We start from the raw sequence: 72,089 nt of genomic DNA on the forward strand, positions 1-72,089 counted from the left end.
ACTATTTCTGTGACACAAAAAGGACCCTTACTAAGCCGTCCCCACTGGAGAGGAGCAAACATTTAACAGACTTATCTCTGAATGAGGCTCAATTCACATCCGATGCCTAGAGTGAAATCCCGAAGTACCCTTTCCAACTGGAAAGAAGACCTGACTTCCCTGGGGCAACACGGGCAATTTCCTGAGATCCCCGTCGCAACCCAAAAGGGACCCCAAGGATCCAGCCGCACCTCGAGAAAAACCACAAGATTCTCCCCTCAATGCGAGATGAGAAATATTTCTAAGGCAGTGTCTCAAGAGAAATCACACATTTAACCTTGAAACTCGAAAGGGGACTTTAAACCATTTCTTTGACACAAAAAGATCCCTGACTAATCCGACCCAACTGGAGAGGAACACACAATTAACGGACGCAACACAAGATGATGCCCAAGTCACATTCCATGCCACGAGCGGTATCCCGAGGTTCCTCTTCCAACACGATTGGAGACCGGATGTCCCTGGGGCAACATGAGCGAATTCCTGAGATACCGTCACAATCCAGAAGGAGCCAAAGCATCCCACCGCAACTCGAGACAAACCACAAGATTGTGCACTCAAGGTGTGATGAGGAAAATTTTCCCATGCTAAGTCTGAAGAGAAATCCCACATTCCTGCTTGAAACTCGAAAGGGTACATGACACCCTTCATGCGACTCAAAACATTCCCTGACATAGCTGTCGCCACATGAGAGGAGAAAAAATTATGGACTCAAATTTAGATGAGGCTGTATTCCCATTCCATGCCTCGAGAGTAATCCCGAAATCCACTACCAAAACCAAAGGAGACCTGACTTCCCAGGGACTACACGAGCGAGTTCCTGATATCACTGTCGTAACCCAAAAGGGACCCCAAGCTTCAAGCCGCAACACATTTCTGCTACAGAGTCTCAAGAGAAATCACACATTCGTGCTTGAAACTCGATAGGTTACTTGAAACCCTTTCTGAAACACAAAAAGATCCCGGATTAAGCAGTCCCCACTGGAGAGGAGCACACAATTATCGGACTCAACACAAAATGAGAAGCAAACCACATTCCACGCCACGATTGGAATACCGAGGTTCCCCTTACAACACGATTGGAGACCTGCCGTCCCTGGGATAACACGAGCGAGTTTCTGCAGTCCCCGTTGCAACTCGAGAAGGACCCCAAGCTTCCCGCCACAACTCGAGACTAACCACAAGATTGTGGACTCAAGGTGTGATGAGGAAAATTTTCCCATGCTGAGTCTGAAGAGAAATCCCACATTCCCGCTTGAAACTCGAACCAGGACTTGACACACTGTATGAGACCCAAAACATACCTTGACATAGCTGTCCCCACTGGAGAGAACACAATTAATGGACTCAGTTTTAGATGAGGCTGTATTCCCATTCAACGCCTCAAGAATAATCCCGAGGTTTCCCTTCCAAAACGCAAGGAGACATGACTTCCCTGGGGCATGACCAGCGAGTAATTGAGGTCCCCGTCGCAACTCGAGAAGGACCCCAAGCTTCCCGCTGCAACTCGAGAATAACCACAAGATTCTTCACTCAAGGTGAGATGAGGAAAATTTCCCCTGCAGAGTCTCAAGGGAAATCGTATATTTGCGCTTGAAATTCGAACGGACACTTGACACACTTTATGCGACTCAAGACATTCCCTGACATAGCTTTCCCCACTTGAGAGCACAATTTCTGGACTCAACTTTAGCTGAGGCCTTTTTCCCATTCCACGCTTCAAGAGTAATCCTGAAGTCCCCTACCAGAGGAAAGGAGACCTGACTTCCCAGGGAATACACGAGCGTGTCCCTTAGGTGCCCGTTGTAAGTCGAAGAGGACCCCAAGCTTCCGACGCAACTCGAGACAAACCACAAGATTGTGCACTCAAGGTGTGATGAGGAAAATTTTCCCATTCTGAGTCTCAAGAGAAATCCCACATTCCCGATTGAAACTCGAACCAGGACTTGACACACTATATGCGACCCAAGACATTCCTTGACACAGCTGTCCCCACTGGAGAGAAGAACACAATTTATGGACTCAATTTTAGATGAGGCCGTATTCCCATTCTAGACCTCGAGTGTAATCCCGAAGCTCTCCTTGCAAAAAGAAAAGTGATCTGACCTCCCTGAAATAAACAGAGCTAGGATCTGAGGGCACTGTCCCAACTTGAGAGGGATTACAAGCTTCCCGCATCAACTTGATAAAAACCACGAGATTCCCACATCAATGCGACATGAGGAATATTCTGCTGCAGAGTCTCAAGGGAAAACCCACATTACTGCTCGAAATTCGAATGGGTACTTGACACCCTTTCTGCACCCATAAAAATTCCCTGACTAAGCCGTCCCTACTGGAGAGGAGCACACAATTTAAGGACTAATTTCTAGATGACTTCCATTTGCCATTCCACGCCTGGAGAATTATCCCGAAGTTTCCCTTCCAACACGTAAGGAGACCTGACTTCCCTGGGGCAGGACCAGTGAGTAACTGTGGTCCCCGTCGCAACTTGAGAAGGACCCAAAACTTCCCGCCGCAACTAGAGAAAAACCACAAGATTCTGCACTCAAGGCAAGATGAGGAAAATTTCCCCTGCAGAGTCTGAAGAGAAATCCCACATTCCCTCTTGAAACTCGAACGGATACTTGACACCCTTTATGCGACTCAAGACATTCCCTGACATAGCTGTCTCCACTTGAGAGGAGAACACAATTTCTGGACTCAACTTTACATTATGCCCTATTCCCATTCCACATCTCCAGAGTAATCGCAAGGTTCCCCTACCAGTGGCAAGGAGACCTGACTTCACAGGCATAACACAAGCGTGTTCCTTGGGTGCCCGTTGTAAGTCGAAAAGGACCCCAAGCTTCCGCCTCAATTCGAGAAAAAACACAAGATTCTGAACTCAAGGTGAGATGAGGAAAATTTTCCCTGCAGAATCTCAAGAGAAATACCACATACCCTTTTAAACTCTAACGGGCACTTGACATTGTTCCTGCGACACCAAAAGGACCCTTACTATGCCGTACCCACTGGAGAGGAGCACACAATTAACAGACTTATCATTAGATGAGGCCCAATTCACAATCGACGCCTCGAGTGAAATCCGAAAGTATCCTTTCCAACAGCAAATGAGACCTGACTTCCCTGGGGCAACACGAGCGCTTTCCTGAGATCTCCATCTCAACCCAAAAGGGACCCCAAGCATCCAGCCGTAACTCTAGAAAAACCAGAAGATTCTCCCCTCAATGCGAGATGAGGAATATTTCTGCTGCAGAGTCTCAAGAGAAATCATATATTCCCGCTTGAAACTCAAAGAGTACTTTAAACCCTTTCTTTGACACAAAATAGATCCCTGACTAATCCGTCCCCACTGGAGAGGAACACACATTTAACGGACTCAACAAAAGATGATGTCCAAAACACATTCCACGCCACGAGTGGAATCCCGAGGTTCCTCTTCCAACATAATTGGAGACCGGACGTCCATGGGGCAATATGAGCGAATTCCTGAGGTACCGTCGCATTCAAGAAGGAGCTAAAGCATCCCGAAGCAACTCGAGAAAAAACTTAAGATTCTGCACTCAAGGTGAGCTGAGGAAAATTTCCCATGGAGAGTCCCAAGAGAAATCCCACATTCCCTCTTGAAACTCGAAAGGGTCCATGACACACTTTATGTGATTCAAGACATTCCCTGACATAGCTGTCGCCACATGAGAGGAGAAAAATTTATGGACTCAACTTTAGATGAGGCCGTATTCCCATTCCATGCCTCGATAGCAATCCTGAAATCCCCTACCAAAACCAAAGGAGACCTGACTTCCCAGGGACTACATGATCGAGTTCCTGATATCACCATTGCAACCTGAAAGAGACCCCAAGCTTCAAGCCGCAACATGAGAAAAACCACAAGATTCTCCCCTCAATGCGAGATGATGAACATTTCTGCTGCAGAGTCTCAAGGGAAATCACACATTCCTACTTGAAACTCGATAGGGTATTGAAACCCTTTCTGAAACACAAAAAGAACCCATACTAAGCCTTCCCAACTGGAGAGGAGCACACAATTATCGGACTCAACACAAAATGAGAAGCAAATCACATTCCATGCCATGATTGGAATCCCGAGGTTCCCCTTCCAACACGATGGGAGACCTGCCGTCCCTGGGAAAACACCAGCGAGTTTCTGAGGTCCCCGTCGCAACTTGAGAAGGACCATAAGCTTCGTGCCGCAACTCGAAACAAACCACAAGATTGTGCACTCAAGGTGTGATGAGGACAATTTTCCCATGCTTAGACTGAAGAGAAATCCTACATTCCCGCTTGAAACTCGAACCAGGACTTGACACACTATATGCGACCCAAGACATTCCTTGACATAGCTGTCCCCACTTGAGGGAAGAACACAATTAATGGACTCAATTTTAGATGAGGCTGTATTCCCATTCTACTCCTTGAGTGTAATCCCGAAGATCTCCTTGCAAAAAGAAAAGTGACCTGACCTCCCTGAAGTAAAATGTGCTAGGTTCTGAGGTCACTGTGTCAACTTGAGAGGGACTAAAACTTCACGCAGGAACTAGATAAAAACCACGAGATTCCCAAATCAATGCGAGATGAGGAATTTTCTGCTGCAGTGTCTCAAGAGAAAACCCACATTACCGCTAGAAAATCGAACAGGAACTTGACACCCTTTTGAAACCATAAAAGTTCCTTGACTAAGCCATTCCTGCTGGAGAGCAGCACACAATTTATGGACTTATCTCTAGATGACGTCCAATTGCCATTCCACGCCTCGAGAATGATCCCGAGATTTCCCTTCCAAAACACAAGGAGACCTGACTTCCCTGGGACATGACCAGCAAGTAACTGAGTTCCCCGTCGCAACTCGAGAAGGACCCCAAGCTTCCAGCCGCAACTCGAGAAAAAACACAAGATTCTGTACTCAAAGCGAGATGAGAAAAATTTCCCCTGCAGAGTCTCAAGGGAAATCATATATTCGCGCTTGAAATTCGAACGGACACTTGACACCCTTTATGCGACTCAAGACATTCCCTGACATAGCTTTCCCCACTTGAGAGGAGAACACAATTTCTGGACCCAACTTTAGATGAGGCCCTATTCCCTTTCCACGCCTTGAGAGTATGAGGCTTGACTTCCTTGATGCAACTTAAGGGTCGCCCAGAAATACCCATCCCGATGAGAGAAGAAAACTGAATTTCCCCACCACAATTTAAGAGAAGGCCTGTGATCACACCTCAGCTGAAGATAATGGGACAATCCACTTTCAAATGAAGAGGAATCCCAACTTCCACTCACACCACTTGATGAGTCCTGTCACATCTATTGACACTCGAGGGCAACCCAATAGATACTGCAGCAAGGTTAAAGGACTCCGAGTTCACACTCAACTAGAGAGGAGTCATGTTGTGTTTGCAGCAGCTCCAGTGGAACACGGAGTATCAACTCCTAACATGATCGGAGGCATTAACCCCCCGCTGAGCCTCTCGAAAAAGCCCAAATTTCCCGCTCAAACAAATAGCGGGCCTGATAATCCTTTTACAACTTGGGGGGAAATCTTAGTTCCCTCCTCAACGAAGACTAGGCCTGACTCCCCAGGGGAACTTTCATAGCAACCCCAAGATCCCTGTGGCCACTGGAGAGGAAAACTGAGTTTACCCTCTCAAGTCTAAATGTGGCCCTCATGCCCTGCAACGACTCGAAAGGAATCACGAAGTTCCACTTACAACACGACAGGAGACCTGATTTCCATGAGGCAAAACTAGCAAGTCACAGTGGTTCCCGTCGTAACTCGAGAAGACCTCCAAGCTTCAAGCCGCAATTCGAGAAAAACCATGAAATTCTGCACTCCATGTACAGGTCGCCCCTATCCTCTAATTAAACTTTCTGGATGTTCCCGACGAACAATAGCCAATCAGACATTCTTTGTTTCCAGTGAAAAGGGACTCGGGTGCAGCCTCCCTTTCAGCACCGATCCCCAGGTCGGGTTGACAGGGTTCTGATCTTCCATCTGTGAGCCGCAGGCCACAGGTATCCTCGTTTGGCTTTGGCTGTGTGAGCAGCTGAAGGGAGTTTAGTCTCGGCAGGCGCCCAGCAGGCCTGTGGCTTCGGACCGCCAGAAGTGAGCATCTCAGCAGACAGAAACAACCGTGCCAGAAATGGAGTGGGATCCACCCTGAGGGTGGGCACTGATCGCCAAGAGATGCTCCTGTGGGACTTTGATGGGTTCTGCACACTCTTCTCCCAGAGAGCAAGAGAGATGTCTATGGGCTCTGCTAGGCCCTCGGCTCCCTCTTGTGGTCCGGAAGGCTGGTTGTCACCATCTGGAGCACCTAGCTCTGAGATGATGACCACTGCCACCTGCACTGTGTTTCCCTTTGCCCGCGTGTCCATGCGAAGTGTCAGGCCATCTCTGACCTACACGAGACATGTGCATTTCCTCTCATTGGACCTGCATATGTTTCTTCTCTTTCCTTCCCGATCACTGATTTTCTCGAGGATATGGGTGCCAAAGGGATGGTGGGTCTTTCTCTGGCTTTGTGCTCTGAGGAACACTTCTCCTTTGTTGGTGTGGGTTTATCTTTCCATTTCTCCTGCCTGGTTTATTGTTGTGAGTTTGTTTGTTCCGGCAGAAAAACTCAGCATTTCCCTTGTGCCTGAGGAGTCCCAATTACCACAGCACTGCCTACCTGGAGATGTTGAGCACATTTGCCAAGAGGATTCGTTTGGCAGATGACATCTTGAAAAGACCTACACTGTCCTTTCAGATACCCAAAGGCTACTTCAAATGACATAGAAACGAGAATTTTAAAGTTTGGTCTTCCAATAGGTGGGGAGTCAGAAAGTCCCCTGGAGAAGGGAAAATATACCCACTCCAGGATTCTGCTCTAGAGAATTCCACGGAGTGTAGAATTCATGGGGATGCCAAGATTCTAACAATACTGAGAGACTGCAACTTTCAACTTCAGTCAGAGGAAAATCCAGTTTCCTTTCATTTCAGTGATTGGCATTGATTGTGGCCTCAAAAGGATGGGAAGAAATGCAGAGAAAATTAAACTCAATGTTGTCAGGAGGGGGAGAGAGGAATGGGGAGTGCTTGCCGTGAATCTAGGCTTTGCTGGGAAGTGGGGGGAATAGAATGACGTTGTCTGAATGTAGACAGTGGTGATGCTGACAGAGCATTGTGAAGGCCTCCATATTCCCAGATGGCTTCAAGGAAGGAAAATTTATTGATGCACACTTATGAGTAAAATATAAAAAAACCAAAGAAATCATAAAAGATGAGAAGAAAGATGCCTAGGAGCCTGATGAAAATTAGCTCAGGGGAAGGGAAATCAATCTCCCATGGGTCGGGAGAGAGTGGACGGCATCCACGGGGAACACACAGGGATGGAGGCTGCAAAGCCAACCGCACCCTTGGACCAGGTTTTTGCCAAAAGGGCTCTGAGTCTATCTCCAGAACTGGGGCCCGTTCTCCCTGAAGGGGAGGGACAGAAATGGTGTGCGTCTGAGTCCTTGGCAGGAGCCAGGGCAGGCTGCCCCTGCCCAGGTGGTCACTCAGGCCCTGACTAGGGTTCTCCCGCCAAAGCCCAAGCAGGTGCAAGTGCACGTGGAGGTGGAGGTTCTGCAAGTTGGGGTAGGACATCAGGGCCTGGGGCTGGGGGTCCTGCAGGCACAGAGATCCAATGTGCTTAGGGTGCTGGCCGGTACCCGGCTTGCCCCGTGTCTTTGGGTGGGGACGTCTCAGGTCTCGATCTCCCCTCATTGGATCCCTGGGTCCTGCACCTGGAGCTCCCACCTCTGTAGGGACAGGTCTTGTTCGTGGAGGCTGGATGAGTTTGACGGCCAGAGCTAGAGCTTGGGGAAAAGAAGAGTTTGCCACAGGCCAGCCTTGCCATGTGCCTAAGTGGACATGAAAGCTTCCTAGAGATGCGCTAAGAAGGCCCGGCATTGGTGTCTTCTCTGCAGTCTCCAAGATGGGTGGTTTGAGTCCAGCCTTTGGTCCAGGCCCAGCCTCAGCTCTTGAGGACTCATCCCTGTGTGGCTCAGCACCGCCTCCCCACACTCACATACAGCATCCCCAGCCGCCTCACCTCTGTGCTCTGCTGTGTTGGGTTCCCGGTCCTCCGGCTGCCTCCGAGGCAGGGCTTCTCAGCGCTCTGGTTTAGTGCTGGCTGTGCTGAGCTCAGTGGCAGTCTGAGACTGGGTACCCGGGTGTGTGCTGGGTGGTGTCTGAGCAGCAGGCCTTGCCCGCTTCCTCTTCATTGCCAGTTCGCCTGAGCCCTCCGTGGTCACGCTCACCTGGAGCCTGCACTGGGCCTCCAGGGCAGGGGGTGGTGCTCTGAAACCTCCCTCTTGGAGGTTGATGGGGTGTGCACCTTAGGGGCCACCTCGGGTGGGACGCTATGCAATGATAGTGACCATCAGCCAGCCCTGCTTCAATATTTCTGAGCTGAGCCTGGACAACATGTCTAAAGTTTCTGCCCGCCTGCCCTTCTGCTCCCAAATAGAACAGATAGGGATGTCTGCTCAGTACCCACCGGGTAGGACAGAGACCCCCCATGAGGGTGTGAGGTCAGCCTGGGCACACGGCTCAGCCCGGACGCTCCCCATGCCACCCAGCATGCTCTCCCCTGGGGTGTGGACACAAGCGACCCACGGGCTCCTTCCCCACATGCGGCTGGGCTTGCCTGAGGCAGACAGACCCCTAAAAATCCCTATCCACACACAAGGAAAGGCCTCAGGCTTCCACATATGGGACGGGAGAGGTGGCCTGACCTGGCCTGGGTCTCCCCTGCTACCTTTCGGTTCCTTCGGGCAAAGGATCAGAGACCTCTCTGGGGGCCCTGAGCCAGCGTCAACCGCGTTCCCACACACTCTTCCTGTGAGCTTGCCTGAGGCCCTGGCCTCTGGGCAGGGGCAAACAGCAGAACATCTTGAAAGCAAGCCATCTGGCTGGGGGCTCCTCTCTGCTGGGGAGGCCTGGAAACCCGGGTTTCGGGTTCTGTTGGGTTGTGTTTCCAGGAAGTGATATCATTTCCTGCTTTCGTGGCCAAGGTCCATTCCACAAAGTTCCCCAAGGGAACCTCTGTGTTTCTGGTTGTTCCCCCATGCCTTCAGGACACGTGCAGGCAAATTGACACCCACACAGCACAACCCACAGCCTTGAGGAGACCAGGGTGCAGCCAGGGCCTGAGCTCTGAGGACACAGCTGCTTTCAGCCCAGGCTCCTTCTTCTCAGAAGTGATGCGGCCCTGGGCAAGCCATGTGCCCCGCAGGGTTTCCACAGTCTCTCCATCTGCAGAGTGGGGATCACTTTCCTATTTCCTGCCTAGGTCTGTCAGCCTACGAACAGCTCCAGTGCCTGTTCAAACTTTGGGCCGCTCTCACATGGAGCTAGGACACTGAGACTTCCCAATGGACGGATTCCACACAGGGCTGACCTAGCACAGAATGGGGCAGAATCAGGCCTAGATGGGCTCTGGGACCTTCGAAGATGAAGTCCACTTCCTGCCTATTTCTTGACCCCAGCATTGGGAGGACCGGAAGGTAATATTCAGGCATCGCCGCCTCTGATATCAACATTCCTCGTCCTACTCAAATGTCGAACTCTGCCTCGAAGGGTGGTGGAGCCTGCCCCAACAGTGGCTCCCCGCATACTTGTTTTTGAGTCTCATCATCTTGGGTCATTTTCCCCCTTTCAGGGGGAATTGGCACTGTTACTTTTCCCAAACTCAAGTGAGATTCATGCAAATACTGTGAAATCGATTCATTTACTCTCTCCATTGTTCAGTCTCTCTCCCTCGTTCCCTCTCTTTCTTGACCTTTCCAAATTCAGTCCGTCTCTTCCTCTCTGTGTTTCTCCTCTGGATGCTTGCATGCCTGAGAAATGCATGTACGCATGTATATGGTTGACCTTCAGTTCAGTTCTGTTCAGTTCAGTCGCTTAGTCGTGTCCGACTCTTAGAAACCCCATGAACCACAGCACGCCAGGCCTCCCTGTCCATCACCAACTCACGGAGTTCACTCAAACTCATGTCCATCGAGTCGGTAATGCCATCCAGCCACCCCATTCTCTGTCGTCCCCGTCTTCTCCTTCCCCCAATCGCTCCCAGCATCAGAGTCTTTTCCAGTGAGTCAACTCGTCACATGAGGTGGCCAAAGTGTTGGAGTTTCAGCTTTAGCATCAGTCCTTCCAATGAACACCCAGGATTGATCTCCTCTAGAATGGACTGGTTGGATCTCCCTGCAGTCCAAGGGACTCTCAAGAGTCTTCTCCAACACCACAGTTCAAAAGCATCAATTCTTCGGTGATCAGCTTTCTTCACAGTCCAACTCTCACATCCATACATTACCACGGGAAAAACCATAGCCTTGACTAGACGGACCTTGGTTGGCAAAGTAATGTCTCTGCTTTTTAATATGTTATCTAGGCTGGTCATAACTTTCCTTCCAAGGAGTAAGCGTCTTTTAATTTCATGGCTGCAATCAGTATCCGCAGTGATTTTGGAACCCCAAAAAAATAAAGTCTGACACTGTTTCGACTGTTTCTCCATCTATTTCCCAAGAAGTGATGGGACCAGATGCCATGATCTTCGTTTTCTGAATGTTAAGCTTCAAGAAATCCTTTTCATTCTCCTCTTTCACTTTCATCAATAGGACTTTGAGTTCCTCTTCACTTTCTGCCATAAGGGTGGTCTCATCTGCATATCTGAGGTTATTGATATTTCTCCCAGCAATCTTGATTCCAGCTTGTGCTTCTTCCAGCCCAGCGTTCCTCATGATGTACTCTGCATAGAAGTTAAATAAGCAGGGTGACAATATACAACATTGACGTACTCCTTTTCATATTTGGAACCAGTCTGTTGTTCCATGTCCAGTTATAACTGTTGCTTCCTGACCTGCATACAGGTTTCTCTAGAGGCAGGTCAGGGGGTCTGGGATTCCCATCTCTTTCAGAATGTTCCACATTTTATTGTGATCCACACAGTCAAAGGCCTTGGCATAGTCAATGAAGCAGAAATAGATGTTTTTCTGGAACTCTCTTGCTTTCTCCATAATCCAGCGGATGTTGGCAATTTGATCTCTGGTGCCTCTGCCTTTTCTAAAACTTGCTTGAACATCTGGAAGTTCTTGATTCACATATTGCTGAAGCCTAGCTTGGAGAATTTTGAGCATGACTTTACTAGTGTGTGAGATGAGTGCAATTATGCTGTAGTTTGAGCATTCTTTGACATTGCCTTTCTTTGTGATTGAAATGAAGACTGATCTTTTCCAGTCCTGTGGCCATTGCTGAGTTTTACAAAATTGCTGGCACATTGAGTGCAGCACTTTCACAGCATCATCTTTTAGGATTTGAAATAGCTCAATTGGAATTCCATCACCTCCACTAGCTTTGTTTGTAGTGATGCTCTCTAAGGCCCACTTGCCTTCACATTCCAAGATGTCTGGCTCCAGGTGAGTGATCACGCCATTGTGATTATCTTGGTCTTGAAGATTTTTTTGTACAGTTCTTCTGTGTATTCTTGCCACCTCTTCTTAATATCTTCTGCTTCTGTTAGGTCCATACCATTTTTGTCCTTTATCGAGCCCATCTTTGCATGAAATGTTCCCTTGATATCTCTAATTTTCTTGAAAAGATCTCTTGTTTTTCCTAGTCTGTTGTTTTCCTCTATTTCTTTGCATTGATCGCTGGGGAATTGTTGACCTAGGGTGAGGCTTTAGGGTTTCATTTCAAGTGAGGTAAAGGTTTCGGGTGGGAGTTCGTGTTAGGGGAAAGGATATGTCTGGGCTTTGTTCTGGGAGACTATGTGGTTTGAGTTCTCAGTCTCTTTTATGAAGGAACCCCTTCTCCGATATTCTGCTTGCAAATATTCTTTTGTGTTCAGATTGTTACCATTTTGATAAGTGAATGCTTAGCTTTTCTGATGCAAAGCTGTTCAGTGGATGGAAGCAAGTTGGTGTCTTTTGGTTTCCTGTTTCCTTGACTTGAAGAGACCCAATTTTCTTCCCCCTCCCACACACGTGTTGAGAAGTCCCTGACTTTAAGGAGCCAATGGCCCTTATTTCTTTCCAGGAGTCTCATCACTTCAATGTTTGTATTGACATGTTTCCCTAAATCTGAAATGTTATGAGAACAGTAGCTAATGTGATTGTTCAGATTGAACCATCTCCAATTCCCACAGACTTTCGTTGCAGAGGCTCTAGTTCCCATTCGTATCGCCTCCCCTCCTTTGGCATTGCGGAATTGACCGTTGATGCTTGGGTTTATTTCTGGACCCTCAATTTCATTCCATGTATCTGGATTTGCGTGTTTGATTTCTTCCCAGTACCATGCTGTCCTGATGATCCTAGTGTGATACTCTAATTGGCTATCAGACAGCCTGCTATGTTCATTTCAGGGCTTTGTGGCACATTGCATTGACTATTCTGACTCCTTTATTTTTTCCATAGATATTCTGGAATTCTTTGGTTATAATGACCTGAGAACACCCGTTGGTATTTTGAGAGGAATAGCGTGGAAACTCTGGATTGCCCCATGGTGGGGGTTGGGGGCAGGGGAAGTGACATCATCTTACCAGGAGGAATTCCTCTGATCCGTGAGCACAGCTTATTTTCCATTGGATTGTTGGGCTTCACCTTCTTTCATCCATCTCTTGCAGTTCTCTGATAAGAAGGGCTTCCCTCCTGGGTTAGATGGACTCCTAGCTATTACCTTTCAGGGAATGTCACTGTCGGTGGGGTTGATAATTGCCTTCTTCTAAGCGTTTGCTGGAAGTGTTAGAAATGCCAAGGATTTTTCTTCCCCTTCCTCACTGTGCATTTCTCTGAGCCTCCAGGTAGAACAGGCCTATTCCAGGGTCCCACGGGGCTCGGGGAATGCAGCTAGACCGTATTTCTCAGGCCTCAATGCTGGGCATCATCCGGTGTACTCTCCCTGTCCCTTCCTTCTCCTGGTGTCTCCTTCAGGCCCATTTGTGTTCATGTCATTTGTGTATTAAGAGCCAAATCCTGCCTAAGCTCTGGGTATGCAAACAGATGTCTCCCAGGTTGGGATGTGTCATTTGCACTTTTCAGACGGTTTTTCCCAGAGTCCAAATCTTGGATTTGACAAAGTTCACTGTGTTCCTTTGTTACTCTTTGTGTAGTGCCTTTCTGTATTGTGTGTGAAGACACAGAACTCATGCTAATCTCTGCTCCATTTCCTTCTGGATTTGTGAACCGTTTTGCATGGAACATATGTCTAGGAATCATTTCAAGTGCATTTGTTGAGAGGTGTCAAGTTTCCATGGACATGCATGTCATCCCCTCTGGTTTCCAAATGTGTTGCTCCTAAATTATTTTGGATATCTTCTCGGAAAGATGGGTGTTTTTAAGCTTGCATTTCCACAGAAGCATGGATTCAGCAGTTCTAGCTCAGGGACGCTGTGTCCAGTGAAAAGGGAGTTGGGTGCGGCCTCCCTTTCAGCACCAATCCCAAGTTCAGGTTGACAGGGCTCTGAACTTCCATCTGTGATCCAGATTCCACAGGCATCCTTGTGTGCCCTTGGCTGTGTGAGCAGCTGAAGGGAGTTTCGTCTCCGAAGGTGCTCAGCAGGCCTGCAGCTTCAGACCGCCAGAGGTGAGCATCTCAGAGGACAGGAGCCACCGTGCCAGAAGTGGAGTGGGATCCACCCTGAGGTTGTGCACTGATCGTCAAGTGATGTTCCTGTGGGACTATGATGGGTCCGCCACACTTTTCTCCCACATAGTGAGAGAGATGTCTATGGGATCTGCTAGGCCCTCCACTCCCTCTTGTGGTCCCGAAGGCTGGTTGTTACCATCCTGAGCACCTAGCTCTGAGATGATGGCCACCTCCACCTATAATGTATGTCCCTTTTCCCACGTGTCCATGCAAAGTGTCAGGCCATCTCTGAGCTACACTAGCCATGTGCTTTGCCTGTCATTGGACCTGCACATGTTTCTTCTGTTTCCTTCCTGATAACTGATTTTCTCGAGCATGTGGGTGCCACAAGGATGGTTTGTCTTTCTCTGACCTTGTGCTCTGAGGAACACTTTTCGCTTTGTTGGTGTGGGTTTATCTTTCCATTTATCCTGCATGGTTTATTGTTGTGAGTTTGTTTTTATCTGCGGAAGAACTCACCCTTTCACTTGTGCCTGATGTGTCCCACTTACAACAGGACGACCTACCTGGAGATTCTGAACACATTTGCCGTGACGACTTCATTTGGCAGATGATATCTTGAAAAGACCTACACAGTCCATTCAGATATCCAAAGGCTCCTTCAAATGACACAGAAACCAGAATTCTCCAGTTTGGTCTTTCAATATGCGGGGAGTCAGAACAATCCCCTGGAGAAGGGAAATGCTACCCACTCTAGGATTCTGGTCTAGAGAATTCCATGGACTGTAGAATTCATGGGGATGCCAAGACTCTAACAATACTGAGAGACTATAACTTTCACCTTCAGTCAGACCAAAATCCAGTTTCCTCTCATTTTAATGATTGGCATTGATTGGGGACCCCGAAACAATGGGAAGAAATGCAGAGAGAAGTAGACTCAATGTTTTCAGGTGGGGGAGAGAGAAACGGGGAGTGCTTGCCATGAATCCAGGCTTTGCTGGGAAGTGGGAGGGGGATAGAATGAGTGTTTCAGAATGTAGACAGTGGTGATGCTTACACAGCATTGTGAAGGCCTCCATCTTCCCAAATGGCATCAAAGAAGGAAAATTTATTGGCACACACTTGTGAGCAAAATATACAGAAAGCCGTAAAAGACATAAAAGGTGAGAAGAAAGATGCCCAGAAGCCTGATGAAAATCAGCTCAGGGGAAGGGAAGTCAATCTCCCCTGGGTGGGGAGGGAGTGGACGGTGTCCACGGGGATCACACAGGGATGGAGGCTGCAGAGCAAACCGTGCCCCTGGATGATGTGTTTGCTGAAAGGGCTCTGGAAGTCTGTCCAGAGCAGGGACCTGTTCTCCCTGCAGGGGTGGGACAGTCGTGGTGGGCGTCTGAGTCTTTGGCAGCAGCCAGGGCAGGCTGCCCTTGTGCAGGTGGTCACTCAGCCCCTGACTCAGGTTCTGCCGTCAAAGCCCAAGCAGGTGCATGTACACGTGAAGGTGGAGGTTCTGGAAGGCATGGTGAGACATCGGGGCCTGGGGCTGGGAGTCGTGCAGGTACAGAGTTCCGATGTGCTCAAGGGACTCTCAAGTACCCGGTTCGCCCCGTAGCTTTGGGAGGGTTGTCTTAGGTCTCGATCTCCCCTCATTGGATCCCTGCGTCCTGCACCTGGAGCTCCCACCTCTGTAGGGACGGGTCTTGTACGTGGAGGCTGGCTGAGTTTCATGGCCAGAGCTAGAGCTGGGAGAGAAGAAGTTTGCCAAATGCCAGGCTTGCCATGAGCCTAAGGGGACAAGAAGACTTCCTAGAGATTCGCTAAGAAGGCCCTGCTTCGGAGTCTTCTCTGCAGTCTCCAAGATGGGTGGTGTGAGGCCAGCCTTTGGTCCAGGCCCAGCCCCACTCTGGGGGACTCCTCCCTGTGTGGCTAAGCACCGCCTCCCCACACTCACATGCAGCAGCCCCAGGAGCCTCAACTCTGTGCTCTGCACTGCTGGGCTCCAGGCTCTCCTGCTGCCTCCAAGGAAGGGCTTCTCGGAGCTCTGGGTCAGAGCTGGGTGTGCTGAGCTCCGTGGCAGCCTGAGACTGGGCCCCGGAGTGTGTGCTTGGTGGTGTCTGTGCAGCAGGCCTTGCCTGCTTCCTCTTCTTCGACAGTTTGGCTGAGCCCTCCGTGGCCACGCTCACCTGGAGCCTGTAGTGGGCTTCCTGAGAAGGGGGCTGGTGCTCTGAACCCTCCCTCAGGGTGGTGGTAGCGGTGTTCCCCTCAGGGGCTACTTCGGGTGGGACGCTCTACAATGAGAGTGACCATCAGCAGCACTCCTTCGATATTTCTGAGCTGTGCCTGGCCAGGATGGCTGCTGCCTCTCCCCATCTGCCCTTCTGCTCCCAGAAAGCGCAGAGACGAGTGTCTGCTCAGATACGCAATTGGGAGGACAGAGATACCCCTGAGGGAGTGAGGTCAACCTGGGCAGCCAGCTCTGCCCGGATGCTTCCCATGCCACCAGCCTGCTCTCCCCTGTGGTGTGGACAAAAGCGACCCACGAGCTCCTGACCAATATGCGGCTGGGCTTGCTTAAGGCAGACACACCCCGAGAAACCCCCATCAACACACAGGCAAAGGCCTCAGGCTTCCCCATTTGGGACTGGAGAGGTGCCCGGACCCGGCCTGGGCCTCCCTGTTACCTTTCTTTTCCTTAGGGCAAAGGGCCAGAGGCCTCTCCGGGGTCCCTGAGCCAGCGTCATCCACGTTCCCACATTCTCTACCTGTGAGTTCACCTGAGGCCCCGGCCTCTGGGCAGGGGCAAACAACAGAACATCTTGAAAGCAAGGGATCTGGCTGGGGACTCCTCTCTACTGGGGAGGCCTGGATACCAGGGTTGCCGGTTCTGTTTGGTTCTGTTGCCAGGAATTGACATCATTTCCTGGTTCATGGCCGAGGTCACTTCCACAAAGCTCCCCAAGGGAACCTCTGGGTTTCTGGCTGTTTCCCCATGCCCTTAGGCCACGTGCAGGCACAGTGACACACACAGACCACCCCACAGCCTTGGGGAGACCTGGGTGCAGCCAGGGCCTGAGCTCTGAGGACACAGCTGCTTTCAGCCCAGGCTCTTTCTCAGAAGTGAGGTGGCCCTGGGCAAGGCATGTGCCCTGCAGGTTTTCCCCAGTCTCTCCATCTGGAGAGTGGGGGTCACTCTCCCATTTCCTGCTTAGGTCTCTCAGCCTACGAACAGCTCCAGTGCCTGTTCAAACATTGGGCCGCTATCACATGGAGCTTGGACACTGAGACTTCCCAAAGATGGATTCCACACAGGGCTGACCTAGCACAGAATGGGGCAGTCTGCCCCAACAGTGGCTCCCCGCATCCTTGTCCTTGAGTCTCATCATCTTGAGTCATTTTCCTCCTTGGGGGAAAAGCACAGTCATTGTTTGCAACCACAAGAGAGATTCATGCACATTCTATGAAATCGAATCATTTCCTCTCTCCATTGTTCAGTCTCTCTCCCTCATTCCCTTTCTTGACCTTTCCAAATTCAGTCTGTCTCTTTCTCTCTGTGTCTCTCCTCTGGATGCTCGCATACGTGTGAATGCATGGACGCATGTATGTTGTTGAACTTGTTTGAGGCTTTAGGATTTCGTGTCGAGTGAGTTAAAGGTTTGTCTTTGGATTTGGTGTTAAGGGAAGGGATAGGTCTGGGGTTTGTCTGGGAGACGCGTAGGACGCCCTTCTCCGATATTCTGCTTGCTAATATTCTTTTTTGTTCACTTTGTTATGATTTTGATTTGTGAATGCTCAGCTTTTCTGATGCAAATCTGTTCAAGTGGATGGAAGCCCGTGGGTGTCCTTTGGTTTACTGTTTCCTTGACTTGAAGGGACCCATTTTTCTTCCCCCCCCACACACACATGTTGAGAAGTCCATGACATGAAGGAGCCTATGGCCCGTGCTTATTTCCAGGAGTTTCATCACTTCAGGCTTGGCGTTGATGTGTTTCACTGAATCTGACGTGTTCTGAGACCAAAAGCCAATGTGATTGTTCAGATGGAACCATCTCCAATTCCCACGGCCTTTCATTGCAGAGGCTCTTGTTCTCCTTCGTATCACCTCCCCTCCTTTGGCATTGAGGAATTGACCGTAGAAGCTTGGATTTATATCTGGACCCTCAATTCCATTCCATGGATCTGGTTCTGCGTGTTTGATTTCTTCCCAGTACCATGCTGTCCTGATGATCCTAGTGTGATAGTCTAATTGGCTACCAAGCAGCCTGCTATGTCCATTTCAGGGCTTTGTGGCAGATTGCATTGACTCTTTTGACTCCTTTGTGTTTCCATAGACATTTTGGAATTCATTGGTTATAATGCCCTGAGAACAGCCGTTGTTTTTTTTTTTAATTTTATTTTTATTGGAGGCTAATTATTTTACAATATTATATTGGTTGGTTTTGCCATACATTAACATGAATCCACCTCGGGTATACATGAGGTCCCTCTCCCGAACCCCCCTCCCACCTCCCTCCTTCCTTTATTTTCCCTCTGGGTCATACCAGCCCTGAACATCCTGTAACATGCCTCGACCCTGAACTGGTGATTCATTTCACATATGATAATATACATGTTTCAATGCCATTCTCCCAAACCATCCCATCCTCACCCTCTCTCACAGAATCCCTACGACTGTTTTATACATCTGTTTCTCTTTTGCTGTCTCGTATACGTGGTTATCATTTTCATCTTTCTAAATTCCATATATATGCGTTAGTATATTGTATTGGTGTTTTTCTTTCTGGCTTACTTCACTCTGCATAATAGGCTCCAATTTCACCCACCTCATTAGAACTGATTCAAATGCATTCTTTTTAACGGCTGAGTAATACTCCATTGTGTATATGTACCAAAGCTTTATTATCCATTCGTCTGCAGATGGACATGTAGGTTGCTTCCATGTCCTGGCTATTGTAAACAGTGCTGCGAGGAACATTGGAGTACATGTGTCTCTTTCAGTTCTTGTTTCCTCGGTGTGTATGCCCAGGAGTGTGATTGCTGGATCATATGGCATTTCTATTTCCGGTTTTTTGAGGAATTTCCACACTGTTCTCCATAGTGGCTGTACTAGTTTGCATTCCCACCAACAGTGTAAGAAGGTTCCCTTTTTTCCACAACCTCTCTAGCATTTATTGCATGTAGACTTTTGGATAGCAGCCATTCTGACTGGTGTGAAATGGTATCCCATTGTGGTTTTGATTTACATTTCTCTGATTATGAGAGATGTTGAGTATTTCTTCATGTGTTTGTTAGGCATCTTTATGAATTCTTTAGAGAAATATCTGTTTAGTTCTTTGGCCCATTTTTTGATTGACTCATTTATTTTTCTGGAATTGAGCTGCAGGAGCTGCTTGTATATTTTAAATTAATCCTTTATCAGTTGTTTCATTTGCTATTATTTTCCCCCATTCTGAAGGCTGTCTTTTCCCCTTGCTTATAGTTTCCTTTGCTGTGCAGAAGCTTTTGATTATAATTAGGTCCCATTTGTTTATTTTTGCTTTTATTTCCAGTATTCTGGGAGGTGGGTCTTGGAGGATCCTGCTGTGATTTATGTCAGAGAGTGTTTCGCCTACATTCTCCTCTAGGAGTTTTATAGTTTTTGGTTTTACGTTTATCTCTCTAGACTATTTTGAGTTTATTTTGGTATATGGTGTTAGGAATTATTCTAGTTTTATTCTTTTACAAGTGGCTGACCAGTTTTCCCAGAACCACCTGTTAAAGAGACTGTCTTTTCTCCATTTTATATTCTTGCCACCTTTGTCAAAAATAAGATATCCATAGGTGTGTGGATTTATCGCTGGGCTTTCTATTTTGTTCCATTGATCTATGTTTTTGTATTTATGCCCGTACCATACTGTCTTGATGACTGTGGCTTTGTAGTAGAGCCTGAAGTCCGGCAGGCTAATTCCCCCAGTTACATTTTTCTTCCTCAAGATTGCTTTGGCTATTCGAGGTTTTTTGTATTTCCATACAAATTGTGAGATTATTTGTTTTAGTTCTATGAAAAATATCGTTGGTATCTGGACAGGGATTGCATTGAATGTATAAGTTACTTTAGATATTATACTCATTTTAACAATATTTATTCTTCCAATCCACGAACATGGTATATTTCTCCATCTATTAGTGTACTCTTTGATTATGTTCACTGGTGTTTTATAGTTTTCTGTGTACAGTCTTTTGTTTCCTTAGGTAAATACATTCTTAAGTATTTAAATCTTTTCGTTGCAACAGAGAATGGAATAGATTCCTTAATTTCTCATTCTATTTTCTCATTATTAGTGTAAAGAAATGCAAGTGATTTCTGTGTGTTGACTTTATATCCTGCAACTTTACTGTATTCATTGATTAGCTCTAGTAGTTTTCTGGTAGATTCTTTAGGGTTTTCTGTGTAGAGGATCACATCATCAGTGAAGAGTGAAAGTTTTACTTCTTCTTTTCCAATTTGTATTCCTTTTATGTCTTTTTCTGCTCTGATTGCTGTAGCCAAAACTTCCAGAGCTATGTTGAATAGTAGTGGTGCAAATGGGCACCCTAGTCTTATTCCTGACATTAGGGGAAATGCTTTCAGTTTTTCACCATTGAGAATAACGTTTGCTGTGGGTTTGTCATATATAGTTTTTATTATATTGAGATATGTCCCTTCTATTCCCACTTTCTGGAGGGTTGTTATCATAAATGGATGCTGTATTTTGTCAAAGTCTTTCTCTGCATCTATTGAGATAATCATATGATTTTTAGTTTTCAGTTTGTTAATGTGGTGTATTACGTTGATTGATTTGTGGATATTGAAGAATCCTTGCATTCCTCGGATAAGCCCACTTGGTCATGATGTGTGATCTTCTGAATGTGTTGTTGGATTCTGATTGCTAGAATTTTGTTAAGGATTTTTGCATCTATGTTCATCAGTGATATTGGCCTGTAGTTTTCTTTTTTTTGTGGGATCTTTACGAGGTTTTGAGTTTAGGGTGATGGTGGCCTCATAGAATGAGTTTGGAAGTTTCCCTTCCTCAGCAATTTTCTGGAAGAGTTTGATTAGATAGGTGTTAGCTCTTCTCTAAATTTTTGGTAGAACTCAGCCGTGAAGCCATCTGGACCAGGGCTTTTGTTTGCTGGAAGATTTTTTATTATAGCCTCTAGTTCCGAGCTTGTGATGGGTCTGTTCAAATTTTCTATTTCTTCCTGGTTCAGTTTTGTAAAGTTGTACTTTTCTTGGAATTTGTCAATTACTTCCAGGTTATTCATTTTATTGCCATATAATTGCTGATAGTATTCTCTAATAATCCTTTGTATTTGTGTAGCCGTTGGTATTTTGAGAGGAATAGCGTGCGACCTCTGGACTGCCCCAAGTTAGGGTTCGGGGGGAGGGGGAAGTGACATTTTCTTACCAGGAGAAATTCTTCTGATACTGGAGCATAGTTTATTTTCCATTGGATTGGTGGGCTTCACCATCTTTCATCCATCTCTTGCAGTTCTCTTAGAAGAGGGGCTTCCCTCCTGGGTTAGATGGACCCCTAGCTATTGCCTTTCAGGAAATATCACTGTTGATGTGGTTGATACTTGCCGTCTCCTTCTAAGCATTTGCTGTTAGTATTAGAAATGCCAATGATTCCTCTTCCCCTTCCTCACTGTCCATCTCTCTGAGCCTCCAGTTTGAACAGGCCTAGTCCAGGGTCCCACGGCTATTGGGGAGTGCAGCTAGACCGTGTTTCTCAGGCCTTCATTGTTGGGCATCATTCGGTATACTCTCCATGTCCCTTCCTTCGCCTGGTTTCCCTGCAGACCTCTCCTTCAAGCTTGTCTTCATGTTGTTTGTGTATTAGGAGCCAAATTCTGCCTACGTTCCGTGTATGCAAACAGTTGTCTTCCCGCTTGGGATATGTTGTTTGTGTTTTTCAGACGGTCTTTCCCAGAATCCAAATCTTGGATTTGACAAAGTTCACTGTGTTCCCCGGTTACTCTTTGTGTAGTGCATTTTGGTATTGTGTGTGAAAACTCAGAGCTCATGTCTAATGTCTGCTCCATTTCCTTCTGGATTTGTGAACCATTTTGCATGGAACGTATGTCTAGGAATCATTTGAAGTGCATTTGTTGAGAGGTGTTAATTTTCCATGGACATGCATGTCATCCCCTCTGGTTTCCAATGTGTCACTCCTAAACTCTTTTGGAGACCTTCTCGGAAAGATGGGTGTTTTTCAGCTTGCATTTCCACAGTTGAATGGATTCAGCAGCTCTAGAAGCAAGGACACTTTGTCCAGTGAAAGGGGGAGTCAGGTGCGGCCTCCCTTTCAGCACCGATCCCCAAGTCTGGTTGAGAGGGCTCTGATCTTCCATCATTGAGCCAGAAGCCACAGGCATCCTTGTGTGCCCTTGGACGTGTGAGCGACTTAAGGGAGTTTCATCTGCGCAGGCACCAAGCAAGCTTGCGGCTTTGGACCACCAGAGGTGAGCATCTCAGAAGACAGGATCAACCGTGCAAGAAGTGGAATGGGATCCACCTTGAGGGTGGGCACTGTTCGCCAAGAGATGTTCCAGTGGGACTTTGATGGGTCCAGCACATTCTTCTGGCAGAGAGCGAGACAGATGTCTATGGGCTCTGCTGGCCCTCCATTCCCTCTTGTGGTCCCGAAGGCTGGTTGACACCAACCTGAGCACCTAGCTCTGAGATTATGAGAACCGCCACCTGCACTGTGTTTCCCTTTGCCCTCGTGTCCATGAGAAGCATCAGGCCATCTCTGAGCTACACTAGCCATGTGCATTGCCTCACATTGGACTTGCACATGTTTCTTCTGTTTCTTTCCCGATCACTGATTTTCTCGAGCATGTGGGGACTACGAGGATGGTGGATCTGGCCTTGTGTTCTTTGGAACACTTCTCCCTTTGTTGGTTTGGGTTTATCATTCCATTTCTCCTGCCTGGTTTATTGTTGTGAGTTTGTTTGTGCCAGCGGAAGAACTCAGCATTCCCCTGTGCCTAAGGTGTCCCACTTACAACAGCATTGCCTACCTGCATATTCTGAGCACATTTGCCGAGAGGGCTTCGTTTGGCAGATAACAGCTTGAAAAGACCTACATGGTCCTTTCAGGTACCCAAAGGCTACGTCAAATGACATAGGGAGAAGAATTCTCCAGTTTGGTCTTCCAATATATGGGGAGTCAGAACAATCCACTGAGAAGGGAAAAGCTACTGACTCCAGTATTCTGACCTAGAGAATTGCATGGGTTGTAGAATTCATGGGGATGCCAAGACTCTAACAATGCCGAGAGACTATAACTTTCGCCTTCAGTCAGAGTAAAATCCAGTTTCCTTTTATTTCAGTGATTAGCATTGATTGGGGACCTCGAAAGGATGGGAAGAAATGCAGAGAGAAGTAGGCTCAATGTTTTCAGGCGGGGAGAGAAGAACGGGGAGTGCTTCCCATGAATCCAGGCTTTGCTGGGAACTGGGGGGGATAGAATGAGGGTGTCCAAATGTAGACAGTGGTGATGTTTACACAGCAATGTGAAGGCCTCCATATTCCCAAATGGCATCAAGGAAGAAAAATTTATTGACACACAGTTGCGAGCAAAATATACAGAAAGCCATAAAAGACATAAAAGATGAAAAGAAAGATGCCTAGGAGCCTGATGAAAATCAGCTCAGGGGAATGGAATTCAATCTCCAATGCGTGGGGAGCGAGTGGACGGCTGCCACGGACAACACACAGGGATGGAGGCTGCAGAGTCAACCGCGTCCCTGGACGAGGTTTTTGATGAAAGGGCTCTGGGTCTCTGTCCAGAGCATGGGCCTATTCTCCCTGCAGGGGTGGGACAGGCATCTTGGGCGTCTGAGTCCTTGGCAAGAGACACGGCAGGCTGCCACTCTGCAGGTAGTCACTCAGGCCCTGACTCGGGTTCTGCCACCAAAGCCCGAGCAGGTGTAAGTTCACGTGGAGGTGGAGGTTCTGGAAAACGGGGTTGGACATCGGAGCCTGGGGCTCTGGCTCGTGCAGGCACAGAGTTCGGATGTGCTGATGGTGCTATCCAGTACCCGGCTCGCCCCATTTCTTTGGGAGGGGATGTCTCAGGTCTCAATCTCCCCTCAGTGGATCCCTGGGTGCTGCACCTGGAGCTCCAACCTCTGTAGGGACTCGGTTTGGACGTGGAGGCTGGCTGAGTTTGACGGTCAGAGCTAGAGCTGATGGAGAAGAAGAGTTTGCCACAGGACAGCCTTGCCATGTGCCTAAGTGGGTACGAAAGCTTCCTAGAGATTCTATAAGAAGGCCTAGCATTGGAGTCTTCTCTGCAGTCTCCAAAATGTGTGGGGTGAGGCCAGCCATTGGTCCCGGACCAGCCCCAGCTCTGGGGGACACCTCCCTGTGTGGCTCAGCACTAACTCCCCACACTCACATGCAGCAGCCACAAACGCCTCATCTATTTGCTCTGCCCTCCGGGGTTCCAGGTTCTACTGCTACCTCCAAGGCAGGACTTCTCAGAGCTCTGGGTCAGGGCAGGCTCTGCTGAGTTCCGTGGCAGCCTGAGACTGGGCCCCAGGGTGCGTGCTGGGTGGTGTCTGTGTAGCAGGTCTGGCCTGCTCCGTCTTCATTGCCAGTTGGGCTGAGCCCTCCGTGGCCACGCTCACCTGGAGCCTGGACTGGGCCTCACGGGCAGGGGGCTGGTGCTCTAAGCCCTCCCTCTGGGACGTGGATGGGGTTTGCCCCTCAGGGGCCACCTCGGGTGGGATGCTCTGCAATGATAGAGACCATCAGCCAGCCCTGCTTTGATATTTGTGAGCTGAGACTGGCCAGTATGGCTGCTGCTTCTGCCTGTCTGCCCTCCTGCTCCCAGAAGGAGCAGCGACAAATATATGCTGAGATGCCCACCCAGGAGGACGGAGACACACCCGAGGGCGTGAGGTCAGCCTGGTCCACCAGCTCTGACTGGACGCTCCCCATGACAGGCAGCCTGCTCTCCGCTGGGGTGTGGACACAAGCAGTCAAAGGGCTCCAAACCTACATGCAGCTGGGCTTGCTTGAGTCAGACACACGCCGAGAAAACCCCTTCCACACACAGGGAAAGGCCTCAGGCTTCCCCGGGTGGGATGGGAGAGGTGGCAGGACCCTGTATGCATACACTGAGCTTAGGCAGGATTTGGCTGTTAATACACAAATGACATGAACACAAAGGAGCCTGAAGGAGAGGTCTGAAGGGACACCAGGCGAAGAAAGGGATGCCAAAGGCGAAGAGAGTACACCAAATGATGCCCAGAACTGAGGGTCTGATCCACAGGGTCTAGGTGCACTCCCCGAGGCCCGTGGGACCCTGGACTAGGCCTGTTCTACCTGGAGCTCAGACAGATGGACAGTGAGGAAGGGGAAGAGAAATACTTGGCATTTCTAACACTCACAGCAAACGCTTAGAAGACGGCAATTATCAACCCCACCGACAGTTACATTCCCTGAAAGGCAATAGCTAGGAGTCCATCTAAACCAGGAGGGGAGCCCCTCTTCTCTGAGAACTGCAAGAGATGGATAAAAGAAGGTGAATCCCACAAATCCCATGGAAAATAGCTGTGCTCAAGGATCAGAAGAATTCCTCCTGGTAAGATGATATCAATTCCCCCTCCCCCGGACCCCCACCGTGGGGCAATCCAGAGGATCCACTCTATTTCTCTCAAAATACCAATGGCTTTTCTCAGGGCATTTTAACCAAAGAATCCAAAATGTCTATGGGAACACAAAGGAGTCACAAGAGTCATTGCAATCTGCCGTAAAGCTCTGAAATGGACATAGCAGGCTGACTGATAGCCAATTAGACTCTCAGACTAGGATTATCAGGACAGCATAGTACTGGGAAGAAATCAAACACGCAGAACCAGATCCATGGAATGGATTTGAGGTTCCAGACGTAAACCCAAGCTTCTACGGTCAATTCCTCGACGCCAAAGGAGGGGAGGTGATACGAATGGGAAAAAGATCCTCTGCAAGGAAAGGCCGTGGGAATTGGAGATCGTTACATCTGAACAATCACATTGGCTTTTGGTCTCAGAACACGTCAGATTCAGTGAAACACATCAATACAAAGCCTGAAGTGATGAAACTCTTGGAAATAAGCACAGGCCATAGGCCCCTTAATGTCAGGGACTTCTCAACATGTGTGTGGGGGTGGAAGAAAATTGGGTCTCTTCAAGTCAAGGAAACAGTAAACCAAAGGACACCCACCAGCTTCCATCCATTTGAACAGCTTTGCAACAGAAAAGTTAAGAATTTGCTAATTAAAATGGTAACAAACTGAACAAAAAAGAATATTAGCAAGCAGAATATCGGAGAAGGGGTTCCTACATAAAAGAGACTGAGAACTCACACCACTAAGTCTCCCTGAATAAACCCCAGATCTAGCCCTTCCCCTAACACCAATTCTAACCCCAAACCTTTAACTCACTCTACACGAAACGCTAAAGCCTCACCCTAGGTCAACAATTTACATGCTTACATACATTCACATGCATTCAAGCATCCACAGGAGAGACACAGAGAGGAAGACAGACTGAATTTGGAAAGGTCAAGAAAGAAACGGAACACGGAAGAGAGACTGAACCAGGGAGAGAGGAAATGAGTCGATTTCACAGAATTTGCATGAATCTCTCTTGAGGTTGGAAACATTGACCGTGCGTATTCCCCCTGCAAGTGGTAAAATGACACAAGATGATGAGATTCAAAGACAAGGATGCGGGGAGGCACTGTTTGGGCAGACTCCCCCACTCCTCGAGGCTGAGTGGGACACTTGAGTAGGACATTGAAGGTTGATATCAGAGGGGGCGATGTCTGAATATGACCTTCCGGTCCTCCCTATGCGGGGGTCAAGAAATAGGCAGGAAGCGGACTGCCTTTTCCCAGGTCCCAGAGCCCATCCAGGCCTGATTCTGCCCTATTCTGTGCTAGGTCAGCCCTGTGTGAAATCTGTCCTTTGGGAAGTCTCAGTGTCCAAGCTCCATGTGATAGAGGCCCAAAGTATGAACAGGAACTGGAGTTGTTCATAGGCTGACAAACCTAGGCAGCAGATGGGAGAGTGTTCCTCACTCTGAAGATCAAGAGACTGGGTTACCCTGCGGAGCACATGCCTTGCTCAGGGCCACATAATTTCTGAGAAGAAGGATCCTGGGCTGAAAACATCTGTGTCCTCAGAGCTAAGGCCCTGGCTGCACCCAGGTCTCCCCAGTGCTGTGGGGTGGGCTGTGTGGTTTCACTGTGCCTGCATGTGGTCTAAGGACGTGGGGGAACAGCCAGAAACCCAGAGGTTCCCTTGGGGAGCTTTGTGGAAGGGACCTCGGCCACGAACCAGGAAAAGATGTCACTTCCTGGCAACAGAACCCAACAGAACCCATAAACCGTGTATCCAGTCCTCCCCAGCGGAGAGGAGCCCCCAGCCAGATCGTTTGCTGTCAAGATGTTCTGCTGCTTGCTCTTGCCCAGATGATGCCTGGACCTCAGGCGAGCTCACAGGCAGACTGTGTGGGCACGCGGTTGACACTGGCTCAGCAACCCCCGCCCGAGAGTCCTCTGGCCCTTTGCCCGAAGGAAAAGAAAGGTAACAGGGGAGCCCCAGGCCAGGTCCGGCCACCTCTCCTGTCCCACCCGGGGAAGCCTGAGGCCTTTCACTGTGTGTGGATGGGGGTTTTTCGGGGTGTGTCTCCCTCATGCAAGCCCAACCGCATGTGGGTCAGGAGACCATGAGTCGCTTGTGTCCACACCCCAGGGGAGAGAAGGCTGGGTGGCATGGGGAGTGTCCAGGAAGAGCGGCATGCCCAGGCTGACCTCACAGCCTCAGGGGTGTCTCTGTCCTCCCGGGTGGGTAGCTGAGCAGATCTTTGTCTTTGCTCTTTCTGTGAGCAGAAGGGCAGACAGGCAGAGGCAGCAGCCATCCTGGCCAGCCTCAGCCCAGAAATATCGAAGCAGGGCTGGCTGATGGTCACTATCATTGCAGAGCGTCCCACCCGAGTTGGCCCCTTAGGGGCACACCCCATCCACCTCCCAGAAGGAGGGCTCAGAGCACTAGCCCCCTGCCCGGGAACCCCAGTGCAGGCTCCAAGTGAGCGTGGCCAAGGAGGGCTCAGCCCAACTGAAGATGAAGACAGAAAGGGCAAGGCCTGCTACCCAGACACCACCCAGCATGCACCCCGGGACCCTGTCTCAGGCTGCCACAGAGCTCCGCAGAGCCGGCCCTGACCCAGAGCTCTGAGAAGCCCTGCACCTGAGGTAGCAGGAGGACCTGAAACCCAGAACGGCATAGCACAGACGTGAGGCGGCTGGGACTGCTGAACATGAGTGTAGGGATTTAGTGATGAGCCACACAGGTAGGAGTCCCCCAGAGCTGGGGCTGGGCCTGGACCAAAGTCTAGCCTCACACCACCCATCTTGGAGACTGCAGAGAAGACTCCGATGCTGGGCCTTCTTAGCGAATCTCTAGGAAACTTTCGTGCCCACTTAGGCACATGGCAAGGCTGGCCTGTGGCAAACTTTTCTTCTCCCCCAGCTCTAGCTCCGGCCGTCAAACTCAGCCAGCCTCCACCTCCAACACCTGTCCCTACGGAGGTGTGATCTCCAGGTGCAGGATCCAGGGATCCACTGAGGGGGGTTCGAGACCTGAGACGTACCCTCCCAAAGACATGTGGCCAACCGGGTATTGGCAAGCACACTCATCACATCGGATCTCTGTGCCTCCATGACCCACAGCCCCAGTACCCGATGTCCCACCCCGTTTCCAGATCCTCCACATCAAGGTGCACTTACACTTGCTCGGGCGTTGGTGGCAGAATCTGATTCAGGGTCTGAGTGACCACCTGCACAAGGGCAGCCTGCCCTGGCTCCTGCCAAGGACTCAGACACCCACCATGACGGTCCCACCCCTGCAGGGAGAAAAGGACCCTGCTCTGGACAGAGACCCAGAGCCCGTTCAGCAAACACCTCGTCCAGGGGCGCGTTTGGCTCTGCAGGCTCCATCCCTGTGTGTTCCCTGTGGATGCCGTCCACTCCCTCCCCACCCAGGGGAGACTGACTTCCTTTCCCCTGAGCTGATTTTCATGAGGCTCCTAGGCATCTTTCTTCTCATCTTTTATGTCTTTTATGGCTTTCTCTATATTTTGCTCACAAGTGTCTGTCAATAAATTTTCCTTCCTTGATGCCATTTGGGAATATATAGGCCTTCACAATGCTGTGTAAGCATCACCACTGTCTACATTCGGACACCCTCACTCTATCCCCCCACCCACTTCCCAGCAAAGCCTGGATTCATGGCAAGCACTGCCCATTCCTCTCTCCCCTGCCTGACAACATTGAGTCTACTTCTTTCTGCATTTCTTCCCATCCTTTCGGGGTCCCCAATCAATGCAATCACTGAAATGAAAAGAAACTGGATTTTCCTGTGACTGAAGGTGAAAGTTATAGTCTCTCAGTATTATTAGAGTCTTGACATGCCCATGAATTCTACAGTGCATGGAATTCTCTAGGCCAGAATCCTGGAGTGGGTAGCTTTTCCCTTCTCCGGGGGATTGTTCTCAGTCCCCACATATTGGAAGACCAAACTGGAGAATTCTGGTTTCTATGTCATTTGAAGGAGCCTTTGGGTATATGAAAGGACAGTGTAGGTCCTTTCAAGATGTCATCTGCCCATCGAAGCCCTCTCGATAACTGCTCAGAATCTCCAGGTAGGCAGTGCTGTTGTAAGTGGGACACCTCAGACACAAGGAAATGTTGAGTTCTTCTCCCGCCTCAAACAAACTCACAACAATAAACCAGACAGGAGAAATGGAAAGATAAATCCACACCAACAAAGGGAAAACTCTTCCTCAGAACACAAGGCCAGAAAAAGACACACCATCCTTGTGGTCCCCACATGCTCGAGAAAATGTATGATCGGGAAGGAAACAGAAGAAACGTTTGCAGGTCCAATGAGAGGCAATGGACATGGCTAGTGTAGCTCAGAGACAGCCTGACGCTTTGCGTGGACATGCGGTCAAAAGGAAACACAGTGCAGGTGGCAGTGGTCATCATCTAGAACTAGGTGCTCATCATGGTGACAAGCAGCCTTCGGGAACACAAGAGGGAGTGGAGGGCCTAACAGAGCCCACAGACATCTCTCTCGCTATCTGGGAGAAGAGTGTGCTGGACCCATCAAAGTCCCATAGGAGCATCTATTGACGATCAGTGCCCACCCTCAGGGTGGATCCCACTCCACTTCTGGCACAGTGGCTCCTGTCTTCTGAGATGCTTATCTCTGGCGGTCCGAAGCCACAGGCCTGCTGGGCACCTGCAGAGACGAAACTCCCTTCAGCTGCTCACACAGCCAAGGGCACACAAGGATGCCAGTGTCCTGTGGATCACAGATGGAAGATCTGCCCCCTGACAATCCGACCTGGGTATTTGTGCTGAAAGGGAGGCCGCACCCGACTCCCTTCATTGGAGTCAGCACCCCTTCTGCTAGAGCTGCTGAATCCATTCAACTGTGAAAACGCAAGGTGAAAAACACCCATCTTTCCAAGAAGTTCTCCTAAAAAGTTTAGGAGCAACGCATTTGGAACCCAGAGCGGATGACATGCATGTCCATGGAAACTTGACACCTCTCAACAAATGCACTTCAAATGATTCCTAGACATACTTTCCATGGAAAATGGTTCACAAAAGCAGAAGGAAATGAAGCAGACATTAGACATGAGCTCTGTGTCTTCACACAAAATACAGAGAGACACTACACAAAGAGTAACCAGGGAACACAGTGAACTTGTCTAACCAAGAATTGGACTCTGGGAAAAATGGTCTGTAAAACGCAAATGACACATACCAAGCTGAGAGACAACTGTTTGCATACACAGAGCTTAGGCAGATTTAGCTTCTAATACACAAGTGAGATGAACACAAAGGAGCCTGAGGGAGAGGTCTGAAGGGACACCAGGCGAAGGAAGGGACCTGGAGAGTACACCGAATGATGCCCAGCACTGAGCACCTGAGAAACATGATCTAGCTGCACTCCCCGAGCCCCTGGGGACCCTGGACTAGGCCTGTTCTACCTGGAGGCTCAGAGAGATGGACAGTGAGGAAGGGGAAGAGAAATCCTTGGCATTTCTAACATTTACAGCAAACGCTTAGAAGGAGAAGGCAAGGATCCACCCCACCGACAGTGACATTTCCTGAAAGGCAATAGCTTGGAGTCCATCTAACCCAGGAGGGAAGCCCCTCTTCTCAGAGAACTGCAAGAGATGGATGAAAGAAGGTGAAGCCAACCAATCCAATGGAAAATAAGCTGTGCTCCCAGATCAGAAGAATTCCTCCTTGTAAGATGATGTCACTTCCCCCTCCCCCCAACCCCCACCATGGGGAAATCCAGAGGTTGCATGCTATATCTCTCAAAATACCAAAGGCTGTTCTCAGGGCATTATAACCAAAGAATTCCAAAATGTCTATGGAAACAGAAAGGAGTCAAAATAGTCAATGCAATCTGCCACAAAGCCCTGAAATGTACATAGCAGGCTGCCGGAGAGCCAATTAGACTATCACACTAGGATCATCAGGACAGCATGGTACAAACATGAAGAACCAGGTCCATGGAATGGAATTGAGGGTCCAGAAATAACCCCAAGCTTCTATAGTCACTTCATGGACGCCAAAGGAGGGGAGGCGATATGAATGGGAACAAGAGCCTCTGCAACGAAAAGCTGTGTGTATTGGATATGGTTGCATCTGAATAATCACATTGGCTTTTGGTCTCATAACACCTCAGATTCAGTGAAACACATCAACGCAAAGCCTGAAGTGATGAAACTCCTGGAAATAAGCACGGGCATAGCTTCCTTAATGTCAGGGACTTCACGACATGTGTGTGGTGGCGGAAGCAAAATTGCGTCTCTTCAAGTCAAGGAAACAGGAAACCAAACAACATCAACTAGCTTCCATCCACTTGAACAGCTTTGATACAGAAAAGCTTAGCATTCACAAATCAAAATGGTAACAAACTGAACACAAAGTAATATTTGCAACCAGAATATAGAAGAAGGGTTTCCTAAGTAAAAAAGACAAGAACTCACACGACTAAGTCTCACAGAACAAACCCCAGACCTATCCCTTCCCCTAACCTCAACTTCATCCCCAAACCTTTACCTCACTGGAAAGGAAACCTTGAAGCCTCACTCTAGGTCAACAATATACATGCTTACATTCATTCACAGGCACTCAAGCATCCACAGCAGAAACACAGAAAGGAAGATACAGAATGAATTTGGAAAGCTCAAGAAAGACAGAAGGAGGGAGAAAGACTGAACAATGGAGAGAGGAAATGATTTGATTCCACAAAATTTGCATGAATCTCTCTTGAGTTTTGAAACAATTACAATGCCTATTCCCCCTGCAAAGGGGAAAATGACCCAAGTTGATGAGGCTCAAAGACAAGGATGCGGGGAGCCACTTTTGGGGCAGCCTCCCCCACCCCTCGAAGATGAGTGGGACACTTGAGCAGGAGGATGAAAGTTGATATCAGAGGGAGCGATGGCTGAATGTGACCTTCCGGTCCTCCCAATGAGGGGGTCAAGAAATAGGCAGGAAGGGGACTGCCTTTTCCCAGGTCCCAGAGCCCATCTAGGCCTGATTCTGCCCCATTCTGTGCTAGGTCAGCCCTTGTCTGTGCCGGCGGAAGAACTCAGACTTTCCCTTATGCCTGCAGTTTCCCACTGAAATAGCACTGCCTACCAGGAGATTCTGAGCACATTTGCCGAGAGGGCTTCGTTTGGCAGATGACTTCTTGAAAGGACCTACACGGTCCTTTCTGATACCCAAAGGCTACTTCAAATGAAATAGAAACCAGAATAATCCAGTTTGGTCTTCCAACATATGGGGAGTCAGAACAATTGCCTGGAGAAGGGAAAAGCTACCCACTCCAGGATTCTGGCCTAGAGAATTCCATGGACTGTAGAATTCATGGGAATGCCAAGACTCGAACGATACTGAGAGACTATAACTTTCACCTTCAGTCAGACCAAAATAAATTTTCCTACCTTTTCAGTGATTGGCATTGATTGGGGACCCCGAAAGAACGGGAAGAAATGCAGAAAGAAATAGACTCAATGTTGTCAGGCGGGGGAGAGAGGAAAGGGCAGTGCTTGCTATGAATCGAGGCTTTGCTGTGAAGTTGGGGAGGGGGGAGAATGAGGGTGTCCGAATGTAGACAGTGGTGATCCTTACACAGCATTGAAGCCTCCATATTCCCAATGGCATCAAGGAAGGAAAATTTATTGACACACACTTGTGAGCAAAATATACACAAAGCCATAAAAGACATAAAAGTTTAGAAGAAAGATTCCTAGAAACCTGATGAAAATGAGCTCAGGGGAAGGGAAGTCAGTCTCCCCTGGGTGGAGAGGGAGTGGACGGCGTCCATGGGGAACACACAGGGATGGTGGCTGAAGGGCCAACTGCACCTCTGGATAAGGTATTTGCCGAACGGGCTTTGGGTCTCTGTCCAGAGCAGGGGCCTGTCCTCCCTGCAGGGGTTGGACAGTCATGGTGGGCATCTGAGTCCTGGGCAGGAGCCAGGACAGGCTCCCTCTGTGCAGGTGGTCAATCAGGCCCTGACTTTAGTCCTGCCGCCAAAGCCCGAGCAGGTGCAAGTGCCGGTGGAGGTAGAGGCTCTGGAAGGCGTGGTGCGACATTAGGGCCTGGGGCTGGGCGTCATGCATGCAGAGATCCGATATGCTGAGGGTGCTGGCCAGTACATGGCTGGCCCCGTATCTTTGGGTGGGGACGTCTCAGGTCTCGATCTCCCCTCAGTGGATCCCTGGGTCCTGCACTTGGAGTTCCCACCTCTGTAGGGACAAGTCTTAGACATGGAAGCTGGCTGAGTTTGACGGCCAGAGCTAGAGCTGGGGGAGAAGAAAAGTTTGCCACAGGCCAGCCTTGCCATGTGCCTAAGTGGGCATGAAAGCTTCCTAGAGATTCGCTAAGAAGGCCCAGCATCGGAGTCTTCTCTGCAGTCTCCAAGATGGGTAGTTTGAGGCCAGCCTTTGGTCCAGGTCCAGCCCCAGCTGTGTAGGACTCCTCCCTGTGTGGCTCAGCACCGCCTCCCCACACTCACATGCAGAAGCCCAGCCGCCTCACCTCTGAGCTCTGCCATGCTGGGCTCCAGTTCCTACTGTTGCCTCTGAGGCAGGGCTTCTTGGAGCTCTGTATCAGAGCCAGCTGTGCTGAGCTCCGTGACAGCCTTAGACTGGGCCCCGGTTTGTGAGCTGGGTGGTGTCGCACAGCTGGACTTGCCCGCCTCCTCTTCATTGTCAGTTGGGCTGAGCCCTCCGTGGCCATGTTCACCTGGAACCTGCACTGGGCCTCCTGGTCATGGGGTGGTGCTCTGAACCCTACCTCTGGGAGGTGCATGGGGTGTGCCCTCAGAGGCCACCTCGGGTGGGACGCTATGCAATGATAGTGACCATAGGCCAGCCCTGCTTCGATATTTCTGTGCTGAGCCTGGCCAGGATGTCTCATGTTTCTGTCCGTCTGCCCTTCTGCTCCCAGAAAGAACAGAGATGAATGCCTGCTCAGATACCCACCAGGGAGGATGGAGACCCCCGCCAAGGGCTTGAGGTCAGCCTGGGCACACGGCTCTGCCTGGACGCTCACCATGCCACCAAGCGTGCTCTCCCCTGGGGTGTGGACACAAGCGGTCCACGGGCTCCTGACCCACCTGTGGCTGGGCTTGCTTGAGGCAAACACAGCCTGAGAAACCCCCATCCACACACAGTGAAAGGCCTCAGGCTTCCACGGGTGGGACAGGAGAGGTGGGCGGACCCGGCCTGGGGCTCCCCTGTTACCTTTCTGTTCCTTCCGGCAAAGGGCCAGAGGACTCTCGGAGGGGCCCTGCTCCAGCGTTGACGGCCTTCCCACACTCTCTGCCTGTGAGATCGCCTGAGGACCCGGCCTCTGGGCAGGGGCAAACAGCAGAACATCTTGACAGCAAGCGATCTGGCTGGGGGCTCCTCTCCGCTGGGGAGGCCTAGATACACGGGTTGTGGGTTCTGTTGGGTTCTGTTGCCAGGAAATGACATCATTTCCTCGTTCGTGGCCTAGGTCCCTTCCACAAAGTTCTCCAAGGGAACCTCTGGGTTTCTGGCTGTTCTCCCATGCCCTTATGCCACGTGCAGGCACAGTGACACACATTCAGCCCACCCCACAGCCTTGGGGAGACCTGGGTGCAGCCAGGGCCTGAGCTCTGAGGACACAGCTGCTTTCAGCCCAGGTTCCCTCTTCTCAGAAGTGATGTGGTCCTGGGCAAGACATGTGCCCCCCTTGGTTTCCCCAGTCTCTCCATCTGCAGAGTGGGGGTCACTCTTCCATCTCCTCCCTAGGTCTGTCATCCTACAAACAGCTCCAGTGCCTGTTCAGACTTTCGGCTGCTATCACATGGAACTTAGGCACTGAGACTTCCCAAAGGACGGATTCAACACAGGGCTGACCTAGCACAGAATGGGCAGAATCAGGCCTGGACGGGCTCTGGGACCTGGGAAAAGTCAGTCCCCTTTCTGCCTATTTCTTGACCCCTGCATTTGGAGGACCAGAAAATCATATTCACACATCGCGACCTCTGATATCAACCTTCCTCGTCCTATTCAAGTGTCCCACTCAGCCTCGAGGCCTGGGGGAGGCTGTCCCAACAGTGGTTTCCCGAATCCTTGTCTTTGAGACTCATCAACTTGGGTCATTTTCCCCTGAAATAGGCACTGTCATTGTTTCCATCCTCAAGAGAGATTCATGCAAGTTCTGTGAAATTGACTCATTTCCTCTCTCTATTGTTCAGTCTCTCTCCCTCGTTCCGTCTCTTTCTTGATCTTTCCAAATTCATTCTGTATCTTCCTTTCTGTGTCTCTCCTGTGGATGCTCGCATGTCTGTGAATGCATGTAAACATGTATAGTGTTGACCTAGGGTGAGGCTTTATGGTTTCGTGTCGAGTGAGATAATGGTATCGGGTTGGAGTTGGTGTTAGGGGAAGGGATAGGTCTGGGTTTTTTTCTGGGAGACTTAGTTGTGTGAGTTCTCAGTCTCTTTTACGTAGGAACCCCTTCTCCGATATTCTGTTTGCAAATATCCTTTTGTGTTCAGTTTGTTACCATTTTGATTTGTGAATGCTTAGGTTTTCTGTTGCAAAGCTGATCAAGTGGACGGAAACTCGTTGGTGTCCTTTCGTTTCCTGTTTCCTTGACTTGAAGAGACCCTACTTTTCTTTTCCACCCACATATGTTGAGAAGTCCCTGACATTAAAAGCCTATGTCCTGTGCTTTTTTCCAGGAGTTTCTTCACTTCAGGCTTTGCTTTGATATGTTTCACTGAATCTGACGTGTTCTGAGACCAAAAGCCAACGTGATTGTTCAGGTGGAACCATCTGCAATTCCCACGGTCTTTCGTTGCACACACTCTTGTTCCCATTCTTATCGCCTCCCCTCCATTGGCGTTGAGGAATTGACCATAGAAGCTTGGGTTTATGTCTGGACCCTCAATTCCATTCCATGGATCTGGTTCTGCATGTTTGATTTCTTCCCAGTACCATGCTGTCCTGATGATCCTAGTGTGATAATCTAATTGGCTATCAGCAGCCTGCTATATACATTTCAGGTTTTTGTGGCCGATTGCATTGACTCTTTTGACACCGTAGTGTTTCCATAGACATTTAGGAATTATTTGGTTTTTATGCCCTGAGAGCAGCCGTTTTTATTTTGAGAGGAATAGCGTGGAACCTCTGGAATGCCCCACGGTGTGGGTCCGGGGGAGGGGGAAGTAACATCGTTTTATCTTGAATAATTCTGATCCATGAGCACAGCTTATTTTCCATTGGATTGGGGGCTTCACCTTCTTTCATCCATCTCTTGCCGTTCTCTGAGAAGAGGGGCACCCCTTCTGGGTTAGATGGATTCTTAGCTATTGCCTTTCAGGGAATTTACTGTCGGTGGGGTTGATACTTGCCTTTTCCTTCTAAGCGTTTGCTGTGAGTGTTAGAAATGCCGAGGATTTCTCTTCCCCTTACTCACTGTCCATCTCTCTGAGCCTCCAGGTGGAAGAGGCCTAGTCCAGGGTCCCACGGGGCTTGGGGAGGGCAGCTAAACCGTGTTTCTCAGGACCTCAGTGATGGGCATCATTCGGTATACTGTGTCCCTTCCTTCTCCTGGTGTCCCTTCAGACTTCTCCTTCAGGCTAGTTTGTGTTCCTGTCGTTTGCATATTAGGATCCAAATCTGTCCTAAACTCTGTGTATGCAAAGAGTTGTCTTCCAGCCTTGGAGGTGTCTTATGCGTTTTTCAGACGGTCTTTCCCAGAGTCCTAATCTTTGATTTGACAAAGTTCACTGTGTTCTCTGGTTACTCTTTGTGTAGTGCCTTTCTGTATTGTGTGTAAAGACTCAGAGTTCATGTCTAATGTATGCTCCATTTACTTCTGGATTTATGAACCGTTTTGCATGGTACATATGTCTAGGAATCATTTGAAGTGCATTTGTTGAGAGGTGTCAATTTTCATGGACATGCATGTCATCCCCTCTGGTTTCCAAATGCGTTGCTCGTAAACCCTTTTAGAGACCTTGTCGAAAAGATGGTTGTTTTTCAGCATGAATTTCGACAGTGGAATGGATTCAGCAGCTCTAGCATCAGGGACGCTGTGTCCAGTTAAAGGGGAGTCCCGTGCGTCCTCCCTTTCAACACTGGTCCCCAGTTCAGGTTGACAGGGCTTTGATCTTCCTTCTGTGAGCCAGAGGCCACAGGCATCCTTGTGTGTCCTTGTCTGTGTGAGCAGCTGAAGTGAGGTTCTACTCCACAGGCGCCCAGCAGGTCTGCAGCTTTGGATCGCTACAGGTGAACATCTAAGAGGACAGGAGCAACCGTGCCAGAAGTAAGTGGAATTCACCTTGAGGGTTGGCATCAATCATTAAGTGATGCTACTGTGGGAATTTGATTGATCCGGCAATCTCTTCTGCCAGAGAGTGAGAGAGATGTCTATGGGCTCTGCTAGGCCCTCTGCTCCCTCCTTGGGTCCCGAAGTCTGGTTGTCATCATCCTGTACACCTAGCTGTGAGATGATGACCACCGCCACCTGCACTGTGTTTCCTTTTGCCCATGTGACCATACGAAGAGTCAGGACATCTCTGAGCTACACTAGCCATGTGCATTGCCTCTCATTGGACTTACACATGTTTCTTCTTTTTAATTCCTGGTCACTGATTTTCTCAAGCATTTGGGGGCCACAAGGATGGTGGGTCTTTCTCTGGCCTTGTGTTCTGAGGAACACTTGTTCCTTTGTTGGTGTGGGTATATCTTTCCATTTCTCCTGCCTGGTTTATTCTTGTGAGTTTGTTTGTGCCGGTGGAAGAACTCAGACTTTCCCTTGTGCCTGAGGTGTCCCACTTACAACAGCACTGCCTACCTGGAGATTCTGAGCATATTAGTCGAGAGGGCTTCATTTGGAAGATAACATTATAAAAGGATCTACAAGTCCTTTCAGATCCCCAGAGGCTACTTCACACTTCGGTCTTCCAATATGTGGGAAGTCAGAACAATCCTCTGGAGAAGGGAAAAGCTACCCACCCAAGATTCTGGCCAAGAGAATTCCATGGACTGTAGAATTCATAGGGATGCCAAGACTCTAACGATACTTAGAGACTATAACTTTCGCCTTCAATAAGAGCAAAATCCAGTTTCCTATCATTTCAGTGAATAGCGTTGATTGGGAACACCGAAAGGATCAGAAGAAATGCAGAGAGAAGTGGACTCAATGTTGAGAGGCGGGGGAGAGAGGAACGGGGAATGCTTGCCATGAATCCAGGCTTTGCTGAGAAGTGGGGGGGATAGACTGAGGGTGTCTGAATGTAGACAGCGGTGACGCTTACACAGCATTGTAAAGGCCTCCATATTCCCAAGGAAGGAAAATTTATTGACACACACTTGCGAGCAAAATATACAGAAAGTCATAAAAGACATAAAAGATGAGAAGAAAGATGCCTAGGAACCTCATGAAAATGAGCTCTGGGGAAGGAAAGTCAATCTCCCCTGGGTGTGGAGGGAGTAGACGGCGTCCACGGGGGACACACAGGGATGGAGGCTGCAGAGACAACTGCGCCCCTGGATAATGTGGTTGCCAAAGGGTTCTGGGCTTCTATCCAGAGCAGGGTCCTGTTCTCCCTTCAAGTGTTGGATAGTCATGGTGGGAGTCTGAGTCCTTGGTAGGAGGCAGGGCCGGCTGCTGCTCCAAAGTTGGTCACTCAGGCCCTGACTCGTTTTCTGCCGCCAAAGCCTGAGCAGGTGCAAGTGCACATGGAGGTGGAGTTTCTCGAAGGCGGGGTGGGACATCTTGGCCTGGCGCTGGGTGTTGTGCAGGCACAGAGATCTGATGTGCTGAGGGTGGTGGCCAATACCCGGCTGGTCCCGTGTGATTGGGAGGGGATGTCTCAGGTCTCGATCTCCCCTCAGTGGATCCCTGGGTCCTGCACCAGGAGCTCCCAACTCCGTATGGACAGGTCTTAGAAATGGAGGCTGGCTGAGTTTGACGGCCAGAGCTAGAGCTGGGGGAGAAGAAAAGTTTGCCACAGGCCAGCCTTGCCATGTGCCTAAGTGGGCACGAAAGATTCCTAGAGATTTGGTAAGAAGGCCCAACAACAGAGTCTTCTCTGCAGTCTCCAAGATGGGTGGTGTGAGGCTAGCCTTCATTCCAGGCCCAGCCCCAGCTCTGGGGGACACCTCCCTGTGTGGCTCAGCACTGCCTCCCCACACTCACAGGCAGTAGCCCCAGCCAACTCACCTCTGTGCTCTTCCGTGCTGGGCTCCATGTCTTTCTGCTGCCACCGAGGCAGGGCTTCTCGGAGTTCTGCATCAGAGCCGGCCTTGCTGAGCTCCGTGGCAGCCTGAGACTGGGTCCCAGGGTGTGTGCTGGGTGGAGTCTGGACAGCAGAACTTGCCCACGTCCTTTTCATAGCCAGTTGGGCTGAGCCCTCCGTGGCCACCCACACCTGGAGCCTGCACTGGGCCTCCCGAGCAGGGGGCTGGTGCTCTGAACCCTCCCTTTGGGAGGTGGATGGGGTGTGCCCCTCAGAGGCCACCTCGGGTGGGACCGTCTGTAATGTCAGTGACCATCAGCCAGCCCTGCTTCGATATTTCTGAGGTTTGCTTGGCAAGTATGGCTGCTGCTTCTGCCTGCCTGCCCTTCTGCTCCAAGAAAGACCAGAGACACGAGTGTCTGCTCAGATACCCACCCTGGAGGATGGAGAATCCGCTGAGGGCATGAGGTCAGCCTGGGCATCTGGCTCTGCCCAGACACTCCCCAGGCCACACAGCCTGCTCTCCCCTGGGGTGTGGACACAAGAAGCACATGGGCTCCTGACTGAAATGCGGCTGGGCTTGCTTGAGGCAGACACACCCCAAGAAACCCCCATCCACACAGATGGAAAGGCCTCAGGCTACCCCGTGTGGGACAGGAGAGGTGGCCGGACCCAGTCTGGGGCTCCCCTGTTACCTTTCTTTTCCTTCAGCAAAAGGCCAGAGGCCTCTCGGCGGGGGCCCTGAGCCAGTGTCGACCCCGTTCCCACGCATTCTGCCTGTTAGCTAGCATGAGACCCCGTCCTCTGGGCAGGGGCAAACAGCAGAATATCTTCACAGCTAGCGATCTGGCCAGGGTCTCCTCTCTGCTGGCCAGGCCTGGATACACAGGTTGCGGGTTCTGTTGGGTTCTGTTGCCAGGAAGTGACATCATTTCCTGGTTCGTGGCTGAGGTCCCTTCCACAAAGCTCCCTAACGGAACTTCTGGTTTTCTGGCTGTTTCCCCATGCCCTTAGGCCACGTGCAGGCACAGTGACACCCACAGAGCCCATCCCACAGCCTTGGGGAGATCTGGGTGCAGCCAGGGCCTGAGTTCTGAGGACAAAGCTCCTTTCAGAACAGGCTCCTACTTCTCAGAAGTGTTGTGGCCCTGGGGAAGCCATGTGCCCCACAGGGTTTCCCGTCTCTCCATCTGCAGATTGGGTCACAATCTCCCGTCTCCTGACTAGGTCTGTCAGCCTACGAGTAGCTCCAGTACCTGTTCAAACTTTGGGCCGCTCTCACATGGAGCTTGGACACTGAGACTTCCCAAAAGATGGATTCAACACAGGGCTGACCTAACACAGAAAAGGGCAGAATCAGGCCTGGATGGGCTATGTTACCTGGGAAAAGGCAGTTCCCTTCCTGCCTATTTCTTGACCCCCGGATTGGGAGGACCAGAAAGTCATATTCAGACATCGCCCCCTCTGATGTCAACCTTCCTCGTCCTACTCAAGTGTCCCATTCAGCCTCGAGGGGAGGGGAGGCCTCGCCAACAGTGGCTCCCCGCATCCTTGTCTTTGAGTCCCATCATCGTGGGTCACTTTACCACTTGCAAGAGAATATGCACAGTCATTTATTCCAAATTCAAGAGAGATTCATTCAAATTCTGTGAAATCGACTCATTTCCTCTCTGAATTGTTCAGTCTCTCTCCCTCGTTTCCTCTCTTTCTTGACCTTTCCAAATTCAGTCTGTCTCTTCTACTCTGTGTCTCTCCTGTGGATGCTCGCATGCCTGTGAAGGCATGTACGCACGTATATTTTGGCCTAGGCTGAGGCTTTAGGGTTTCATTTTGAGTGAGGTAAAGGTTTGGGGTTGGAGTTGGTGTTAGGGGAAGGGTTAGGTCTTGGGTTTGTTCTGGGAGATTTAGTGGTGTGAGTTCTCATTCTCTTACATACTAACCCCTTCTCTGATATTCTGCTTGCATATATGCTTGGGTGTTCACTTTGTTATCATTTTGATTTGTGAATGCTTAGCTTTTCTGTTGCAAAGCTGTTCAAGTGGATGGAAGCTGGTGGGTGTCCCTTGGTTTCCTGTTTCCTTGAATTGAAGAGACCCAATTTTGCTTCCCCCACACACAAACATGTTGAGAAATCCCTGACAAGGAGGACCCTATGGCCCCTGCTTATTTCCAGGAGTTTCATCACTTCAGGTTTTGCGTTGATGTGTTTCACTGAATCTGACGTGTTCTGAGACCAAAAGCCGATGTGATTGTTTAGATGGAACCATCTCCATTTCCCACGTCCTTTCGTTGCAGAGGCTCTTGTTTCCATTCTTATCGCCTCCCCTCCTTTGGCGTCAATGAATTGACCATAGAAGCTTGGGTTTAGTTCTGGACCCTCAATTCCATTCCATGGATCTGGTTCTGCGTGTTTCGTTTCTTCCCAGTACCATGCTGTCCTGTTATCCTGGTGTGATAATCAAATTGGCTATCAGGCAGCCTGCTATGTCCATTTCAGGGCTTTGCGGCAGATCGCATTGACCCTTTTGTCTCCTTTGTGTTTCCATAGACATTTTGGATTTCTTTGGTTATAATGTCCTGAGAGCAGCAGTTGGTATTTTGAGAGGAATAGCATGGAACCTCTGGATTGACCCACGGTGGGGATAAGGGGGATGGGGAACTGACATCGTCTTTCCAGGAGGAATTTTTCTGCTCTGTGAGCACAGCTTATTTTCCACTGGATTTGTGGGCTTCACTTTCTTTCATCCATCTCTTGCAGTTCTCTGAGACTAGGGACTTCCTTCCTGGGTTAGATGGACTCCTAGCTATTGTCTTTCTGGGTATGTCACTGTCGGTGGGGTTGTTCCTTGACTTCTCCATCAAAGTATTTGCTCCGAGTGTTAGAAATGCCAAAGATTTCTCTTCCCCTTCCTCACTGTCCATCTCTCTGAGCCTCCAGGTAGAAGAGGCCTAGTTCAGGGACCCATGGGGCTCGGGGAGTGCAGCTAGACCGTGTTTCTAAGGCCCTGAGTGCTGGGCATCATTCAGTGTACTCTCTGTGTCCCTACCTTCGCTTGGTGTCCGTTCAGACTTCTCCTTCAGGCTCGTTTTTGTTCATGTCGTTTGTGTATTAGGAGCCAAATCCTGCCAAAGCTCTGTGTCTGTAAACTGTTGTCTCCCAGCTTGGGATGTGTCATTTGCATTTTTCAGAAGGTCTTTCCCAGAGTCCAAATCTTGGATTTTTTTTTAAATTTATTTTATTGAAGGCAAATTACCTTGCATTAATATATTGGTAGGTTTCACCATATGTTGAGACGAATCTGCTCTGGGTGTACATGTGTTCCCTTTTTTGAAAGCCCCTCCCACTACCCTCTTCCCCATATCCTCCCTCCAGGTCATCCCCGTGCACCAGCCCCAAGCATCCTGTATCATGTGTCGAATCTGGACTGGTGATTCATTTCACATATGATAATATATGTGCTGCAATGTCGTTCTCTCGAATCATCCCACCTCACCCTCTCCCATAGAGTCCCAAAGACTGTTTTATATACCTATGTCGCTTTTCCAGTGTCGTATACAGGGTTAATGTTACCATCATTTTAAATTCCATATATATGTGTTAGTATACTGTATTGGTGTTTTTCTTTCTGGCTTACTTCACTCTGTATAATAGTCTCCAATTTCATCCAACTCATTAAAACTGATTCAAATGCATTCTTTTTGATGGCTGAAAAATATTCCATTGTGTATATGTACCAAAGCTTTCTTATCAATTCATCTGCAGATGAACATCTAGGTTGCTTCCATGTCCTGGCTATTATAAACAGTACAGCGATGAAAATTGGAGTACATGTGTTTCTTTCAATTCTGGTTTCCTCCATGTGTATGCCCAGGAGTGCAATTGCTGGATCATATGGTAGTTCTATTTCCAGTTTTTTGAGGAATCTTCACACTATTCTCCATAGTGGCTGTACTAGTTTGCATTCCCACCAACAGTGTAAGAGGGTTCCCTTTTCTCCACACCCTCACCAGCATTTATTGAATGTAGACTTTTGGAAAGCAGCCATTCTGACTGGTGTGAAATGGTATCTCATTGTGGCTTTGATTTGCATTTCTCTGATTATGAGGGATGTTGACCATTTTTTCATGTGTTTGTTAGCCATCTTTATGTCTTTGAACAAATATTAAAAGCAGCAAGGGAAAAACAACAAATAACACACAAGTTGATCCCCATAAGGATAACCGCTGATCTCTCAGCAGAAACCCTTCAGGCCTGGAGGGAATGGCAAGACATACTTAAAGTGATGAAAGAAAGTGACTTACAGCCCAGATTACTATACCCAGCAAGGATCTCATTCAAATATGAAGGAGAAATCAAAAGCTTTACAGACAAGCAAAAGCTGAGAGAATTCAGCATCACCAAACCAGCTCTCCAACAAATACTAAAGGATCTTCTCTAGACAGGAAACAAAGAAAAGGTATACGAACTAGAATCCAAAACAATAAAGAAAATGACAACGGGATCATACTTATCAATAATCACCTTAAACATAAATGGGTTGAATGCCCCAACCAAAAGACAAATTTTGGCTGAATGCATACAAAAACAAGACCCCCATATATGCTGTCTACAAGAGACCCACCTCAAAACGAGGGACACATACAGACTGAAAGTGAAGGGCTGGAGGAAGATATTCCACACAAATAGAGACCAAAAGAAAGCAGGAGTTACAATACTCACATCAGATAAAATAGATTTTAAAACAAAGACTGTGAAAAGAGACAAAGAAGGAAACTACATAATGATCAAAGGATCAATCCAAGAAGAAGATATAACAATTATAAATATTTATGCACCCAACATAGGAGCACCACAATATGTAAGACAATTACTAACAAGTATGAAAGGGGAAATTAACAATAACACAATAATAGTGGGAGACTTTAATATCCCACTTACATCTATGGATAGATCAACTAAACAGAAAATTAACAAGGAAACACAAACTTTAAATGATACAATAGACCAGTTAGACCTAATAGGTCTCTATAGGACATGTCACCCAAAAACAATGAATTCCATCTTTTTCTCAAGCACACACGGAACCTTTTCCAGGATAGATCACATCCTGGACCATAAATCTAGCCTTGGTAAATTCAAAAAAATTGAAATCATTCCAAGCATCTTTTCTGACCACAATGCAGTAAGATTAGATCTCAATTACGGGAGAAAAACTATTAAAAATGCCAACATATGGAGGCTGAACAACACGCTGCTGAATAATGAACAAATAATAGAAGAAATCAAAAGAGAAATCAAAATATGCATAGAAATGAATGAAAATGAAAACACAACAACTCCAAACCTCTGGGACACTGCAAAAGCAGTGCCAAGGGGGAAGTTCACAGTAATAGAGGCACACGTCAAGAAACAAGAAAAAAGTCAACTAAATAACCTAACTCTACATCTAAAGCAACTAGAAAAGGAAGAAATGAAGAACCCCAGGGTTAGTACAAGAAAAGAAATCGTAAAAATTAGGGCAGAGATAAATGCAAAAGAAACAAAAGAGACCATAGCAAAAATCAACAAAGACAGAAGCTGGTTCTTTGAGAAGGCAAATAAAATTGACAAACCACTAGCCAGACTCATCAAGAAACAAAGGAGGAAGAACCAAATCAATAAAATTAGAAATGAAAATGAAGAGATCACAACCGACAACACAGAAATACAAAGGATTATTAGAGAATACAATTAGCAATTACATGGCAATAAAATGAATAACCTATAAGTAACGGACAAATTCCTAGAAAAGTACACCTTGCCAAAACTGAACTAGGAAGAAATAGCAAATCTGAACAGACTCATCACAAGCACGGATCTAGAGGAAGTAATCGGAAATCTTCCAGCAAACAAAAGCCCAGGTCCAGACGACTTCACAGCTGAATTCTACCAAAAATTTAGAGAAGAGCTAACACCTATTCTACTCAAACTCTGCCAGAAAATTGCTGAGGAAGGGAAACTTCCAAACTCATTCTATGAGGCCACCATCACCCTAATCCCAAAACCTACTAAAAATCCCACAAAAAAAGAAAACTACAGGCCAATATCACTGATGAACATAGATGCAAAAATCCTTAAATATTCTAACAATCAGAATCCAACAACACATTAAGAAGATCATACATCATGACCAAGTGGGCTTTATCCCGGGAATGCAAGGATTCTTCAATATCCGCAAATCAATCAAAGTAATACACCACATTAGCAAACTGAAAAATAAAAATCATATGATTATCTCAATAGATGCAGAGAAAGCCTTTGACAAAATACAACATCCATTTATGATAAAAACACTCCAGAAAGTGGGAATAGAATGGACATATCTCAGCATAATAAAAGCTATGTATGACAAACGTACAGCAAACATTATCTTCAACGGCAAAAAACTGAAAACATTTCCCCTAAAGTCAGGAACAAGACAAGGGTGCCCACTCTCACCACTACTATTCAACATAGTTCTGGAAGTTTTGGCTACAGCAATCAGAGCAGAAAAAGACACAAAAGGAATCCAAATTGGAAAAGAAGAAGTAAAACTTTCACTGTTCGCTGATGACATGATCCTCTACACAGAAAACCCTAAAGACTCTACCAGAAAACTACTAGAGCTAATCAATGAATACAGTAACGTTGCAGGATATAAAATCAACACACAGAAATCCATTGCATTTCTATACACTAATAATAAGAAAATAGAAAGAGAAATTAAGGAAACTATTCCATTCACTGTTGCAAAGAAAAGAATTAAATACTTAGGTATATATCTACCTAAGGATACAAAAGACTTGTACATATAAAACTATAAAACACTAGTGAAAATAACCAAAGAGGACACTAATAGATGGAGAAATATACCACGTTCGTGGATTGGAAGAATAAATATTGTGAAAATAAGTATAATATCCAAAGTAATTTATACTTTCAATGCAATCCCTATCAAGCTACCAATGATATTTTTCACAGAACTAGAACAAATAATCTCACAATTTGTATGGAAATACAAAAAACCTCGAATAGCCAAAGCAATCTTGAAGAAGAAGAATGGAACTGGAGGAATTAGCCTGCTGGACTTCAGGCTCTACTATAAAGCCACAGTCATCAAGACAGTATGGTACTGACATAAAGACAGAAACATTGATCAATGGAATAAAATAGAAAGCCCAGAGATAAATCCACGCAGCTATGGACACCTTATCTTTGACAAAGGAGGCAAGAATATAAAATGGAGAAAAGACAGTCTCTTTAACAAGTGGTGCAGGGAAAACAGGTCAGCCACTTGTAAAAGAATTAAACTAAAACACTTCCTAATACCACACAACAAAATAAACTAAAAATAGATTAGAGAGCTAAATGTAAGACCAGATTCTATAAAACTCTTAGAGGAGAACGTAGGCAAAACACTCTCCGACATAAATCACAGCAGGATCCTCTATGACCCACCTCCCAGAATATTGGAAATAAAAGCAAAAATAAACAAATGGGACTTAAATAAAATCAAAAGTTTCTGTACAGCAAAGGAAACTATAAGCAAGGTGAAAAGACAGCCTTCAAAATGGGAGAAAATAATAGCAAATGAAGCAACTGATAAAGGATTAATCTCCAAAATATACAAGCATCTCCTGCAGCTCAATTCCAGAAAAATAAGTGACCCAATCAAAAAATGGGCCAAATCTTGGATTTTAAAAATTTCACTGTGTTCCCCGGTTACTCTTTGTGTAGTGCCTTTCTGTACTGTGTGTGAAAACTAAGAGCTCATGTCTAATGTCTGCTCCATTTCCTTCTGGATTTGTGAACCGTTTGGAATGGAACATATGTCTAGGAATCATTTGAAGTGCAATTATTGAGAGGTGTCAAGTATTCGTGGACATGCATGTCATCCCCTCTGGTTTCCAAATGCATTGTTCCTAAACTCTTTTGGAGACCTTCTCGGAAAGATGGGTGTTTTTCAGCTTGCATTTCCACAGATGATTGGATTCAGCAGCTCTAGCAGCAGGGATGCTGTGTCCAGTGAAAGGGGAGTCTGGTGCGGCCTCCCTTTCAGCACCGATCACCATTTCCGGTTGACAGGGCACTGATCTTCCATCCGTGAGCCAGAGGCCACAGGCATCCTTGTGTGCCCTTGTCTGTGTGAGCAGCTGAAGGGAGTTTCGTCTCCACAGGCACCCAGCTTGCCTGCAGCTTCGGAACGACAGAGGTGAGCATCTCAAAGGAGAGGAACAACCGTGCCAGAAGTGGAGTGGGATTCACCCTGAGGTTGGGCACTGATCATCAAGAGATGCTTCTGTGGGACTTTGATGGGTCTGGCACACTCTTCTGCTAGAGAGTAAGAGAGATGTCTGTGGGCTCTGCTAGGCCCTCCACTCCCTCTTTGGGTTCCAAAGGCTGGTTATCACCATCCTGAGCACCTAGCTCTGAGATGATGACCACCGCCACCTGCACTGTGTTTCCCTTTGCCCGCATATACATGCAAAGCGTCAGGCTGTCTCTGAGCTACACTAGCCATGTGCATTGCCTCTCATTGGACTTGTGCGTGTTTCTTCTGTTTCCTTCCCAAGCACTGATTTTCTTGAGCATGTGGGGGCCACAAGGATGGTGGGTCTTTCTCTGGCCTTGTGTTCTGAGGAACACTTGTCCCTTTGTTGGTGTGGGTTTATCTTTCCATTTCTCCTTCCTGGTTTATTGCTGTGAGTTTTTTTATGCCGGCGGAAGAACTCAGTCTTTCTCTTGTGCCTGAGGTGTCCCACTTACAACAGCAATGCCTACCTGGAGATTCTGAACACATTTGCTGAGAGGGCTTCGTTTGGCAGATGACATTTTGAAAGGACCTACACGGTCCTTTCAGATACCCAAAGTATTCTTCAAATGACATAGAAACCAGAATTCTCCAGTTTGGTCTTCCAATATGTGGGGAGTCAGCACAATCCCCTGGAGGAGGGAAAAGCTACCAACTCACGGATTCTGGCCTAGAGAATTCCATGGATGGTAAAATTCATGGGGATGCCAAGACTAACAATACTGAGAGTCTATAACGTTCACCTTCAGTCAGAGCAAAATCCAGTTTCCTCTCATTTTAGTGATTGGCATTGATTGTTGAACCCCCAAAAATGGGAAGAAATGCAGAGAGAAGAAGACTCAATGTTGTCAGGCGGGGGAGAGTGGAACTGGGACTGCTTGCAATGAATACAGGCTTTGCTAGAAGTGGGGGGGGGGATAGAATGAGGGTGCCCAAATGTAGACAGTGGTGATGCTTACACAGCATTGTGAAGGCCTTCATATTCCCAACTGGCATCAAGGAAGAAAATTTTATTGACACACACTTACGAGCAAAATATACAGAAAGCTATCAGTCAGTTCAGTTCAGTTCAGTCACTCAGTCGTGTCCGACTCCCCGCGACCTCATGAATCACAGCACGCCAGGCCTCCCTATCCATCAGCAACTCCCGGAGTACACTCAAACTCATGTCCACAGAGTCGGTGATGCCATCCAGCCATCTCATTCTCGGTCGTCCCATTCTCCTCCCGCCCCCAAACTTTCCCATCATCAGAGTCTTTTCCAGTGAGTCAACTCGTCGCATGAGGTGGCCAAAGTATTGCAGTTTCAGCTTTAGCATCAGTCCTTCCAATGAACACCCAGGATCGATCTCCCTTAGAATGGACTGGTTGGATCTCCATGCGGTACAAGGGACTCTCAAGAGTCTTCTCCAACACCACAGTTCCAAAGCATCAATTCTTGGATGATCAGCTTTCTTCTTGGGTGATCAGCTTTCTTCACAGTCCAACTCTCACATCCATACATGACCACGGGAAAAACCATAGCCTTGACTGGACGGACCTTTGTTGGCAAAGTAATGTCTCTGCTTTTCAATATACTGTCAAATTTGGTCATAACTTTCCTTCAAAGTAGTAAGCGTCTTTTAATTTCATGGCTGCAATCAGCATCTGCAGTGATTTTGGAGCCCAAAAAAATAAAGTCTGACACTGTTTCCACTGTTTTTCCATCTATTTCCCATGAAGTGATGGGACCAGATGCCATGATCTTAGTTTTATGAATGTTGAGCTTCAAGCCAACCTTTTCACTCTCCTCTTTCACTTTCATCAAGAGGTTTTTGAGTTCCTCTTCACGTTCTGCCATAAGGGTAGTGTCATCTGCATATCTGAGATTACTGATATTTCTCCCAGCAATCTTGATTCCAGCTTGTGCTTCTTCCAGCCCAACGTTACTCATGATGTACTCTGCATATAAGTTAAATAAACAAGGTGACAATATACAGCCTTGACGTACTACTTTTCCTATTTGGAACCAGTCGGTTGTTCCATGTACAGTTCTGACTGATGCTTCCTGGCCTGCATACAGGTTTCTCAAGAGGCAGGTCAGTTGGTCTGGTATTCCCATCTCTTTCAGAATTTTCCACAGTTTATTATGATCCAAACAGTCAAAGGCTTTGGCATAGTCAATGAAGCAGAGATAGATGTTTTTCTGGAACTCTCTTGCTTTCTCCATAATCCAGTGGATGTTGGCAATTTGATCTCTGGTGCCTCTGCCTTTTCTAAAACCCGCTTGAACATCTGGGAGTTCACAGTTCACATATTGCTGAAGCCTGGCTTGGAGAATTTTGAACATGACTTTAGTAGCGAGAGAGATGAGTGCAATTGTGCGGTAGTTTGAGCATTCTTTGGCATTGCCTTTCTTTGGGATTGGAATGAAGACTGACCTTTTCCAGTCCTGTGGCCACTGCTGAGTGTTCCAAATTTTCTGGCATATTGAGTGCAACACTTTTACAGCATCATCTTTCAAGATTTGAAATAGCTCAATTGGAAATCCATCACCACCACTAGCTTTGTTCGTAGTGATGCTTTCTAAGGCCCACTTGACTTCACATTCCATGATGTCTGACTCTAGGTCAGTGATCACGTTATCGTGACTATCTTGCTCGTGAAGATCTTTTTTGTACAGTTCTTCTGTGTATTCTTGCCTCCTCTTCTTCATATCTTCTGCTTCTGTTAGGTCCCTACCATTTCTGTCCTTTATCGAGCCCATCTTTGCATGAAATGTTCCCTTGGAATCTCTAATTTTCTTGAAGAGATCTCTTGTTTTTCCTATTCTGTTGTTTTCCTCTATTTCTTTGCATTGATCACTGAGGAAGGCTTTCTTATCTCTCCTTGCTATTCTTTGGAGCTCTGCATTCAGATGCTTATATCTTTCCTTTTCGCTTCTCTTCTTTTCACAGCTATTTGTAAGGCCTCCTCAGACAGTCATTTGGCTTTTTTGCATTTCTTTCCCATGGGGATGCTCTTGGTCCCTGTCTCCTGTACAATGTCACAAACCTCAGTCCAGAGTTCATCAGGCACTCTATCTATCAGATCTACTCCCTTAAATCTATTTCTCACTTCCACTGTATAATCATAAGGGATTTGATTTAGGTCATATCTGAATGATCTAGTGGTTTTCCCTACTTTCTTCAATTTAAGTCTGAATTTGGCAATAAGGAGTTCATGATCTGAGCCACAGTCAGCTCCTGCTCTTGCTTTTGCTAACTGTATACAGCTTCTACATCTTTGGCTGCAAAGAATGTAATCAATCTGATTTCGGTATTGACCATCTGGTGATGTCCACGTGTAGAGTCTTCTCTTGTGTTGTTGGAAGAGGGTGTTTGCTATGACCAGTGCTTTCTCTTGACAAAACTCTATTAGCCTTTTCCCTGCTTCATTCCATGCTCCAAGGCCAAATTTGCCTCTTACTCCAGGTGTTTCTTGACTTCCTACTTTTGCATTCCAGTCCCCTATAATGAAAAGGACATCTTTTTGGGTGTTAGTTCTAAAAGGTCTTGTAGGTCTTCATAGAACCGTTCAACTTCGGCTTGTTCAGCGTTACTGGTTGGGGCATAGGCCTGGATTACTGTAATGTTGAATGGTTTGCCTTGGAAACGAACAGAAATCATTCTGTCGCTTTTAAGATTGCATCCAAGGACTGCATTTCGGACGAGGAGAAAAACGCCTAGGACCCTGATGAAAATCAGCTCAGGGTAAGGAATGTAAATCTCCCCTGGTTGGGGAGGGAGTGGACGGCGTCCATGGGGAACACACAGGGATGGAGATGCAGAGCCAACCACACCCCTGGATGATGTGGTTGCCAAAGGGCTCTGGGCTTCTGTCCAGAGCAGGGGCCTGTTCTCCCTGCAAGGTTGGGACAGTCATGGTGGGCGTCTCAGTCCTTGGTAGGAGGCAGGTCAGACTGCGGCTGCGAAAGTAGTCACTCAGGCCCTGACTCGGGTTCTGCCACCAAAGCCCGAGCAGTTGCAAGTGCACATGGAGGTGGAGTTTCTGGAAGGTGGGGTGGGACATCGGTGCCTGGGTTGGCGGTCGTGCAGGCACAGATTTCGGATGTGCTGAGGGTGCTGGCCAGTACCCGACTGGCCCCATGACATTGGGAGGGACGTCTCAGGTCTCGATCTCCCCTCAGTGGATCCCTGGGTCCTGCTCCTTGAGCTCCCACCTCCTTAGGGACAGGTCTTGGACGTGGAGGCTGGCTGAGTTTGATGTCCAGATCTAGAGCTGTGGGAGAAGAAAAATTTGCTACAGGCCAACATTTCCATGTCCCTAAGTGGGCACGAAAGCTTCCTAGAGATTCGCTAAGAAGTCACAGCATCGGAGTCTTCTCTGAAGTCTCCAAGATGGGTGGTATGAGACCAGCTTTTGATACAGGCCCAGCCGCAGCTCTGTGGGACTCCTCCCTGTGTGGCTCAGCACCGCGTCCCCACGCTCACAGGCATTAGCCCCAGCCAACTCACCTCTGTGCTCTGCCGTACTGATTTCCAGTTCTTCCTGCTGCATCCGAGGCAGGACATCTCGGAGCTCTGGGTCATAGCCAGCTGTGCTGAGCTCCATGGCAGCCTAAGACTGGGCCCCGGGGTGTGTGCTGGGTGGCGTCTGGGCAGCAAGACTTGCCCGCCTCCTCCTAATCGCCAGGTGGGCTGAGCCCTCTGTGACCACGCTCACCTGAAGCCTGCATTGGGCCTCCCAGGCAGGGGGCTGGTGCTCTGAGCCCTCCCTCTGTGAGGTGGATGTGGTGTGCCCCTCCGACGATCTGCAATTACAGTAACCATCAGCCAGCCCCGCTTCAATATTTCTGAGCTGAGCCTGGCCAGGATGGCTGCTGCTTTTGCCCGCCTGCCCTTCTACTCCCAGAAAGACCAGGGAGACGTGTGTCTCAGATACCCACCCAGGAAGTCGGAGACCCCCATGAGGGCGTGAGTTCAGCCTGGGCAGCCAGCTCTGCCCGGACTCTGCCCATGACACCCAGCCTGCTCTCCCCTGGGGTGTGGACACAAGCATCCCACCGGCTCCTGACCCACATGCAGCTGGGCGTGCTTGAGGCAGACACACCCCAAGAAACCCCCATCCACACACAGGGAAAGGCCTCAGGCTTCCCCGCGTGGGACGGGAAATGTGGCTGGACCCGGTCTGGGGCTCCCCTGGTACCTTTCTGTTCCTTTGGGCAAAGGGCCAGAGGCCTCTCGAGGCGGGGGGTGTCTGAGCCAGCATCGACCGCATTCCCACACACTCTGCCTGTGAGCTCTCCTGAGGCCCCGGCCTCTTAGCAGGGGCAAGCAGCAGAACATCTTGACAGCAAGTGATCTGGCTTGGGGCTTCTTTCCGCTGGGGAGGCCTGGATACATGGGTTGCGGGTTCTGTTGGGTTCTGTTGCCAAGAAGTGACATCATTTCCTGGGTTCGTGGCTGAGGTCCCTTCCATAAGCTCCCAAAGGGAACCTCTGGTTTCTGGCTGTCCCCCAATGCCCTTGGTCCACGTGCAGGCAAAGTGACACCTACACACCCCATCCAACAGTCTTGGGGAGAACATGGTGCAGCCAGAGCCTGAACTCTGAGGACAGAGCTGCTTTCAACCCAGGCTCCTTCTTCTCAGGAGTGATGTGGCCCTGGGCAAGACATGTGCCCCGCAGGGTTTCCCCAGTCTCTCCGTGTGCAGAGTGGGGGTCCCTCTCCCATCTCCTGCCTAGGTCTGTCAGCCTACGAAGAGCTCCAGTGCCTGTTCAAACTTTGGGCCTCCATCAAAAGGAGCTTGGACACAGAATTCCCAAAGGAAGGATTACACACAGGGCTGACCTAGCACAGAATGGGGCAGAATCAGGCCTGGATGGGCTCTGGGACCTGGGCGAAGGCAGTCCCCTTTATGCCTATTTCTTGACCCCCGCATTGGGAGGATCGGAAGGTCATATTCAGACATCGCCCCTTCTGATATCAACCTTCCTCGTCCTACTCAAGTGTCCCACTCAGCCTCGAGGGGTGGGGGAGGCTGTTCCAACAGTGGCTCCCCGTATCCTTGTCTTTGAGTCTAATCATCGAGGGGGAATAGCCACTGTCATTGTTTCCATCCTCAAGAGAGATTCATGCAAATTCTGTGAAATTGACTCATTTCCTCTCTCCATTGTTCAGTCTCTGTCCCTCGTTCCGTCTCTTTTATGACCTATCCAAATTCAGTCTGTCTCTTCTTCTCTGTGTCTTTCCTGTGGATGCTCACAAACTGTGAATGCATGTACACATGTATAATATTGACCTAGGGTGAGGCTATAGTTTTTCCTTTCGAGTGAGGTATTGATTTGGGACTGGAGTTTGTGTGAGGGGAAGGGATTCGTATGTGGTCAATTCTGGGAGACTTAGTGGTGGGATTTCTCACTCTCTTTTACGAAGGAACCCCTTCACCGATATTCTGCTTGCAAATATTCTTTTGTGTTCAGTTTGTTACCATTTTGATTTGTGAATGCTTAGCTTTTCTGTTGCATAGCTGTTCAAATGGATGCAAGCCCATTGGTGTCCTTTGGTTTCCTGTTTCCTTGACTTGAAAACACCCAATTTTGCTTCACCCCCCACACATGTTGAGAAGTCCCTGACATTAAGGAGCCAATGTCCCTTGTTTATTTCCAGGACTTTCATCTCTTCAGTTTTGTGTTGATGTGTTTCACTGAATCTGAGGTGTTATGAGACCAAAAGCCAATGTGATTTTTCAGATGGAACCATCTCCAATTCCCATTGTCTTTCGTTGCAGAGGCTCTTGTTCCCATTCGTATTGTGCACTCTCCTTTGGCATCGAGGAATTGACCATAGAAGCTTGGGTTTATTTCTGGACACTCAATTCCATTCCATGGATCTGGTTCTGCGTGTTTCATTTCTTCCCAGTACCATGCTGTCCTGATGATCCTAGTGTGATAGTCTGACTGGCTATCAGGCAGCCTGTGATGTCCATTTCACGACTTTGTGGCAGATTGCATTGACTCCTTTGACTCTTAATATTTCCATAGACATTTTGGAATTCTTTGGTTATATTACCCTGAGAACAGCTGTTGGTATTTTGAGAGGAATAGCGTGGAAACTCTGGATTGCCCCACGGTGGGGGTCGGGGGAAGGGAGAACCGACATCATCGTACCAGGAAGAATTCTTTTGATCCGTGAGCACAGCTTATTTTCCATTGGATTGGTGGACTTCGCCTTCTTTCATTCATCTCTTGCAGTTCTCTGAGAACAGGGGCTTCCCTCCTGAGTTAGATCGTCTCCTAGCTATTGCGTTTCAGGGAATGTCACCGTCGTTGGGGTTGATACTTGCCTTCTCCTTCTAAGTGTTTGCTGTGAGTGATAGAAATGCCAAGGATTTCTCTTCCCCTTCCTCACTGTCCATATCTCTGAGCCTCCAGGTAGAACAGGCCTAGTCCAGGGTAACATGCGTCTCGGGAAGTGCAGCTAGATCGTATTTCTCAGGCCCTCAGTACTGGGCATCATTCGATGTACTCTCCGTGTCCCTTCCTTCACCTGGTGTCCTTTCAGACCCCTCCTTCAGGCACGTTTGTGATCATGTGGTTTGTGTATTAACAGCCAAATCCTACCTAAGTTCTGTGTATGCAAACAGTTGTCTCCCAACGTGGGATGTTTCGTTTGCATTTTTCTGAAGGTCTTTCCCAGAGTCCAAATCTTGGATTTGACAAAGTTCACTGTTCCCTGGTTACTCTTTGTGTAGTGCCATTCTGTATTGTGTGTGAAGACTCAGAGCTTATGTCTAATGTCTGCTCCATTTCCTTCTGGATTTGTGATCCGTTTTGCATGGAATGTATGTCTAGGAATCATGTGTAGTGCATTTGTTGAGATGTGACTTGTTTCCATGGACAGGCATGTCATCACCTCTGGTTTGCAAACGTGTTGTTCCTAAAACCATTTGGAGAACTTCTCGGAAAGATGCGGGTTTTTTTAGCCTGCATTTCCACAGTTGAATGGATGCAGCAGCTCTAGCAGCAGGGATAGTCTAATTGCTTAACATCTCAAGAGAAATCCCACATTCCCTCTTCAAACTAGAAAGAATACTCAGCACCCTATATGCAACTCAAAGAGTTCCCCGAGATACCCGACCAACCTCGAGAGGAGCAGCGAGGTTCCTGCCACAACTCAAGAAGAGACCAGTTTTCCACTCGTCATGTCGAGGTGAGGATCGATTCCCCTTCTTTGTCTGGAAATTAATCCCGATGTTCCTGTTGAATGTGAAGAGGAGGCCTCTGTACCCTTGAAACTCGATAGGACCCTGGGGAGTCGTGTCGCAATTCAAAAAGACACGGATTATCCCATCCGCTCGAATAAGGACTGATTCCACTGTGTTGATTCAAAGACAACTCCCGGGATCAAGTAACACCAATAAGGGAGGCCTGACTTCGCAGGTGCATCATGGAGGAAAAGCCCCAGGACAGAAATTGAACTCAACAGGAGGCCTCCCACCCCTTGGACAACTCGAAAAGATAGCGGAGTTACAAGCCTCAACAAGAGACGTGGCATGACTCCCCTGTTGAAACTTCATAGGAAGTCTGAGTCCCATGACAGAACTGGAGAGACACCCTGAGGTTAGCGCCTCAACTCCAGATCAGACCCTATTCCCCTGCACTGACTCGAAAGACATCCCAAAGGCTTCTCACAGTTCAAAAGGATTCCGGACTTCTCAGAGACAACTTGAGATGCTCCGTGAGGCCACTTTTGCAACTCGAGGGATCCGAAAGTTTCCTGCCCCCAACCTAGAAACACTCTGGCATTACCCCTTTCAATGTGATTTGAAGCCCGATTCCTCTGCATTGACTCGAGAACAATCACGACCTTCCCCTTGCAAATTGACTTCCTTGAGGCAATACGAGTGTCTCCCTGAGTTCCTGGCGTAACTCGAAAGGAAATCCAAACTTCCCTTCTCAATTCGCCAAAAACCACGAGAAGACCCAGGCAACTTCACATGAGGCCCTTTTTTTCCTGCAGCGCCTGGAGAGCAATCCCGAGTTGACTATCAAGATAACATAGGAGGCTTGAATCCCTATTTACAATTCAAGTGGCTCACAGAATACCCATCTTCAGCCGAGTGAATCCCTGAGTTTCCATCCACTGTTCAAGAAGAGCTCTGTATTCCCCACCTCCTCACGATATGATCGTTAAAACCCTGTTTCAAATTTAGAGGAATCCTTTCTTCCTCTCTCACCAAAAGATAAGGTCTCTGTCTCCTATTGAATCTCGAGGGCACTCCCGAGGGTCCTGATGCAAGGATAAGGGACTCTGTGTTCCACCTCCAATCACAGTAGGTCCTGATGATCTAGCAAAGCTCCAATGGAAAACCGACGATCCCCTCACAATGTGATGGGAATCCTGACACCCATGCTGAGCCTATAAAAAAAGCCCTAATGAACAGCCTGATCACGACAAGAATACTGGATCCCATTTTACAACTCGAAAGGAAAGCAGAATTCCATGCCCCAAATCGAGACGAAACCTGACTCCCCAGCAGAACCTTCATAGCAACCCCAAGATCCCTCTCGCCACTGGAGAGGAAAACACAGTTGACCGACTCAACGCAAGATGGGGCCCTATTGCTCTACTGTGCCTCGAGGGAAATCCCGAGGTTCCTCTTTCAACACGAGAGGAATCCTGACTTCCCTGGGGTAACACGAGCGAGTTCATAATGTCCCCGTCACAATTTGAGAAGAATACCAAGCTTCCCGCCGCAACCCGAGAAAAACAACCTGATTCTCCATTCAATGCGTGATGAGGAACATTTCCACTGCAGAGTCTCAAGAGAAATCCCAAATTCCCGCTTGAAATTTGAATGGGTACTTGACACCCTTTATACAACTCAAAACTTCCCCGACATAGTCGTCCCCACTGAGGAGGAACACACAGTTTATGTACACAACGCTAGATGCGGCCCTATTCCTCTGCCACACCTCGAGAGAAATCCCGAGGTTCCCCTTCCAAAACAAAATGAGACCTGACTTCCCTGGAACGACACGAGCGAGTTCCTGAATTCCCCATCGCAGCTCAAGAGGAACCCAAAGCTTCCCGCCACAACTCGAGAAAAATCACAAGATTCTGCCCTCAAGGCGAGATGTTCAACTTTTCCGTCGCCGACTCTCAGGAGAAATCCCACATTCCCGCTTAAAACTCGACAGGTTACTTAACATCCTTTAGGCGACTCAAAAGTGACACTGACATAACCATTCCAGAAAATTAGAGATATCAAGGGAACATTTCATGCAAAGATGGGCTCGATAAAGGACATAAATGGTATGGACCTAAGAGAAGCAGAAGATATTAAGAAGAGGTGGAAAGAATACACAGAGGAACTGTACAAAAATGATCTTCAGGACAAAGATAAACACGATGGCGTGATCACTCACCTGGAACCAGACATCTTGAAATGTGAAGTCAAATGGGCCTTAGAGAGCATCACTATGAACAAAGCTAGTGGAGGTGATGGAATTCTAATTAAGCTATTTCAAATCCTGAAAGATGATGCTGTGAAAGTGCTTCACACAATATGCCAGCAAATTTGGAAAACTCAGCAGTGGCAACAGGACTGGAAAAGGTCTGTCTTCATTCCAATCCCAAAGAAAGGCAATGCCAAAGAATGCTCAAACTACCGCAGAATCGCACTCATCTCACACGCTACTAAAGTCATGCTCAAAATTCTCCAAGCAAGGCTTCAGCAATATGTGAACCGTGAACTCCCAGATGCTCAAGCAGGTTTTAGAAAAGGCAGAGGCACCAGAGATCAAATTGCCAACATCCGCTGGATCATGGAGAAAGCAAGAGAGTTCCAGAAAAACATCTATTTCTGCTTCATTGACTATGCCAAAGCCTTTGACTGTGTGGATCACAATAAACTGTGGAACATTCTGAAAGAGATGGGAATATCAGATCACCTGACCTGCATCTTGAGGAACCTTTATACAGGTCAGGAAGCAACAGTTAGAACTGGACATGGAACAACAGACTGGTTCCAAATAGGAAAAGGAGTACGTCAAGGTTGTATATTTTCACCCTGCTTATTTAATTTATATGCAGAGGACCTCATGAGGAACGCTGGACTGGAAGAAGCACAAGCTGGAATCAAGATTGCTGGAAGAAATATCAATAACCTCAGATATGCAGATGACGCCACCCTTATGGCAGAATATAAAGAGGAATTCAAAGGCCTCTTGATGAAAGTGAAAGAGGAGAGTGAAAATTTGGCTTGAAGCTCAACATTCAGAGAACGAATATCATGGCATCTGGTCCCATCACTTCATGGGAAATAGATGAGGAATCCTTGGAAACCGTCAGACTTTCATTTTTGGGGGGCTCCAAAAAAAACTGCAGATGCTGATTGCATCCAGGAAATTAAAAGACGCTTACTCCTTGAAAGGAAATTTATAAACAACCTAGATAGCATATTAAAAAGCAGAGACATTACTTTGGCAACCATGTTCCGTCTAGTCAAGTTTATGATTTTTCCCGTGGTCATGTATGGATGTGAGAGTTGGGCTGTGAAGAAAGCTGATCGCCGAAGAATTGATGCTTTTGAACTGTGGTGCTGGAGAAGACTCTTGAGAGTCCCTTGGACTGCAGGGAGATCCATCCAGTCCATTCTAAAGGAAATCAATCTTGGGTGTTCATTGGAAGGACTGATGCTAAAGCCGAAACTCCAATACTTTGGCCACCTCATGTGATGAGTTGACTCACTGGAAAAGAGTCTGATGCTGGGAGGGATTGGGGGTGGGAGGAGAAGGGGACGACGGAGAATGAGATGGCTGGATGGCATCACCGACTGGATGGACATGAGATTGAATGAACTGTGGGAAAGGGTGATGGACAGAGAGGTCTGCCGTGCTGTGAATCATGGGGTCGCAAAGAGTGGGAGAGGACTGAGCGATTGAACTGAACTGAACCGAGAGGAACACCGAATTTCCTGCCACAACTGACAAAGTGTCCCGTTTTCCAGTCCTCTTTTCCAGATGAAAGTCGATTCCCCCGCTTTGTCTGGAATGGAATCCAGACGTTCCCGTCGCACGGTACGAGGAGACCGGTAACACCTTGAAACTCGGGAAAATTCCGGGTTTCAAAACACAATTGGAAAAGGTACCAATGTCCCCACCCACTCGAGATATTGTCTGATTCCACTGCACAGATTCAAACATATCCTCGAATATCAACTCACAAGATGAGTGGAGACCTGTCTCCTGAGGATTTTCAACAAAATCTCCAGGTAAAATTTAACTCAATTGTGGCCTAACACTCCTTTTACAACTCGAGAAGAAAGTAGAGTACCATGTCTGAACACGAGACGAGGCCTGACTCCCCAAGACAATTTTGAGAGCAACCCTTTCGCTACTGGAGAGGAATTCTGAGTTAAACGGACTCAAATCTAGATGCAGACCTTCTTCTCTGCAGTGACTCCAAAGGAATCCCGAGGTTCCCCTTGGAAATGGAAAGGCGTTCTGACTTCCCAGAAACAACACAGGAGGCTCCCTTATATAGCCATCGTCACTCGAGAGGATCACCACATTTCCTGCCGCAACTCGAGAATAACCTCGAAATTCCTCTTTCAAAGCAAGATGATGCTCCCCCTTTTTTTTTTCTTACACCACGTAGACAAAAGTCCCAAGTTCCTTCTCCAAATTCGATTAGGCTTGAGTTCCTTGATGCCACTTAAGGGTCTCCCAGAGCTACCGGTCCCAATGAGAGAAGAAAACCGATTTTCCCCACCACAATTTAAGAAAAGGCCAGTGATCACACCTCAGCTGAAGACAATGAGCGTTCCACGTTCAACTGAAGAGGAATCCCAATTTCACCTCGTACCACAGGACGAGTCCTGTCACATCTATTTACACTTGAGGGCAACACTGTAGATACTGCAGCATGTTCAAAGGACTCCGAGTTCACACTCAACTAGAGATGAGTCGTGTTGTGTTTGCAGCAGCTCCAGTGGAACACGGAGTTTCAACTCGCAACATGATTGGAGGCATGAGTTCCCTGCTGAGACTCTCGAAAAAGCGGAAATTTCCTGCTAAAACAGAAAGCAGACCTGATAGTCCTTTTACAACTCGGGGGTAAAGTAGAGCTCCCTCCTCAACAAAGACTAGGCTTGATTCCCCAGTGCAACCATCAGAGCAACACCAAGATCCATGTGGTCACTTGAAAGGAATACTGAATTTACCCACTCAAGTCTAAATGTGGCCCTCATGCCCTGCAGCGACTCCAATGGAATCACAATGTTCCACTTTCAACAGGAAAGGAGACCTGACTTCCCTGAGGAAAAACTAGCAAGTCCAAGTGGTTCCCGTCATAATGCGAGAATACCTCCAAACTTCAAGCCGCAACTGCAGATAAACCATGAAATTCTCCACTCCACGCGACAGGATGCCCTTTTCTGCTGCAGCGTCTTAAGAGAAGTCCCATATTCCCTCTTCAAACTCGAAAGGATACTCGGCCCACTATAGGCAACTGAAGAGTTTCCCCGAGATACCCGGCTAAACTCAAGAGGAGCAGCGAGGTTCCTGCCACAGCTCAAGAAGAGACCCGTTTTCCACTCGTCATCTCAAGGTGAGGATCGATTGCCCTGCTTCGTATGGAAATTAATCCCGATGTTTCTGTCAAATCTGAAGAGGAGGCCTATGTCCTCTTAAAACTCGAGAGGACACCGGGGAGTTGTGCCACAATTCAAAAAGACACCAATTTAACCATCCGCTCAATATAAGGACTGATTCCACCGTCCCAATTCAAAGGGAACTCCCAGGATCAAGTAACACCACTCAGGGAGGCCTGATTTCCCAGGTGCATCATAGAGAAAAAGCCCCAGGACAGAAAATCAACTCAACAGGAGGCCAACAACCCCTTTTACAACTCGAAAAGTTAGTGGAGTTCCATGCCTCAACAAGAGACTTGGCATGACTCCCCTTTTGGAACTTCGTAGGAACACTGTGATTCATGTAGGAACTGGAGAGGCACACTGAGGTTAGCGCCTCAACTCCAGATGAGACCCTATTCCCCTGCACTGTCTCGAAAGGCATCCCAAAGGCTGTCCACACTACAAAAGGTTTCTGGACTTCCCAGAGACAACTTGAGAGGATCCGTGAAGCCCCTTTTGCAACTCGAGGGATCCGAAAGTTTCCTGCCCAAATTCGAGAAACACTTTGGGATTACCCACTTTCAATGTGAATTGAAGCCCGATTCCTCTGCATTGACTCGAGATCAATCATGAACTTCCCCTCACAACTTTTCTTCCCTGAGGCAATATGAGTGTCTCCCTGAGTTCCCTGGCATAACTCGAAATGAAAGCCATACTTCCCTTTGCAATCGCCATATACCACGAGAAGCCCCAGGCAACGTCACTTGAGGCCCTTTTTTCCTAGAGTGCCTGAAGAGCAATCCCGAGTTCTCTCTCGAGAGACCACAGGAGACTTGAATCCCTATTTACGATTGAAGGGGCTCCCAGAATATCCATCTTCAATTGAGAGAAAATCCCAGTTTCCGTGCACAGCTCTAGAAGAGCTCTGTATTCCCCACTTCCTCACGATATGAGCATTCAAACCCTGCTTCAGCTCTAGATGTATCCTTTCTTCTTCTCCCACCACAAGAGGAGGCCTTTGTCTCCTATTGAAACTCAAGTTCCCTCCCGCGGAAGTTGCTGAGGACTCTGAGTTCCACCTCCAATCGAGGTAAGTCCTGATGATCTAGCAAAGCTGCAATGGAACACCGACTATCCCCTCACAACATGATGAGAAACCTGACACCCATGCTCAGCCGAGAGAAAAAGCCCTAATGAACCTCCTGATCAAGACACGAAGAATGACTCCCCTTTTACAACTAGAAAGGAAAGCAGAATTCCATGCTTCAAAATGAGATGAAGCCTGACTCCCCAGTAGAACCTTCATAGCAGCCCCGAGATCCCTGTCGCCACTGGAAAAGAACACAGAGTTGACAGACTCAACGCTAGATGCGGCCCTATTCCTCTGCTGCACCTCGAGAGAAATCCTGAGGTTCCCCTTCCAACACGAAAGGAGACCTGACTTCCCTGGGGCAACACGAGCGATTTCATATGGTCCCCGTCGCAACTGGAGAAGAACCCCAAGCTTACCGCTGCAACTAGAGAAAAACCATCAGATTTTCCCCTCAATGTGAGATGAGAAATTTTTCCGCTGCAGGGTCTCAAGAGAAATCCTACATTCCCGCTTGAAATTCGAACAAGTTCTTGACACCCTTTATGCGAATCAAAACTTCCCCGACAGAGCTGTCCCCACTGAAGACGAGCAGACAATTTAGGTACACAAGGCTACATGCGGCCCTATTTCTCTGCTGCACCTCGAGGGGAATCCCGAGGTTCCCCTTCAACACGAAAGGCGACCTGACTTCCCTGAAGCAACACCATCGAGTTCCAGAGGTCCCCGTCGCAAATCGAGAGGGAGCCCAAGCTTCTTGCCACAACTAGAGAATAACCATAAAAATCTGCCCTCAAGGAGAGATGAGGAATATTTCCACTGCAGAGTCTCAAGAGAAATCCCACATTCCCGTTTGAAATTCGAACGGGTAGTTGATACCCTTTATGCGACCCAAAAACTTCCCGGACATAGCCGTCCACATTGAACCGGAGCACACAATTTACGTACACAACACTAGATGCGGCCCTTTTCCTCCCACGAGCCTCGAGAGGAATACTGAGGTTCCCCTTCCAACAGCAAATGAGCACTAACTTCCCTGGGACAACGTGAACGAGTTCCTGAGTTCCCGTCGCAACTCGCAGGGAACCCCTAGCTTTCCGCCGCAACTCAAGAAAAACGATAACCTTCCCCCATCAATGTGAGATGAGGAAATTTTCTGCTGCAGAATATCAAGAGAAATCCCAAATTCCCGCTTGAAATTCGAAAGGGTACTTGACACAATTTATGGAACTCAAAAAGTTCCCTAACATAGCCGTCCCCACTGGAGAGGAGTACACAATTAATGGACTCAACACGAGATGAGGGCCTATTCCCATTTAACGGCTCAAGAGTAACCCCGAAATTCCCCTTCCAACCCAAAAGGGGACAAGACTTCCCTGAAGCAACACGAGCGAGTTCCTGAGGTCCACGGTGCAACTCGAGAGGGAACCCAAGCTTCCCGCCTCAACTGGAGAAAAACCAAGATTCTGCCCTCAAGGCAAGATGAGGAATATTTCCGTAGCAGATTCACCAGAGAAATCCACATTCCCACTTGTAACTAGACAGGTTAATGAACATCCTTTATGCTACTCAAAAATTAAACCGACATACACAGCCCCAGTCGAGAGGAACACCGAGTTTTGTGCCACATTGACAAATTGTCCCGTTTTCCAGTCATCTTTTCCAGATGAGAGTAGATTCCTCTGCTTTCCCTGGAATGGAATCCGGACCTTCAGGTCGCACTGTACAAGGAGGTGGGTACCGCCTTGAAACTCAGGAGGATCCCCAGGTTTTCAAAACACAAATGGAAAAGGTACGGATGTCAAAACCCACTTGAGATATTGTCTGATTCTACTGCACAGATTCAAATGTATCCTCGAGTATCAACTCATAAGACGAGTGGAGACCTGACTCCCCGAGCATACTCGATACAATCTCCAGATACAAATTCAACTCTAATGTGGCCTAACACCCATTTTACAACTCGAGAAGAAAGTGCAGTTCGATGTCTGAATAATAGATGAGGCCTGATTCCCCAGATGAATTTTGAGAGCAACCCCGAGATACTTGTTGCCACTGGCAAAGAACACACAGTTGAACGAATCAACACTAAATGCCGCCCTATTCCTCTGCTGCGCCTCGAGAGGAATCCGGAGGTTCACCTTCCAACACGATAGGAAACCTGACTTCCCTGGGGCAACACGAGGGATTTCCGGAGGTCCCCGTCACAACTCGAGAAGAACCCAATGCTTCCCGCCGCACTCGTGAAACACCAAAAAATTATGCCCTCAATGCGAGATGAGGAAATTTTCCGCTGCAGAATCTCAAGAGAAATCAAACATTCCCGCTTGAAATTCGAACGGGTACTTGAAACCCTTTATGCGACTCAAAAAATTCCCCAACATAGCCATCCACATTGATGTGGAGCACACAATTTTCCTACACAACACTAGATAAGGACCCTATTCTTCTCCCGCGCCTCTAGATGAATCCTGAGGTTCCCCTTCCAACAGCAAAGAGACCCAACTTCCCTGGGACAACGCGAGTGAGTTCCTGACGTTCCCATAGCAACTCGAGAGGAACACAAAGCTTTCCGCCTCAACTCGTGAAAAACGGCAAAGTTCCCCCATCTATGCGAGATGAGGAAATTTTCTGCTGCAGAATCATCTCAAGAGAAATCCCACATTTCCAGTTGAAACTCGAAGAGGTATTTGACACCCTTTATGCGACTCAAAAATTTCCCTTACATAGCCGTCCCCACTGGAGAGGAGCACACAATTTTCGGACTCAACTCAAGATGAGGCCTTAAACCCATTTAACGGCTCGAGAGTAATCCCAAAGTTCCCCTTCCAACACAAAAGGGGACCAGACTTCCCTGAAGAAACACAAGAGAGTTCCTGAGGTCCCCAGCCCAACTCGAAAGGGACCCCAATCTTCCTGCCGCATCTCAAGAAAAACCACAAGATTCTGCCCTCAAGGCGAGATGAGGAACATTTCCGTTGCAGCTTCGCAAGAGAAATACCACATTCCGACTTGAAACTCGACAGGTTACTGAACATCCTTTATGCGACTCAAAAATTAAACCGACATACACAGCCCCAATCCAGCGGAATACCGAGTTTCCTGCCACAGTGACAAATTACCCCGTTTTCCAGTCCTCTTTTCCAGACGAGAGAGTCGATTCCTCTGCTTTCTCTGGAATGGAATCCGGATGTTCTGGTCGCACAGTACGAGGAGGCGGGTACCAATTTGAAACTCGGGAGGATCCCCAGGTTTTCAGCACACAAATGGAAAATGTATGGATGTCACCACCCACTGGAAATATTGTCTGATTCTACTGCACAGATTCAAATGTAGCCTTGAGTATCAACTCAGAAGACGAGTGGAGACCTGACTCCCTGAGCATACTCGATACAATCTTCAGGTACTAAATCAACTCTCATGGGGCCTAACACCCGTTTTACAACTCGAGAAGAAAGTGCAGTTCCATGTCTGAACAAGAGACGAGGGATGAATCCCCTGGAAAATTTTGAGAGCAACCGCGTTTAGGAGCCCGACAGTGACCATGAGAGAGAATGGTTATGGAAGCAGAGATGTGCCTGCAAACAAGACTCTCTGCATGGGCAGAGCATGCTTGCAAACACTATGCTCTTCCAGGAAGCCTGCACACAATATCCAAGGTTAATGTTCTGCTCGCATACGAGGGAACAGGCCCTCCTTAAAAAAAAGGAAGAGGCTGGAGTTCTGGGCAGGCTTTGCAGTAAACATGATGTGGTCACTTCCTCCCTTTGTTCCTCCTGTCCTTGAAATGTGCTTAGTTTTTTGTCCTTATTTGGTAGAAGAATGCATTGCTTAGATTTTGGTATGTGCCCAGCTCAGTTCAGTTCAGTTCAGTTCAGTCGCTCAGTCGTGTCCGACTCTCCGCGACCCCATGAATCAAAGCACGCCAGGCCTCCCTGTCCATCACCAACTCCCGGAGTACACTCAAACTCATGTCTACAGAGTCGGTGATGCCATCCAGCCATCTCATTCTCCGTCGTCCCCTTCTCCTCCCGCCCCCAACCTTTCCCAGCATCAGAGTCTTTTCCAGTGAGTCAACTCGTCTCATGAGGTGGCCAAAGTATTGGAGTTTCAGCTTTAGCATCAGTCCCTCCAATGAACATCCAGGATTGATCTCCTTTAGAATGGACTGGTTGGATCTCCTTGCAGTATAAGGGACTCTCAAGAGTCTTCTCCAACACCACAGTTCAAAAGCATCGATTCTTCGGCGATCAGCTTTCTTCACAGTCCAACTCTCACATCCATACATGACCACGGGAAAAACCATTGCCTTGACTAGACGGACCTTGGTCGGCAAAGTAATGTCTCTGCTTTTTAATATACTATCAAGGTTGGTCATAACTTTCCTTCCAAGGAGCAAGCGTCTTTTAATTTCATGGCTGCAATCAGCATCTGCAGTGATTTTGGAGCCCAACAAAACAAAGTCTGACACTGTTTCCATTGTTTTTCCATCTATTTCCCATGAAGTGATGGGACCAGATGCCATGATCTTTGTTTTCTGAATGTTGAGCTTCAAGCCAACCTTTTCACTCTCCTCTTTCACTTTCATCAAGAGGCTTTTGAGTTCCTCTTCACTTTCTGCCATAAGGGTAGTGTCATCTGCATATCTGAGGTTATTGATACTTCTCCCAGCAATCTTGATTCCAGCTTGTGTTTCTTCCAGCCCAGCGTTCCTCATGATGTACTCTGCATATAAGTTAAATAAGCAAGGTGACAATATACAACCTTGACGTACACCTTTTCCTATTTGGAACCAGTCTGTTGTTCCATTACCGGTTCTAACTGTTGCTTCCTGACCTGCATACAGGTTTCTCAAGAGGCAGGTCAGGTGGTCTGGGATTCCCATCTCTTTCAGAATGTTCCACAGTTTATTGTGATCCACACAGTCAAAGGCTTTGGCATAGTCAATGAAGCAGAAATAGATGTTTTTCTGAAACTCTCTTGCTTTCTCCCAGCTACCGGGGTATAAAATTAAACCGCAAGGGGTCTTGCGCAGAATTTTACCTCTGGCCGGAGTTGTGTCTTTGCCTGTCTTTTGTGTGTCTTGTCTTTGTGTCATTTAGCCCACAACATCTGGTGCCCAACGTGGGGTCCAAGCGAAACCGAAAGGGTGAGTACCCCCTCGGGCATTGTAGGTCGAAGGCAGGGGAACTTTGGGGAAAATTATGGGGAATTCCCCATCAGCAAAGGCACAATACATGGAGCCAGTCAAAGGACTTTTCCACTCCATCGGGGTAAAGGCATCTAGTCGTCGTTTATCAGAGTTATTTCCCCTTGTGGAGCAGCATTGTTATTGGTTTCAGTGCCAACCTAAAGTACAACTAAACTTAAAGGAATGGAAATTAATACAGAAAGAATTACGGCAACAGCATCAGAAGGGTAACATAATTCTTTTGAAATTGTGGACTCTATGTAGTGCTATCACTCAAGCACTTGCATTGTTTTTCACCGATAGTGAAACTAAATCTACAAAATCTGAGGTAATTTATGAGGAAGTCCTATTGAGAAACAAACAAACAAAAAATCAAATGGTGCCGCTTTAAATGATGCTTCCGTGGCCACTGCTTTGCATTCCAGGGATGGGGAATCAGACACCAAATCTGATAGTGCTAATGATTTCTCCTCGTCATCCGAAGGGAACGACGATGTTGATAAAGTGACCCGAAATTTTCAACAATGGTGGAAAACACAGAATGAAGGAACAAAGAGGGTTCCTACTCCTACAGCCCCTCCCTATGCTTCTCTTTTTCCTGTATCACATAGTTCTCCAGATGTAGGCCAAGAGGGGCCCTCTTTCTCATTTCCCGAGTCCATGTTTTATGATGATGATATCCCTCTGCCCTCTGGTGGTTTTACAGATCCTCCACAGTTATTTCCAATTCAATGACAAGCAGCTCCCAGCAATATGATTAATGTTCAATACTCGCCTTTTAAAAATAAATTTTTCAAGGATCTTAAAGCTGCTGTTGCTCAATATGGTCTCCAATCCCCTTTTGTATTAGCTATGTTAGATTCTGTAGAGAAGACAAAATTGATTCTGCTCTTCGATTTGTAGTCCATAGCCCAGGCTCTGCTTAAAGGATCCCAGTGGTTGCAATTAAAGAGTTGGTGAGAAGAAAAAGCCCAAACACAGGCTCAAATTAATGAGGGAGAGAACCCTCCTGGTCCTTTAGAAGATAAATAGATGGGAGAACGACAATTTCGAGCCTTAAGAGATCAGGCTCATTATTCTGACCAGGATTTACAACAGGTGCGCCAAATATTTCTTAGGGCTTGGCGCCATATTGTACCTACTGGCCACGCTCAGCCTTCTTTCACAAAAACTTTACAAGGACCCAATGAACCTTATACTGATTTTCTTGGTAGATTGTGGGTGGCTGTTGAGGGGCTGTTGGACGTGATGAAATTTCAGAGATACTTTTACAAACACTTGCTTTCGAAAATGCAAACCCAGAATGTAAACGTGTTTTAGGTCCTTTAAGGGGACAGGGGGCTTCTATAGCTAAATATATTAGAGCTTGTTCGGGAGTGGGAGGAACTGAACATAGTGCTACTGTTTTTGCTACTGCCTTGGCTCAAGCTATGAAGCCCTCTAAGGGCAAAAATTGTTACCATTGTGGGAAACCTGGACATATGAAAAAGGATAGCAAAAAAATAAATGCAAAACAAGGATATACAAAACAAAATAAGCCCCATGGGCTTTGCCGCCAATGTGGTAAAGGGCTTCATTGGACCAATGAATGCCTCTCTAAAACTAATAAATATGGCAATCCTATTGGTAACCCACATTCGGAAACTACTTAGTGTGCCTCAGTCCCTGGGTCCCAGGATCAATGCCAGGGATGCAATTAACCATGCCTCCTGCTCCTCAAGTAACTCCTTTGTTTCCCAACAACCCTTAGAGATGACCACTACAACAGGAAAAACCAAACCCCTAATGGTGTCAGATTTACGCTCTGCAACTTCAAGAAGAGCTGCGGCTGATTTGCCTCTCGCTGAAAATATTCTTTTGTTTCCGGGCTGTGGCATTTATAAGTTAAGAACAAACGTATTTGGCCCATTGTCTAAAGGCACTTTTGGCTTAATATTGGGCCGCAATAGTGCCGCTCTAAGAGGCCTAACCATAATTCCTTGAGTAATAGACTCTGATTTTGTTGGAGAAATTTTAATTTTGGTCTCTACTTCTGTTACAATTTCACTATTGGCTGGAGAACGTATAGCACAAGTACTTCTTTTATCTTATCTACCATTTTCTGCTCTTCCTTATGAAAGGTCAGGAGGTTTTAGAAGTACTGGGCAACATATATTTTGGGAGATGCTCATCAAGGATTCTCATCCTGTCCTTTCCTTGACCATACAAGGAAAGAACTTTGAAGGGCTCATAGACACCGGGGCAGATGTTTCAGTCATATCCTCCCAGCAACGGCCCCAAGACTGGAGCAAAGAAAAGAGTCCTCTAATGTTGACCGGAATAGGCTCCATTGCAGATGTTTGAAAAAGTACTCGTCCTTTACAATGCCAGTTCCATAATGGAAAAACAGTTTTTGTCACTTTTTATATTGTTAGTATACCTATTAATATTTGGGGAAGAGATATTCTCTCTCCCATGGGAGCCTCTGTAAGCATTCTGTCGGGAAACTAATAGCCACTGCTCAAACTCCTCGAGCACTCTCATTAAAATGGATAATTAATACTCCTAAATGCGTTGAGCAGTGGCCATTACCAAAAATGATGCTCGAGGCCTTAGAGTAATTAATAACAAACAACATCCACTTGGCCATACAGAGCCTTCTACTTCCCCTTGGAATTCTCCTGTATTTGTTATAAAAAAAGAAATCTGAAAAATGGAAAATGTTGACTGATTAAAGAGAAGTTAATAAATGTATTGAACCCATGGGAGCCTTACAATTGGGCCTTCCTTCTCCTGCTCTTTTTCCACAAAATTGGTCTTTAATGGTATTAGATCTTAAAGATTGTTTTTTTTTTCTTTTACTATTCCCTTACAATTACAAGATAGAGATAAATTTGCTTTCACGGTTCCTGTTCTTAATCACGCTCAGCAAGTTAAGCACTACCATTGGACAGTCTTGCCACAGGGAATGATATATAGTCCTACCTTATATCAAGAGTTTGTAGCTCGTTCCTTACAATCTATTCTTCAAGAATATCCTAATTATATTCTCTATCATCATATGGATGATCACTTATTGGCAGTTGCCGGTATCGCAGAACGTAATAAACTCTTCTGAAAAGTACAGGAGACTTGAAATAATATAACTTGCTGATAGCGCCAGAGAAAATTCAAAAGGATTTTCCCATTTCTTATTTAAGGACCATATTAGAACAACACCAAATTTGGCCTCAAAATTTGCAAATTAAAAGATACCATTTAAAAACTTTAAATGACTTCCAGAAATTATGAGGAGATATTAATTCGCTTCACTCGGTACTTGGGATTCCTACTTATCAATTCCAACACTTATTTTCTACTTTAAAAGGAGACACAGCTTTAGATAGTCCCCGAATCTTAACCCCCTTGGCTTTGCAAGAGCTTCAGTTTGTTGAAGAAAGATTAAATGATGGTTTTTTAACATATATTTCTGCGTCTCAAACTATTGCATTCATAATATTTCATACCCCTCATTCTACATCTGGTGCAATTGCTCAAGGAAAAGGATTAATAAAATGTTTTTTTTTTTTTTTTACCTAATAGTTTCTCTAAAAAATTAACTATATATATATATGGATAAATTAGCCTTTCTTATACAAAAGGGTCACAATCATATTTTACAATTATCAGAAAATAAAAACACACCAAATTTTCATTCAAGTAACAAATGCTCAGATATCTTTGTTTACAATTTAATAAAAATTGGCAAATCTCCCTTGCTTCTTTTCCTGGTTCATTTTCGAATCACTATCCATCATGTAAATTGATTGATTTTCTTCGAGTCAACACCATGAAATCTCCGATTTCAGATGTTCCAATTAAAAGACCCACTGTTTTTACTGATGCAAATAAAAACACCACTGGACATTTTACTTTTGAACGTTCTAAAGTTCTTCCCCATTCATTCTCCTCTGCACAGCCTGCTGAGTTGTGGGCTATTTATTTAGTTTTGCAAGATTTTCCTCAGCTTCCTGTTAACATTGTTTCAAATTCTCGATATGCTGTTCTTTCTTGTCTTCAACTTCCTCAAGTTTCCCTGCCTATAACTCTTAAGACAGATATTGATAAATTGTTTTATCAGGTGCAGCAATTGCTTCTACAACATTCAAAATCAATTTTCTTTACTCATATCCATGCTCATTCCGCCCTTCCTGGACCCTTGTCCCTGGGAAATACTGCAATTCATGCATTACTTTATCATATAAAAGTAGCAAAACAAGAGCATCATCTGCCACACACTAACTCTAAAGGATTAAAAATATGATATTGCTCAAAAACAAGCTGAAAATATTGTTCGCTCATGTCCCAAATGTGCGCCTTTTACTTTACCATTTACCCAACCA

This window comes from Moschus berezovskii, chromosome 23 (assembly GCF_049115385.1).
Source record: "Moschus berezovskii isolate FMDL1 chromosome 23, NW_MosBer_1.0, whole genome shotgun sequence".
Taxonomy (NCBI): Eukaryota; Metazoa; Chordata; class Mammalia; order Artiodactyla; family Moschidae; genus Moschus; species Moschus berezovskii.